Consider the following 70188-nt stretch of genomic DNA (forward strand, 5'->3'; position numbering starts at 1 on the left):
ACATTACATTGAACCTCTATCATTACAACGGGACGGAGTTAGAAATTATTATGGGCAGGAGTTAAAAAATTTTATTTCAAGAGGCTAGTACTTTATAATTTTTTTTAATTTTTTTTTTTACTTTATAATTTTTTTGTTCTTAAGAATTGAGGAGAGACCATGGCCTATGCCAATCCCTCCTCCCTCCATCCTCGTAGAGTTATTCTATAATTCCATCATTCTTATTCAAGCTAATGAACTATCGATTCTCGGCCTCTTTTTACCCCCACGGGCCCACTCTATTATTTTCAATGGGATCCAAATTAGCCAAACACTAGTGGACCTTGTTCTTGTTCTTGTTCTGTTCCCTGAGAGGGCTGTCAGGGGATGAGACTGGAGGGGAAAAAGAGGGAAACAATAAAGAACTAAATAGTAACATTGACAAATAATAAAAATATTCATCTCATGTGCTACACAAAACTGTAGCAAAAATTTTATTTTACTTAAGCTAATCTGTTGAAGAGCAAAAACTCGTAATATTAGATAAATATATAGCTAATGTGAAGAGTTTAATTGAAATGTTACTTGTTCAAAAAAGACTTGCTCAAAAAGATGGCAAAGGGGACTATCACAACTTATGAATATACAACAAGGATGTAATTGCTCATGGCCGGGGTCCAATGCAACTTTAAGGAGAGAGATCTCTTAGTCCGATCCCCATGGTGTAATTAATTTAAATAAATGGCTCAGAATACGACAACACATAAGAGAAAGAAATGATGACTTGCTTCGGCCGTCACTATAACTTGTTCAATAATCACCCCTTCATTTAGATTTTCATCTAAAATGAATGGCCCATACTAATTAAAGCTATTGTATCCCGTACAATAAGCATAGATATTGTATGAGATCTCAATTTCAACTTTAAAAAGGATATGTGTCCCACTTCTAAGAAAATTATAGCCATGAAAGGGCTGTATCATGCCAACCATGCAAGCTACGTAAACAGTCGTGTGAAACTTGATTTTCTCATCTTTCATGGCCTTCTGTTAGTCAATCTCTATGACCTACTTTAGTACATAAAATATTGAATTGATTAGGTAGTTTCTATCTTTAGGAAGCAAGTAGAATGTTGCAGAAACTAGGGTTGATCACATTTAGAGCTGAAAACTCTATTAATCTATCAAAAAAATGTCAACTCGCTTTGCTAGACATTAATATGAAGTGGGGTATAACTATTTAGAGTGGTGGTTTAATGACAAAAAAAAGAATTTTAAAGTAGTTAAGTATACATTAGGGCAAGTTTCTATTTTTAGGAAGTAAGCAGGATGTTGCGGAAACTAGGGTTGATCACATTTAGAGCTGAAAACTCCACTAATCTATCAAAAAAATGTCAATTCGCTCCACTGAACATTAATATGAAGTGGGGTATAACTATTTAGAGTTGTGGTTTAATGACAAAAAAAACAATTTTAAAGTAGTTAAGTATACATTAGGGCATAGGTTCAAATTCCACAACGGAAATTTATGTCTTGAATAATGTAAACGATCTTTACTCCTATTGATACCTTAGTGGGACTAGGTCATGTTATAACTCAGTCGAACTTAAAAGAGCACTTGTAATTCCCACCATCTATACCCCTCCTGTGCGACTCTCAGCGGGTAGATTCTACTATAATTACAAATAGGTAAAATAGCTACACTTGATCTCATTCGCCTGTCTTTTTTAATTAGGAAAAAAAAAGTGGGGTATAGTCAATTGAAACTCCCAACTTTTTTCTAAATTTTTTCCTTTCCAGCAAAATAGCTATTTTCAATTCTTCCTTCTAGTATGAATAGTAAATAGGCTAATCAACATATTCACTATTCACATTATAAACTTTGCTTATTATTATTTTTGTCTCACTTTCTTCCTTTTACTCTCTTTCCTCTTTCTTTCACTATTTCCCACACAAAATAATATTTTTTTAAAAATAAATAGTAAAATAAAAAATTTGTTAAAATGTGCATGAAGAAATAGTAGCTAAAATAAAAAATTATACATTTTCAGTAGCTATTTTGCCTACTTCTGCCAGAGAACCAGCTGAAGAAATTGAATCACATTAAAAGAAATTGATACAAAGGGGAAGGAAATGCTTTAAATACTAAAGAATGCGATAAAGTAACTTCTTTTCTCACTGTTTTCAAGAACCGTAGGAAGACATTACTACCATCGCAACATCAGTCAGTTCAAAGAGGCATCAAGAAACTAGTTAAGAAAAGAGGCAGGCTCTAGTAATCAACTCTCAACATCAGAATAAAGAATAGATTCTATCAAACTCAGGAAAAATAATTTCGAGGGAAAACAAACTAATATATAACTGATTTCTCAAAATACGAAGATCTGCCATTCACGCCCAAATGAGTAGTGATTGTAAAATAATAACAGGGAGAACAATACAAGCATCAAAGATATAGTAGTTTTCCCCATTAAAATGGTTCCCTGTGATCCCATCTTCAACAAGATTTGCTTAAGATCCACAGCAAGCTGATCTTTGGGTAGATTGAGCAGCTCCTGCTGTCTGGTCCGGCTGATTAATCTTAATTGTCTGTGGCTGAAAATATCCAACAACCAAAAGTCTGTTAGAACAAATTACAAAGGGGATGAAATTGTTTGCGCCTGGGTAAAATGTGTAGATTTTTACTTTTAATGTAAATTGTTTCCAGAAATAGAGATAGTCATATAAATATGGAAAGACCTTAGCAGTGCCCAAGAAAACCCATTTAGATTTAATTTATTTTTCATCATTTGTGACTTCAAAGTTCAAATTATACCTCAGCCCTTGAGTCAGTATCTGCCAATCTTTGCTTAATATCCCTAGCTATTGAAAAGAATACCTCTTCCACGTTTAAATTTGTCTTTGCACTCTGTAATTCACAGGTTTTTTAGCATAAAAAGATAAAAGGAAAGAAAGACAAAACCAACAGTTTCTGCAAGTTAACATAAGCAACAAATTTTCCTCACAGTCTCGAAGAACTTGATGCCGTATTCATCAGCAAGAGCCTGGCCCTTTGAGGTAGGAACAGCCTGAAAAATAGGTCCTTGTCAAGTCAACGTCAATGATGGCCAGGGAAACTAACATATACACACGGACACACGGACACACTCACACACACACACTGTGAGAGAGACAGATAGAGAGGAGGAGGACAGACCCTTTTGCTTTCATCCATGTCAGCCTTGTTACCAACCAGTATCTTGTTGACATTGTCAGAAGCATGCTGCTCAATGTTACGAATCCAATTCCTAATGTCTGAATGTGGAAAGAAATCAGTCTAGCTATCATTTGTAACCAGAAACGTTATTATGCATTCCAAAACTTGAAATAATAACAGTGAAGGAAGAAGACATTACTGTTAAAAGATGACTCATCAGTGACATCATAAACGAGCAAAATACCCATGGCTCCACGATAGTAAGCTGCAGAAGATAGTGAAACTTAGTCAAGATTCTAACACTTCAAATCATGAAAGAAAACACTTGGAGGTCAATAAAAATGATCAATTACAGAAAAATGTCTGTTTATATCTAAAAAAGTACTATTCTTGAACAAAATACTCTATAAATTCTGAAAACACTACAATATCTAAGAAAACACAGCTCCTGCTAGAATTGAGCAAAATCATATATACATAACCCTCGTACGCTTTTACAAAATTATTGCCAAGGTTCTATTAACAGGCTAAAAATGGTCTTGGAAAAGATTATTTCTAAGTCGCATAATGCTTTCATCTGAAGGCAAATCCTAGATTTCTTATTGCTAATGAATGCCTTAATAGTAGAATAAAATATGGGGAGCCAAGTGTGCTCTGCAAATTGGACTTGGACAAAGCTTATGATCATGTAAATTGGAGTCTTCTGCTATACATGCTAAGGAGGAGGGGTTCTGGGAGAAAATGGTCCACATGAATAGCTCATTGTATCTCCTCGGTGTGTTTTTCTATTTTGGTGAACAACACTCCCACCGGTTTTTTAATAGCACCTGTGGTTTCAGAGAAGAGACCCTCTATCTCTACTGTTGTTTATCAATGTTATGGAGACTTTGAGTATGATGATTTTTGTTGCAGTGAATGGGGGTTTGTAGTATCGCTTCTCTGTGGGGAAAAGGATGTTGGTGGGTTTGATATCTTCCATCTTCTGTTTGTGGATGACACTTTAATTTTTTTGTGAAAGGGCAAACCTAGATCACCTTTGTCATTTGCGTTGCTTGTTCTTATATTTTGAACCTCTCTTTCGGGCTTGAAGATCAATTTGGCTAAGTTAGAATTGGTTCATGTAGGTTTGATTGATAGCAAAGAAGGTTTGGCTAGAATCTCGGGTTGCAAGTATCGCCCTTGCCTATGAAGTACCTTGATCTTCCTTTAGGTGCTTCTTTTAAGCCAAACCTATATGGAATGACATTATTGAGAAGGTTAGGCGTTGTTTGGCTGGCTAGAAGCGGTTGCACTTGTTTAAAGGAGGTAGGATTACTTTAATCAAGAGCATTTTGTCTAACTTGCAACCTACTTCTTGTTATTGTTTCCCCTCCCAATAGGGTTTCCAATCGAATTTTTGAGAAGCTACAACTGAATTTCTGGTGGGGGAGGTATGGGTGAAGAGGTCAAATTTATTCTAGTAAGTTGGCCCAAGGTATGTATGTTCTCCAATCTTTGAAGAGGTATTGGGTGTTCAGAACTCTCTTATTCAGCTGAGCCCTTCTAGGGAACTGGCTATGGTGTTATTCCTTTGAGAGAGAGAGGCTCTATGAAGAAAGGTAGTGGGCGTGAAATATGGAAGTCAATGAGGTGGGTGGTGCTCTAATGATGTTTTTTGGTCTTATAGGGTGGGTCTTTGGGATGAGTTTTCCAAATGTTCTAGTTTCAAGGTGGGTGACAACTCCAAAATTAGTTTTTTGCACGATGTGTGTTATGGTGAACGGCCTCTTAAGGCAGTGTTTTTGGAGTTGTATAACATTTCTTGCCTTAGGGATGATTTTATGGCGGATCATTTTCAGTTCCCTAATGGCTCAGCTTAATGGATTTTGTAGCAGTGCATGATTGGGAATTGGAATTTTTTTCCTCATTCTTCGATCAGCTATATTCCATTAAGCTAGAATTGGACGGTGTTGATAAGCTTTGTTGGAACCCCTCCAAGAAAGGGTTGTTTGATGTAAAATCATCCTATAACATCTTAATCCCCCATGATAGCAAACCTTTCCCTTTGAGGTGTATTTGGCAGAGCAGGGTCCCATTGAGAGTGGCTTTCTTTGCTCAGTCCACCAATTTAGGTAAGATCCTCATAGTGGAAAACTTAAGAAAGCAGAAAATCATTATAGTAGATTGGTGCTACATGTGTAAGAAGAGTTGAAAAACTGTTGACCACCTCTTGCTCCATTGCAAGATAGCTAGTGCCTTACGGTACTCTATCTTCAATCTTTTTGGCTTAGCATGGGTCATACTTGGGTGAGAGATATCCTTACTTGTTGGAGAAGGAAGATCAGTAATTCTCAAAATGAAGCTTTGTGGAAAATGATCCCACTCTGTTTGATGTTACGCATTTGGAGAGAAATAAATGATCGGAGCTTTGAAGACGGTGGCGGAGCTAAATGCCTCATTTTTTCCATACCCTTTTTAGTGTATAGTTGTTTACGATTGTTTGCACATTATAGTCTTCATGACTCTTTTTTTCTCTTTCCTTTTTTTTGTTTAGGTGTTTATCTTGTATACTTCTTGTGTACTTGGGTGCGCCCTTTTGTCTTTAATGAAATCCTTTTACTTAGAAAAATAAATAAATAAATAACACAACCAAGTTAAAAGGCTCAAGTACTTTACAGTACACCCACATAACATTCTAAGCCTTTGTCCTCCTGCTTTTGACAGAACAGACCAATAACAATGTCAGCCTATCGCTGATAAGTCAAAATCATTACACCAATTCCAATTGCTGATAAGCTCCTGCTAGTCATATCATAACAAAACATGCTATTTCTCTTTAAAAACATGTTGTTTGAATGCATATGAAAAGTAACACAATTGTGACTTGTGAGCTTTGACGATCACTCTTGTACCAACTTAGATAAACAAACTCATGTCTTTCAAACCTTTTGACAACCCCAAACAAATGCGATATATAACTACATCATTCATAATGTGTTCAAGACCCATAAAAATTGCTTAAGAGTACATTTACAACCCTACTCCATATCACCTTAAAGGCAAGATACTAACCTGTTGTAATCGTTCGAAACCTCTCTTGACCAGCAGTATCCCAAATTTGCAATTTGATTCGTTTGCCATCAAGCTCTATGGTCCTTATCTTAAAATCAATTCTGTCAAATAAAATCCAACCGAGTAATATCAGATGCCAATTATGGAGAAACAAAAGGAAAATTCCCAATACTCTTACCCAATCGTTGTAATAAAACTCGTAGTAAAGGATCCATCTGAGAAACGCAAAAGAAGGCAACTCTTACCCACACCTGCCACGTCACATAACAAGTAAAGTATTCAGGATCCTAACTTGATATGAACAAGATGCAAAGGTAAACCTCAAAACAAACATAAACGTAAAATTAGAGCCTCTAATGATCATAATATCACTCTTTATAGCCGCACACCACATATCAAGGATCCACATAATTTCAGGGCTAAAGTTGAAATTACAATCAAACCAAACCAAAAAAAAAAATCCGTGAAAATCGTTCATATTAAGCTCAAAAGAAGCATAATCAAAACAGGTCTTAAACATAACCTCTTTTTTTTTTTTTTCTTAATTCGAAACGAAATAGATTTGCAATCGATTCAAACAAGTAAATGAGGGATTTCGAAGGGCAGAAATGTAAAATCATACCGCTGTCGCCGATCAGAAGGAGCTTTATGAGGTAATCGTAATCGGCTCGAGCTCTAACAGGTGGAGCGGCCATCGAAAACTATTCGCGGAGAGAAAAACAAAGCTAACCCTAAACAGCGAAATCCCTCCGAGTAAATAATCAAATAAACAACGAAAAATAAAAAAGTGAAACTTCAAATTTGAAAAATTTGAAGGACAATTGTGGAAAAGGAAATACCAGATCAGGAAGCGGAAGAATGAGATCTACGGAGATGAGAGAAAAGAGGAGGGAAGCGTCCCTGGTACGTCAGCACCGGTCGGCCGTTGAAAAATGTGAGAGAAAGTTTTGGGAAAGGGTGCGTTTAACTATTTTAAGGTGTGGGAGAGGGCTTTGAGCCGTTGGGTTATGGGTGCATTGAGGTCTGGGTCAATCTAACGGTCGAAATGGACTCGTCAACAGCATCGGTGGTGGTACTATGCTAAAGAATCTGTAGGGAGGTTAGTGAAGCGACGTGTTGTTGTTTTGTTCGTTGAGGAGATGGGACGACGACGTGCTTCACGCAAAGAGGGTGCGGGAACGGCACCGTTTTGTCTGGTTACTTTGGGGTTGTAAATCATAGGGGTGTCAAAAATTATCGGAAAATTATGAAACTGGAAAACCGAAAACCGGGAAACCGGAGACTCGATTCCGGTTCCGGTTTGAAAATTTCAAAAACCGGGTACCCCGGTTCCGGTACCCGGTTTTCCCGGGAAAACCGGAACCGAGTTTATATTTTATTAAATAATATTTATATATTATTATCTTATATATATTAATTTTTTTTAATTTTTTTACGCTTAGGTTTAGGTCTCCCATCTCCGGTTCTCACTTCTCCCCTAAGTCCCTTCATCTTCTTTTCTCACATCATGCCTCAAGCCCCTCCTCTTCTCCATTTTCTCCTTTAGTCCTCTTCTTCATTTCACTTCTCCATTTTTACTTTTTATTGTTTTAATGTTTTATTTATGTACCTAATTTAAAATAATTTTTAGGATATTTTTAAAAATTGAATTTTTATTTCTAAGGCCCATATAGGCAAAAACATTGATTTTTTAGGATTTTTGGACTTTTTTAAGTTTATTTTTTAATTATTTAGAACAATCACAACAAAGCCTCTTTAATTTAGACAAAAGACTAATATATATATATTTTTTTAAATGAGCTAACTTATGAAAAAAAAAAAAAAAAAAGGGTTTATTTTAGCCCAATACCTAAAATAAGCCTAAAAACTAATTTTCCTCAAAAACCGGTTACCGAACCGGGTAAAATCGAAACTGGCCAGTAACCGGAACCCCTACTAACCGGGGTCTCAGTTCCGGTTCCGGTTTCCCAAAATCGAGAACCGGGGTACTCCGGTTCTGGTTCCGGTTTTGGCCAAAAACCGAGAAACCGAATCGGGTTGACACCCCTAGTAAATCGGGTTGGCTTATCTAGTTCAGGTTTACTCCACTTGACCCGTCAACCTGTTTAGGCCGACACGAATCCGACCTGTTTAATAAACGATTCAATCATGTCAACCCAAATACGGCACGCTAATTTAACAAGTGACACAACTCAAACGACTTGAATGTGAGGTTTTTTTTTTTTTTTTTTAAGTTTTACCATTATCATCAAATATTTACTTTAAAAAATAAATATATAAATGAGTAAACTCACAAACCTGCGAGTTGACATGTGTGACACGTTTATTAAACAAATGACCTGTTTATGACCTAAACTCATTTAACCTAAACCATAACCTTAAAATTAAATGTCAGATTCGTGCTGAGTTTGCAAGTCACGGTTAAATTGCAAGTCCTATTTACAATATAGACTATGGGTACACGTGTTTACACTAAGGACCACTAAGAAAAAGTCATGCTGTTTTGCTGTTTTGTTAACAAAAAAATCGTTGTTTCCAAATAAGCTACCAAACAGCTTCTAAATTTTATTTTTTATTTTTTAATTCCAGTAAAATTGATGTGCAAATCATATTTTTAAAACTGCACTTTAAAATCACTGTTTTTTTTTTTTTTTTTTTCAAATCATGGGTTGCGAATCTGTTAAACTAAATAGACACTTAGATGATAAACCTCATGTTAGGGATAATATTAGAGGTAAATACTGAAATAGAATTCAAACTAATTAGAATTATGTTATTTAAAATTAGGATTATGATCAATTAGGAGTTATTATCAATTTAGGTGTCATCCAATCTTATTATATTTAAATACCATCTTCTTGTTAATAAATATTCCGAAAAAAGTATTTGTAATTTGTAATATCTTTTACCTTAAGTAGAATTTTGTGATCTCTCCTACCAAAAATAAGCTAGTGTGGTGTGCTCCTACATGAATAATTTTTCAATCAATACACTTGTTTTTTTTTTTTAACAATAAATATTTTGTACTTCATTCAAAATAAGATTTAGAGTATAACAACTCTAACATTCTAGAGCATAATGCTCTTACATAACATAGCCCAAAACTATGTTAATACAATATTATAGATACAATCAGCAAAATCTCACAATCAAAAACTATTTATAACAGCAGTCTTCACTAACCCATGCACAACTTATCTTTTCTTATGAAACAGATATGCTCCGGCTTTCAAAAGTATACTAGATCTAAGATATAAGTAACCCAAAGTTCCTTAAAACTTTATTTTATATGTTGTGAGAAATAACCCCTCATACCGAAACTATCCCTCATCACCTCAAAGACCAAGAGCAAAAACGAAAATACATAAACACGCTAATATGGGTATGTACAAAGATCTTGGATCCACCTGTGCCGCTCCATCGGGGTTGGTTTGAGTGCATAGTATTAAACTCAGTTTAGGCATCGATCCAATCAAGTTAGAATGGTGATAAAACTAAATAAAAATATATTTTTAATATTAATTACTTGTTATGTTTAAGAAATAAATAAAAATAATTCATCCAATAATCTTTTCATAATAAAAAGTACATATTTTATTGATAGTATATGCATTTACATGTGTATGCATGTGCGTATATGTTTGTATATATATGTTGAAGATTTTTTTTTTTCATTTGATGTGGAAATATATAAAATATCATAATTAAATATGTTCTAAGTCATAGAAATAAGGTCCTTTTAATTTATAATTATTATACAGTTTTTTTTTTCCTTGAACAGTTGTGAGTGAGCACATGTGTTTCTGTAATTATTTACCTGATGTCACATATAGTACTTTTGGAAATATGAGTAATACATGATTAAATGTAAATGAATTAACTAAATAAGTAGGTGATATCATGGTTCAATGATACTTGGTTTAGTCGTGCACCAAGCAAGCCTCGATCAGTGCCTGCATCTTTTGCTTGTTGGGTTAAAACTCATTGCTTTGCATCTTTTAGGAAATACATTTGTTTGATAATTTTTTTAGTTTTAAGTTTTGAAATATATATATATATATATATATATATATATATATATAATTGTGAGGTTTGAATTCCACATTAAAAAATTATAAAGAATGAGAGTGGTTAATATACATAAGTGGATCCATGCCAATTAGTTTAAGCTTTTGGGATAAAAGTGGTGCCCATTGCACATGATTTGGAGTTCCACCCTTGCCCCATGCAATGGTGGATGGGATCGACATGGATTGGAGGTGGGGTAGCCTCCACCCTTTGGAGGCCCGTCTCTACCTTTTTAATTTTTTAATATTTTTTAAGTGGAGAAAGGTGAAATCAAAGTTGAATTTATTATCTCGATCGGAGGTAGAGTAGCCTCCACCTTTTGGAAGCCTGCCTATACCTTCATTTTTTTAATACTTTTTTAGTGGAGAGAGGTGAAATCAAAGTTGAATTTATTTTCTCGATCAAGATGATGGCCGATCCTATGCAAAGTGATTACCTTTGGATAAATTTAAGGACATATAGTGGAAATGAGATTAAGAAACACCTATATAATAACTACATAGGTTATTGCATAGCCAAAAGAATTCGAGAATGCCTTGATAAACAATTCTATGTACTTTTATCTAATGGAGACCCGTTAAATACAGATGACACTGACAAGGTAAAAGTATTATAGCTCACATAAATGTAAAGTTTACTAAGATGCATTATATTAAGACTGGGTAATATCTATGCTCTGAAAGTAAAAAAAAACGATGATAATGTGTACTGAGAAAAACTTTAAAAATAATAACTTTAAAGAAAGTACTTCATAAAATATTCAACCCAAATCAACCCATGAACTTGTGTATGACTGAAGTTGTTAATTATAGTATGAGTGTGGACTATGTTCTAAACCACATAAAATTGATGTAATTCGCTTGGAATATGGTGAAATAAAGTCATCTCTAGTAAGATGTCTATTGGGTGTGGTTAGATAAACGACTCGATCGGTTAAGGATGAAGCAGACATGGACAAAAGCCAAAGAAATTGATGAACTTAAATAGTGGCTGCACTTTTGGTTTTGGTATTTGTGCTATACATGATAAAAATGACTTGTTTTCTTCTTGGTAGCTTGCTTTTGGGGCCTTTGAATCTTGTTTTTATGAGAAAATATTTAGCTATTATTTTTTTTATTAAAAAAAGAAAAAGAGAAAGAAAGTAAACGACAGAAATTCTCATCCTTTACTGTTAAAGGACAACACAAAATATTTTCCGACCTTGGGTTTCACCACGTGAACGGACTCATTTCGGTTTTTTCCTCCTAGATTTAGCTTTCCAAAACATTTGCTTTCTGTTTTTTCTATATAGCTTTTGAAATCATGATATGATCCGTTTCGTAATGGTTAAGGCATGCATATGATATGAAGGTGAAGACCTGGAATCTCCGGCGCACGATCAATCACCACCGTCCCTATCCACAACCACATCCACAAGATCCTCTGTATCTGGTTGCGTGATTTAATTTAAAAAATCCAAAAGGAAGGCATTTTGCGCACGGTAAGGAGCCTCCTCTTCTTTCCTGAAAAGTCCCTCCTTTTGTTGATGTTTTGCCGTGTAGTACGTAATTCTCAGAATAAAATAGGGAATATTTCTTTTGTTATCTTGATTTGGTTGTGTGGTTTAAATTAATATACCGAGAACAAAATTAAACTTTTAATATTCAACCAAAAGTACTGGAGAAGTCTCCAAGAGGTAGATTAATCGGCTGGGATCACGCCTAATGAAGCGGAAGTCATTAGTTCGAATTCCCTTCCCCCCTCTTGTGCGGACATATCAAAAAAAAAAAAAAAGTACTGGAGAAGACGACGAAAGTACACGCCTTTTTGTTTTTTAATGGGTAGTTCAATCGACTGTGAATCACGCCTTATGAAGCGGAGGTCACTAATTTGAATTTTCTTCTCATTTTCCTTGTATGGACATGTAAAAAAATAAAATAAAATTATTGTGATTGGTAAGAGATAAAACACTTGCACACATGTAACACGTTAAAACAAATTTATTAGCATATATATCACAAATAGAAACAAAATAGGTATACCAGCATGGTTTATTTTATAATGAGAATCATTCAAAATAAAAATAAAAATTGCATGATAGTATTTTTTATTTTTTTTTTCCTTCTGCTTTCTCTTTTTAATACTATTTAAATTATTACAAAATAATTTATCATATACTTTTGAATCCATAGCATCTGAGGTCGAGTTGTTGGATGTCTGGATGTCTCATGTCAATATTAGAACAGGGAGAGGAGTCAGTTGGGTATGTTGGCAGTGTCAGTTCCTTTTAATTTGAATAGTATTTCATATATATATAGTATGTTGGGTATGATTGGTCTTAAAATTATATTTTTTTAATTAAAAAAAAAGGTAAAAATACTCTATTTATGCATAACCATAGTAACACATGAAAGGCCTTAGATGGACGAAGAAATCGCAAGCACTCCATCAAACCGGTTTAACCATAACTTGGCTTAATTAGCTCCATCGATGGTACTAGCAGCACCCAAGTCGATGGTGTGAAAATAATCACAAGAGCATTTCATTTCGAAATTTGACCCGAAAACCTTTCACCCACTTTAACTTAGCCCAGATGCTGTTAAAATAATCACAAGCGCTTTTCTTTGTTAGACGATGGGTTTGCCATCTCCCAACAACCTATTGTGTCGTATATGTAAAGGGCGTTAATCTCTCAATTATGACTTAATAAAGTTTAATGGGCCAACTTTATATATGTATTTATATAGGATGAAAATGCATGGCTTATTCAAGTGTTTATAGAATTTATCCAACCTATTATGGACCCAAAAATTAAAATAACTATGCTAGTTTACTCAAAAGTAAAATAAATACAATAAATGCCACTAGACCGCCCGGCCCCCTTCGGTGTATTTTATCTATCCATCCCTACATTCCATTTAATATGATTCGGTACACTTTATAATAGTTTTTTTTTTTTCACGATGGCAATATCACCATTGGCCATGCGGGCATTTAATTTAACCTACCTAGAGACATCCATCTGGACTGTTTCTCAATGCAATGGATAATCCTTAATTTCTTACCGCTTCCAGCCACTTCCCTGCGTCGGTCAGCTCTACTATTCCTTTTTTTAATTTTTCTTCCAAATGCATGGCTTATATAACATATATAGTTTTATTATATCACCTTTTCAGGCACCTTTGTCGCTTTCAACCTACAGAAGACGTATTATAAAAACATTAGTCACTTTTATCTATGGGAGTTTAATAATAATAATAATAATCTAGACGCTGGTTATGGATGACAATCAGGAACAATTTTCATCTCCTCGTTCAAAGCAATCGGCCGGCCTTTCACTTTCGGGACGGACGGGTTTTCTTTCCAGATTCCTGTTATTTTGGATTGACTTGAATTTCAAGAATTGTCAAAAGAAAGTAGTTAGAATTAAAAAAAAAAAACTGAAACTTTCCATTTATAAAGTAATTCTTCTAAGTGAGGACGCCTAGAAGTTTACATTTGTGAACGCAAGAAAATATTTCAAAACCAAATTCAATACGTCATTGTCCCATATTTTCGTACCTCGTGGGTCGGAAAAAAAAAAAAAACCCTTTAGGAATCTAAAAACAAGAAATTACGTAAACTGACAATTGATAATTGGTTATTTGATTTTTGGTCTACCTAATGGAATTGACTCGAGTCTTCCATTTGTAAAATCAAAAGTGAATGCATTCCCATCCATCACTCATGACTTCATAATGTATTACTAATTTACTATCAATTAATAATAAAGACAGGTGGGATTGCGCTAGAGTGGCATTATTCCTTAAATTACATGGAATATTCTATATAGGTGGTGGAAATGGATATGTCACGTACGATTAATGTAGGTAGAAAGTCATGCACGTTTTCCGGTGCCACGTCTTATTTCTGGTGTATAATAAATATTGCAAAACCCCACATTTTTCTCATTTAAAATTTCAATTGGATCGACGTTACGGTACAGCTAACAAGCGATGCGAATCTGTTGAATGATTTTGGCAATTAAAGTATAAAAATTAGAAGAAAAAAAAAAAAAAACTCTGAATCATAAATCTTTGCTTGGAAGCAAACTTTTTTGTTTTTATTTTTTATTTATTTTCCTTGATTTTTCAAACCAAAAATCACAGTTAGATTGCAAGCAGGAACTTTTTGATGAAACACAAATGCACAATAGCAATCGAGTCCCGGCAATAGCTTGTTATTATTTATTTAAAAATTTTAATTTTCAATATTCTTATTTTTATATTACATCAATCTCTTTTTATTACTATTCAAATAAAAAAAATCATTACAAAATAAATATTTTTATTTTTTTATACCAAACTTTTTTTTTTTTCTTCACATCAATCAATTTTTGTTACAATTCTTGTCCACAAAACAGCAACTGTCCAATGCCAAACGGAGCTTAAGAAAAACAAATTGCAAGTACAAGTCTTTCTTCAAGTCTTTGTGATGATAGCATCATCAACAGGAAGAAGAAGAATAATGACATTTTCTTCAAATTGGACTTATGAATGTATAGTGAGAGGTAGTTAAGCCCCGTCTCTTAATCTAGAAATAAATCATTAGTTAAATTACTAAGTTGATGGTTTGGATTTGTGTTAAATCAATCTCAGTACATGTCTGTGTGACATAAAAAATTATTTTTTGAAGTGGTCGGCCACCTATTTTTTTTTTTTTTTAATTTAATTTTTTATTTAAAGATAAAAATATAATTTTATAAGGATACACAGAATAATAAATTTGCATACCACAAAAAATTTTAAGAAATTTACGATTTTATTTTGCTACATCTTATTGTATATACAATGCAAAGTGGTATATATGTTACCACGTCATTTACAAATTTTAAATAATGTACGTAAAATCCAAATAATGAAATGTCTTATTTCCTAAAATGAAGAAAATCCTAATGCCATTGTCGGCACCAGTTGGAAACAAATTTATGAAACAAGACACTCTTGTCCAGATTAGCAAAGGACGACAGATCACAGATGAACACAATTATTGAAGAAATCATATATAGTAAGTGGCTGGCCATGAAGGCTCCATTAATTGCCTTGGTCACTTTCCTTCAGGAACCACCGCCACCGGGTTCGACCATTGTCCAGGTCAGAGAAGAAACGATCAATGTTCAAACCCTTGAGAACCGACCAAAACAACAACAAACAAACGATAATTAACTTCCACTCAGAAAAGTAATACAAGAAAAGTCGTATGATTAAAATTTGAGAAGACTGGTAGGTTTCGATCATTCAAGTCAGATAGATAGATAGAATATAGTTTGCGCCACTGCCAACCTTATAAGAAGAGTAATGGATAGGCATTCCCCTCACAGATCTTACACAGATCACATGGTAAGATAAGAGGAATTGATACGCCTTCATTGGTTGAGGTTGCTTCGATGCCACTTCTTCCGCCGCTGAGCCTGCTTTCCCTGTGGACGCGATCACACATCTCTTCTTGAGCTGACCACCTCTTGATTGCCACGTCCACATGCCTACCGACTTTGCACCTATTGTGGGTTCATGCGAAAATTGTGCTACTTTTTTAAAAGTGTAATGGAACAAATTCTATACGATAAAAAAATAATAATAATAATAAATAAATTAAAAAATCACTGGATTGTAAGTTTACGTGTGTGATTGGTATCGGACTTGTTCCTTACGATTCTAGCCAATAAAACATAGGGGTAAAAGGTCAAGTGGCCCACCATGATAGTGGATATAGTGCTTTGAGATCCAATGTGTTGATGAGTCAGATGCTAACGTGGCAATCTCTGAGCTTGGCGCTTGTTGCGAACCCACTGGGGATGGATGCACCCACTCACACGTCACCGCCACCACACTTTTGTTAATGAAATTTTTCATCGTCCAAAATAAACGTCCGACTAACGCTAACGTGGTGGACCATACTGCACCTCACGACCGTTAGGAACTCCGTCTCAGTCCCGAGCGGGCCCCAACTTCATTCCACCCGCTGCCCAATCAGAGCGAAACGCGTAGCGCACCGGCGAACAGCTGGAGCCACGATATTTTGTTGCGGCAGAATATACGGATTCCTTAAGCATTTCTCAACATTGAAACGTTGGGGAATTTTCCGTTTTCTCCCTCTGTCTCTCTCTCTCTCTGTGTCGCTATCCTGAGTCTCCCTTCCTTTCCGTCTTTAAATGGCAAAGAGGAAAGAGAGCGGGAACGCGTACAGCTCTCCTCTGCTTTCCTCTACTTAAGCGCCCTTCCCTCAGACTAGGGCATCACCATCTCTTTCGCTCTCCGTTCTCTCTCTATATCTCTCCCTCTCCCTCTCCCTCTCCCTCGAGATCTGTGCCTGTTCTTTAAGCTTCATTTGTGAGGCTTCGTTCGAAAGCAGAGCTGGAAGCAGAACTGGAAACAGGATTTGAGCCACTTGAGGTACGTTTCAGGTTCTGGCTTCCGAGTCGTAGATCGCCGTTATCCAGGGTTCTGTGGTTCCTCTTTTGTGAATTTATTTGCTCTTGCCCCCGATTTTGTTTTTGCTTATGGATCCGATTGGTCCGTTCTCATTCGTGGTGTGTGATATGGCAAACTCTGTGTGTGTGTGGCCGTTGGTTACCAATAAAAAAAAAGTGTGTTTTTCCGTTGAATTTCAGAGTTTTGTTTTTTTTTAGGCGAGTTGCTTGGATTTTGAGCTTCAGCGGTTTTCACTTTTATATTTATTTGACTGTTGAAGGAAACTCTGAACTGTTCGTCGCCATTTTTGGTGCGGATTGCGTATTCGACTTTGGCAGATCTGTTCCTGTTTTGTGGATGTTACGTTTTTCTGTTACGTTTTTCGAAATGCAATTGTTTCTGCGCATTTACGTTCAAGAAACTGAATTTTCTTTTCATTTTTTCATTTTCTGCCGCTGTCGGTGCATGAATGCCTACATTACGTTATTAGTCAATTAGATGCTCACCGAAGAGTCATTTGGATCCAGAAGCTTAGGGGATGTACATAATGCTTTCGTTCTATGTGATCTTGATATTGATTTTTGAAATTTGAAAATGTTAGATAAGCGTTTTGACAGAAATAACGCGTAAAATGCTAGCCAAACAATGCCTTCAAGAATATCATGTTTGGGCCTGTGGATGTACAAGATCAGCAAAAATTCTTATTTCTTTTCTGTATATTTTTTGTCGTTTCTGCTTGACTGTTAGTTGCTCCTGTTATATTTTGGAATCTTATGTGTAAACGCATATATAATATATGTAAACGCGTATATAATATTACGTGTGATCTAGTAATTGGGAACTGTCAAATAGACAAATTGTGGACTACTTCCGTTCTTCTAAGATTCAATTTGAAATAAATAAAAGTTAACAAACGGCAATATGTGGTTTGCACAAATGTCTTTATTCCGCATTAAGTATTAAGCATCTCTTTCATTACTTATTACAAATGTTGTTAATCAGATGGGGCTTCTGTCATCACTGAAAGAGTTTATTTGGCATTTCTTGTTTATGCTGTTTCCGTAATTTACACCAATGCCCGTGGGACATAAACTTTGAGAATATTGTTTATGTTAGACTCCTATGATGATGTGGCTTGAACAATAATTTCTAGAAAGATGCATTTTTGGCTTTTTTATATCAATGTAGCTACATTTTGAAATTGCTGCATGTTTTTCAGCTTGCAGCTATGGTTCCACCAATTGAAACTCCGAACAAAACTCCCACTCCCGATGTTCATCATGGTCATCATGCCCCTCATCCACCTCTTAATGAGAGGATTCTTTCGTCCATGACCAGGAGGTCTGCTGCTGCACACCCTTGGCATGATCTTGAGATAGGTATGCAATGTCACAGTAATCCATGCGTAGTGTATACTTGGTTGTTATTTCTGTTTAATCAATGTGGCAAACCTATCATATAACCTTCTTTTCATTTCAAACAGGACCTGGAGCTCCAACCGTGTTCAACTGCGTAAGCATTCTGAACCTTTCTTACCATTTAATCGGTTTGTATCATAGGAATTATTGGTATATAACTGTTGGAGGAACCCCCTGGCTGGGGGGAGAAGCCCCATCCAAACACCCCCCCCAATTATTAGAAGAAACAATATGTTCTTTTCTTGTTCACAACAAAAAATCCTTTTCTAAGCTAATGATGTGGCCCCTAGCTTCTACGGACAATTTACCAAGTGGACCATTTTAAAAAATTTTAATACCACGTAACTTTTTAGTAACTGTCAATCATTTTGACTTTGTTGAAGGTCAATTGCAAAATAAAAAAAGCAATACTGAGTTGCACACATAACAAAAGCACCAAACCCTGGAGCCACATATCCACAAATTTTCAACCACCAATGCAACAGACTGAGGTTGATGTGGTTCCCACATGCCTGATTGTGACCACTGTTACATTCATGTATGACATGAAAATCAATATATAAAGAAACATCTTGATTTCTGCCATTATTGTGTGTGACGCTGCATAACATAATCTGCAAAACGTAGCCCTCTGATCTATCTGAAGATGTGTCTTATATTTCTATTCGTAACTATGAAATTAGAATAACTTCGAGAGACAAGTTAGATTAAAACCATAATTGTCCGGAACCGTAATATTGTTGATTTATCTCGTTTCTTTTGATAATCTACTCCATACAGTTTTGCATTTTACTTTATGTATGCAGTTTTATATTACTTTCTAAACTGTCATAGATTTTAGCTGTTCAAATTCTTATTATTCCAGAAGATTAAGGGAAAATTTGACAAGATATTCGGTAAAATATTGTTTAACATTCAGCTTTTGGACTTTACCATTGTTCTTGTCGATGGTTAATTCATTCAGGTGATTGAAATAAGTAAAGGAAGCAAGGTGAAATATGAACTCGACAAGAAAACTGGATTGATCAAGGTAATGATGTGTGCTAAGCCTTTTTTATTGTTCTCCTTGTATGTAAATCGGTTTCTAAATTGTACAAAAATGTGCAGGTTGACCGTGTGCTTTACTCATCAGTTGTGTACCCACACAACTATGGCTTCATTCCTCGTACTCTTTGTGAGGACAATGATCCCTTGGATGTCTTGATTATCATGCAGGTATGCACATCCCTGTAGCAATTGTCAAAATCTCTTCTCTACATGCATGTTTCGGTGAGTAGCACATCCATGTTTCTCTATATGCTTGAAAGAATTTAGCCGTCTAACAAGTTTGTTTGTTCAAGGCATTCAAACTTGAGTAGCACTGAGAACCATTGGAGTATGTACTACGGCTGTGTTCTAGGAAGTTGTAATGTTGAACCTGTCTGATATGTTATAGCTTTCCAACCATTTGACAGGAGCCAGTTCTTCCAGGATGCTTTCTTCGGGCTAAAGCTATAGGCCTGATGCCTATGATTGATCAGGTAAATATTCCTCAGACCTAAAAAAAAAAAGGTTTTTTTTTTTTTCAATCCTTCAAAGGGTGTTAATTTTGATTTACGCAGGGTGAGAAAGATGACAAGATAATTGCTGTTTGTGCTGATGATCCTGAGTACCGACACTACAATGATATCAAGGAGCTCCCACCACATCGTTTGGCTGAGATCCGCCGCTTCTTTGAAGACTGTATCCTTTCCGAGTTCCATTTTTTAGCAAGCACTAATTATGAACATCTGCTAACATACCTAACGGTGTATAATGGTCCTTTTTTTCTGTAATGCCTACGGAATGACATTTAGTTGTTCCTTGACAAAGTAATCAGACAAGAAAAATGAGAACAAGGAAGTTGCAGTTAATGACTTTCTGCCTGCCTCTGCTGCCTATGATGCAATCCAGTACTCCATGTAAGCGATAATCTCTCACCTTACTTTGATGCACACACGCACATACACAAGCAGAAAGAGAGGGAGGGGATTCCCACAACCAGATAAGTGCCTGGTTTCGTCTTTTAATGTTTCTTCTGCTAATTAAATTGGTCAATCTGAAATGGAATTGATAGTAATAATATAATAATCTAAATTATGAGAAAATATTGCTTCAATATTTTTTATTTAAAAAATATTCCAATTTCTGTTTTCATTTTTGGGCAATTGATTTAAATGTTAAAATAAGAAAGATGCCAGGAGTCCCAAAGAGGTAGCTCAATCAGCTGGGACCACATTTAATGAAGTAGAGGTCACTAGTTTGAATCCCTTTCCCCCCCTCTTGTGCGGACATGTCAAAAAAAAAAAAAAAAGATGCCAGGATTTTATAATTACTTTTCCTTGGCATTTGGTTAGTGGAATCTAACATTCTCTAGCATACACATTTTCAGGAATATGATGCTTGGGAATCTGGATTCCCAAGGATGTGACTATTCACATATTCAAAAATGATTAGGAATCTGATGGGATTCCCAAAAATATTTAATTCCCATGTTTGGTTTTCTTCTAGGCATAAATTATTTATTCTTTCCAAAATATCCTTATTTTTTCATACAAAATTATTTAAAATAAAACAAAAAATGATAGGAAAGAAAAACTATATATAAACCTTGGTTTTTGTCTTTTATTTCCCAATATATAAAGTGTGTATTATTTGATTATATATATATATATATATATATATATATATATATATATATATAACCAAATAACTTGTTTATTTCCATTTTTTTGTGGAATAAAATAGTTCCTCAGTTTTGTACACAGATTTTACGTTCATAGAAGTTTGTAATGGAATAAAATAGTTTCTCACTTTTGTATACAAATTTTACAAATGGTCACAATAGAATCCAAAAAGTAGGCACTAAAAAAATAACTACAACAAATTAAAACTTTTGTTATATAATAACGATTTATACAATGGAGAGTGAGTTTTTTAAGGATTGAGGATTATGATTTAGCGGGCGTATGAGAAAGGTATAGCGTCTTATTAATAATAAAAACATATGGAAAATGTGGATTCATATTCTCTTAGATATCTGGATTCTCTCCACTTAACTACGACCAAACAAGGTAATCTTTTAGGACTCTTGGGGAATCTTAAAAGTGTGACCAATACTCTTAGGAAATCTTAAAAGGAAATCGTGAACAATTTACTCTTAGTTTATTCCTTTTTGGTTCATGTCAAGAATCTTTATGTGCATCTATTATGGTTTTCTGATTTCATTTATCTTCTTTTTTGTGTGAAGGAACCTCTATGCGGACTACATAGTGGAGAGCTTGAGGCGGTAGTCGTTTGTGGGGAGTGTAATACATAATGAAGTCGCTGTTATGTCTTCTTTCCTTAATACAAAGAACCTCTATATCTTGCTGCTGTGCATACTTTGGCTTCACGAATATGTTCTAATATTACAACATCTAAACGCATTGGCTTTTATGATGATCATGAAAAAGTACCGGGTGATTTTTGATGTAATGAATATCTAGAAGGAAAGGGAAAAATCAAGTCTGGGTTTAGATTGGATTGATGCTTGTGATAATTTTTATTATGTTTGTACTCAATTTGTCTCCCATTTTTGTAAGACCCTTTGCTTCATCCAATCATATGCAGTCTATTTGTCACCGTATTTTCAAGTACGTTTTTGCTACTCTTCAACTATGTTATGAAACAGTGTGTCGTGGCTTGTTTTAGGAAATGTCCAAATGTTTAATGTATAAATGAGTGTTTATCTTCAATATCTCAGGTGAGCAAGAGCCTAAATTCTTTCAATTATATACCAATTTCTGAATCCCAATCAATATTGCTTACAACTAATTCGTTACGCCAAAGAAAAAAAAAAAGAGAAGCAATTTTTGATTGATTGCGACTTGCTTAGAATTTTTTTATAATTTTAGAGTTTGTATTGCAATGTTAGAACATTAATTAAATGATTAAATTTACTTTTTTTAGACTGTTGAGACAAGTGGTAATTTGACATGATATCAAAATAAAGGTTTTAAATTCGAATTTTATCTCTAAAGCACTGATTCTTATACCAATATGATCCATCTTCATAAGAGGAAACAAAAAATTTATACTCAGCTGTCAACCCACCGTAAACCTCTTTTATCTGGGTTTGACATTGGCTACGTGAAAAAGATGACTCTAAAGTGACACAGGCGAGCATTTCTGTAATTGTCAATTTGTCCCGTCATTTAACAGAGAGAAAAGTAAAGCAAATTCAGATCCCAAACTTTGATGAACATGATTAAGAACTTAAGATTAAACCCGAAAAATGAAAAATTATAATCTTTGTATTATGGCTAGATAATCATATCCTTAAAATGGAACGGGAAAACAAGCATACAAATGAAATTGTTCAACTACAAAACTTGCATCATTGCACTAAAAAACTCCTTGAAATACGAAAAGATTTTCCATAAGCAGAACAGGGAAAGCTCAACCTAGTAAAAGAAACCCAGAACTTTTCCACCAACATTTTTCCTCCTAGCCTCTTCGTGGTCCATGATGCCCGCAGAAGTTGTCAACACAATATATCCAAACTGCAAATTTATATTCATTTGTTACCCCTAGAATGACACTCAAAACAGTTTAGACAAGAATAGTTTCATCATGAATCAAACCATCTGTTAGAGGTTTTCCCTTCCCCGGTTTCCCTTATTTGAAAAAAAAAAAAAAAAAACATCTGTTAGAGGGATTTGGCCTATCTGCTGTAATTTTAATAACAGACCTCCTGTAGTTTAAACCAACGGTCAACATTGCAAGTCTCTAAAATCTAAAAGAGCTAAAACTTTTGCCCGTCACCCTTCGTCCACCGGCTCAACACCCTCCCTCTTCTCACTCTAATCTTCCTCTAAACTGCTTTTGCTCTCTCTCAGACATACAGAGAACAACCCAACTAGAAGAGAAAAAGAAACACTCCATTTCTTTCATCAGACCCACAAGCTTGTTGAAGTTCACCCCAACTACCCTGCTCCATAACCCATGGTTTCCAATCCCACGACTCTCTGTTTGGCTCTGTTTTTGTGCATCAGAACTGAGCCATAAACCTAACACCACATTCATCCCAAGAACTTGGGATTTGGCCTCCTCACATGTCGTGGCCTATCAGATCTTTAGAAAACATCTTTCGAGTACACCCATGTAGTATATTTCCTTCCAAGTTATGACAAATTGCAGCAATAATTGAGAAAAAATCACGAACCACCACATATCAAAGGTTGATTTTCAGTGAATTTGGAGAGAATGCTCCCTACAACTCCTTTTGATCCGGGATGCATGCCCATTGAACTTTGCTCAACAGAAGGCTCCACTAAAAAAATGAAAAGCAAAATAAAGAGGGAGGGTGTGGAGCCAAAGAGAAAAGGGTGACGGCCAAAACCTTCAAAATTTGGGAAGTACTGTAGTTGTTATTGGCAAAAGTAAAAACCTTTAAAGTTTGGAAAGTAACTAGCTTTTTTTAGATTTTGGACAGGCATCAATCTTGACCATTAGTTTAAACTACAAAGAGCAGGTAAGCCAAATCCCTTTTAGAGAATAAGCAATATTGAAATTTGCATGCTAACCTGTCTAGAGGGAAGCAATCTAGCAGTCCAGGGCTCAATCTCTTTGACACCAACATCAAAACGAGGGCTAATAACCCCACACTTGTTCAACCTCCCATTTAGTTCAACCACAATTTTTCCAGCTCTGTGATCATCCACAAACTCAAATTCACCAATATATCCTGGAGTCCAAAACAAAGGTGCATAAGGAGGTGAGGTTAAAAAATTAAACAATGTAACTGAAAAATCAAAGAAAACAAAAGAGATGGATGCTAACCATGCTTTTGCATGACCAACAGAAACTTGATGATAACCTTTGAGGAAGGCCTGATCATGACTTGCCGCTTTCCCCGCTTCTCAGCATTGTACATGCTCTTTAGAGCATCATTCAGAACGCTGACTCTCACCATCCTTTCAAAGACAGACTGCCATAAAAATTATAGCATGAATTAGAAAGATCATTAAAAAAATAGAAACAACAATACACTAGGAGCATTTACAACATGAATGAAACGTATCATTAACATTTCCAATATCAAGAGAATGATGAGTGCTTCTTATATAACTTAGAGCCATGCAAGATGAAAGTCTTGTGCATAGTTTTGAATAAGAGAAAAAAGTGAGGAATCCTCTTTTTGACTCTGGCTCTCCCACTCCAGCCGACAATCGTTGTTTTCCTTTTTGTTACTTCAATAGTAGCTGCTTTAGCTTCAGCCACTTGAAATTTGATATTCCTATTTATTTCTCATCAAATGAATGGCGTCTTCTTCTGAAAATCCTAGCTATTCTTAGATCCAAGAGATGGGAGTTGGAGACCCCGAGTGGAAAGCAAGGAAAGATTCAAGTTCCTTATTAAGTGAAAGGCTCGGTCTGAGTTTCTACTCTTCGAAAGCAAAGCACCCATCATGGGATCTGCACCTATATCCACTTCCGGTCTTGGTCCCGGTGTGACAGCTACAACCGTTTTACATTTGCCAACTGTATCTACTACCTCTATTTGGTTAATCCTCATACCTAATATCACCAGTAACATCTCAAATGAGATATTCAACAGAGACAAGATTTTGAACCTCAAGCTTATTAGCCTAATTAGCCGACTAAAAAAACTACCCCGCCTATCCCTAGCTTAGACTATCTTATAATTAGTTCAGTCTGATGCAGCCCCATCTTCTAAGATAAGAAGCTCGTGTGCACCACCCCCACTCCCCCCTTTAGATAATATAGAGAGGGGTGAGAGTTCTTACTATTCATTGCCTCTGGGATCTCATATTTTAAGCAAAAAAAGACGGGCTTTCTAAAACTAGCCTGTTTTTCTTCTCCGTATTATGAGTGAAAAGGCATGCTTAGCCCAAAACAAGGGAAGTTTGGAAAAGCCTACCAGATGAGACTATCAACCCCTTTCTATTAAGACCTCTACATCTCCTTATGAAAAATTTACCCGGAGAGGAAAGCTCCCAACAAGCAACAGATTGAGCTTTAGAAAGCCGTTGCGCATTAGAACAAGTAATGGATAGAGCTGCACAAAAGACGTCGTGAATTGTGATTGGTATACTAATGGAAGCAATCATCACTTTCATAAACAATACAGGAAAAACTTCAGTCAATGTGATGGTCTGGGCGCTATACCATCACCACATCGAGCTGAAGGAAAAGTTGAAAAAATCGAGTTTCTTCCCGTTGAACAATATGTTAAGTTGAGCAAGAGCGAAGTCTGACTGCACTAAGCGTTTATGATCATGGTTTGCTATCTTCTCGAAGATACCAAGCATAAGAACAATTTAGCGGTGTGTTACGCTCCTGAGCGGTATGAAGCCCATAGAAACAATGGCTTTCAAGAGATGCTTTGATTCTACTAAAATATTAGAGTATTTCCCAACGATTTTTTTCTTCTCACTTTTATACTTGTATGAACTCGATTTCCAAAACTAAGATACCCAGATATTCTATATTGCAAATAATACTTCTGTGCGCTTGTAAACTCCTCTCCTCTTCTATTTCATCTCACTGCATACACGCATTAAAAACCAAACAACAACTGGGTATAGCTCCATCCATTTATACTGATAGATGCAACTCTCATTATTCAAGTATCACAAAGAATGCAAATTTTCCAGAAGAAAGAAAGAGAGATAAATTCATACGAAAACAACAAGGTAACCCAAATGAATGCAACAGTCTCATCACCATTAACGCGACCATATATTATGCAAAAATCTTCAGAAAGAAAAAAAAAAACCAAAATCTTAGTTTAAGGTTGTCGTTTAAGGTTGGTGAGAGCGTACCTTGGGGTTGAGCTCGCTGCGGCCGTGCCTCGACGAAGTGGAAGCAGAGAGTAAGGAGCAGGCGACTAGGGTATGGGCCTTGCCAGACACAGGTGTAAATGGAACTCTTCTTCGTTTGAGAAGTAATTGTAGCGGCGGCCATTAAGGTTCTTTTACGTCGATATGTTTCGCCTCGGAAAGATGTGTCATTCAATTTAATAAAATTTATTAGCGATGAATATTTTAAAATTGATATTTTCAGTAAAGGCAACTATTGTCACCGCCATAGTCCAAAAAGTTTTCAAATCCATGCCCCTTCAAAATACGAAATTATGTTGTTAATATGTTTTAGGGTTTTTTTTTTTTTTTGGAAATTATCTCATGAAATTAAAATTTTAAAATTTATCATGTTTTAAAAGTTTCAAATTTTAAGCAGATAGTTGTTTCTCCTATTATCATGTTATATCAGTTACAAATGTTATTTCAATTTTTCTTATTATTATGTTTTATTAGTTATAACTGTCGTTTTAAGTAATGATATAAATAAGACTAGAGTCTTTATAGAGTCATTCCAAATGTAATATGTCATTTAAAATCACCAACATATCAAAATTTAATAATGATCATTTGAAATTCAATGGTGATTTTAAATGTCACATCACATTTGAGATGACTCTAAAAAGACCTTAGTCTTACTTATATCATTACTCGTCTCTATCTGCTATTTTAATGATTATAAACAGCTTATATGATTATGTTGAGAGATTAAAGCGGTTATGGAGTTTTTACCAAAAGTACACTCATATACATAATTGAACACAACACAGTAACAACAGATTATTGAAAATACGCAAATGCTCTTATTTAAAAGCAAAATTAATTATGAACAGTTTTCGGTCATGGTCTACAAAGCATATAAATATAAAAGAGAAATGAAATGTTGCATTTTTTTTTTTTTAACATCTTTTGTACATCATATGTACGAAAAGAATATTAAGAGAACACTTAACATTTTTCTTTTTAATCGATCTCATTTTAAGATTAGTATGCCTATTTTCACGGGCTCAATTTGGTCTCGACAAACAGAAAAGATATAAAATTAGCAAAAGAATAATTCAAAATGTTTTTACGTGGACAAAATTTACTTTCAAATTAGATACAGTTGATTAAATTGATATTTATTTTGTAAAATATATGGCTTTTTAACATGTCTAAATGATGGATATTTCATGCTCGGTTAATCTTATAAAACCTCTGATATCAAATTTAATGAACTGATCTTTTTTTTTTTAAAAAAAAAAAAAAATCAATTTAATGAACTGAATTAATGCATGGCATTGAAACTCAAAATATTAATATGTAATAAGTTTCAGAAAAATTTGCCATTCGAACTAATAAAAGCTTTAGACCTCACATGCGTCACAAAATTCCATCCTAACTAATAAAAGCTAATAGGAGTTTTTAAAAGATATTGTAAAACATAAAGCATTTGACATTGCGATTTAAAAAACACTCAGAGCACGTTTGAGATTGTGATTTCAATAAGTGCGATATTAAAAATTACGCTTTTGAAATCGCTACTTTTTAAAATCGTAAAAACATTTGGTAAAACATATTAAAAATTACATTTTTATCAAATATTTGTTATGCGAAATCTTAATTTTGGTTTAAATTCGCATTTTTTCAAATAAGCACCCCTTAGCTTGCTTATTGAAATCACAGATTTTTTTCCTATTTTAAATTAAGTGCTTTTTAAATCGCAATGCCAAACATCTTACATTTTACGATATCTTTTAAAAACGTAAATTATTCTTATGAAATCGCAATCCCAAACGCACCCTTAAACTAAAAAAAAAAAAAAAAATTGCTATTTCTATAAGCATGCTAGAGAATGCTTATTTGAAAAAAACACAAATTTAAACTAAAATCACCATTTCGCATAACAAATATTTGACAATATATATATATATATATATTTTACTAAACGCCTTTATAATTTTAAAAACGTAATTTTTAAAATTATACTTATTAAAATCGCAATCTGAAATATACAGTTAATGGTATCATTAGACCCCGCTCCCCTACTACTCAGAAACTATTTTCATGTAATATCATTTGCTTACACGTGTCTCCAATTCATCTCCATAGCTGCCAAAAATCTAAAAAATTAATCATAACAGAAGCCCTCTTCACGGTTTACACCCTCTTTCCTAAAACCCTCACAAAAACTCTCAGAGAACCAGAATCAAACACCATGAGTTCGTTCACCAACACCACCAATTTCGACAACCTCCTCCTCCAAACCCTGATGGGCCGCCTCCAAATCCGCCCTCCGACTAGTCCTATGCAGTCCCAGTCCCTCGAGGAACTCCTCTTCGACGCCGCCAATTTCTCCGACGATATCGACGACGACGACGAAGATAATAGCAACAAGACCCAGCTCGCAAAAGAAGAATCAAAGCTCGAAAAGGAAATCGTCCGGGTCATCCTCAGCGGCAAGACCGATTCCCTCAAACCCAACTCGGGCCAGGCCGTCACCATCGGCGAGCACCACATTTGCGTCGGGTTTCATGAGGAGAAGGGGTCGGATTATCGGGTGTGGGAGTGGCACGGGCACATAATGCTCTTTGACGAAGAGAACGGGTACACGCCCGAGTATATATATGGTAATTACTTCGAGAGGTTGTTGGTGAAGTCGCGTGGTGGTGAAGAGGAGAAGGAGGAGGAGGAGGAAGAGGAGAAGGAAGAGAAGGTGGCGAACTTGGGGCTAAGGGAGTTGATTGACGGTGGGGATTCAGGTGGTGGTCGGATTCTTCATCGAAGCATGAATACTGGTTCTTCAAGGTTTATATGAGAAATCCTTTTCATATTTATTGTTTCTTTTTCATTTCTAACAAATCCCTAGCTAGTTCTATCTTATTGTAGAAGGTTTTTTCGTTTTTGGTGTTCTGGGTAATTAGCAATGAGAAGTGCTTGCCTGCTTGCTTTTGCAGCTTGATAATTCTAACTGTGTCTTAAGAAATGCATATGCTATGTCCGTGATATACAATCTCATCGAAACATCTTCTTGTGTGCACCGGTGTCCTGCAATCGGCTTTGATTGAATAGTGGTTCAGTTTAGGCTTTGGATGGAATTAATGCACCTGCTTTTTTTTTTTTTTCTCTGCAAAGATAATAAAAATTCGAGCTTTATACAACGTTATTTGGAAGTGTTATTCAACTATGAATCAGAGAAAGTGCGAGAGTGTGGTAACATAATGCTGGCTTTGGCAGATTATAACATTTTGTCTCTGCTGGAATTCGTTTTACTGAAGGGACGGGGGCTTGGGTGGTTTTGCTGGTCTGTGATAACAGCAGTGGATGTGGTTTAGTGGTATTGGAGATTATTTTTATGATTGGGGGGCTTTAGTGCATGTGCCAATTATGCTGAGAGTGGTTAGTTGATGTCATGTTGGTAGAGGGGCCTTTGATCTCTTTCTAGCTTCCACATATATTTATAGTTCAAGCATAGCAGATGCCTGAGTCTCTTTGTGAAGAAGCCACATAGGGTTTAACCAAGTCCATGCTTCAAAGTGCCAATTCTTTCCTTTAGTAGTGCTAGATACTGACTAAAAGAAGATTTGCCAAATTCCCTTTTCCAAATTTGATGACGTGGAGTTTAGCATTTGTAGGTGGCTATACTGGAAACCATGGGTCAGAAAGGAACTAGACAAGGATTCTGAGTTACCTAGTTTTCATGCCAGGAAGACACAAAACCAGATAGCCTGATATGTAGCCACAGTATCATGTTAAAATCCAGGACTGACTGGTGGTTCTATAAATTTTTTTTATGCCTTACAAGTGATTGGTTTCCGCAGCCTTCTTTAGGATTCCGTTTGTAGAGAAAGAAGTTGACACCATAAATGGTAAAAAAAAAAAAAAAGGGCCATGAGCATAGTTTTTTAAGACAATACCAGAGAATGAAAACTCCCATATTGTGTGTGCTCACTCACTACTGCCATTACTATCAAGTTGTTAACTTTTCTGCACTAGTCTGGAGGGGTCTTAGAAGGCCAGTTGAGTTTTGGAAGTCATGTGGTAGTTTTTAACAGGCTCGTAAATTCCCTTTGCAGTGTATTATAATCTTGCCAGTCCTGTCCATTTCTTGTTTATGCATATGCAAGATGGAATTATTTTGAGGGGTGGAGTTCCTTTGTGCTAAAAAATGCTTTAGGATTGGCTCAGCAATCAATTTATTCCTTGGAATGAACAGTGAAGTAGAGTAGAGCAATTTGTGAGGCATCGACATTTGGCCAAGATGTCAATCTTATTTTACTGGCAAAAAATTCTTAAAACTTATTAAGTGACAGGATAATGTTGATTTGTTATTACCTACTTTGTCATCTAAAGTTGAAAATGGGATTGGGGTTGGCTTGAGGGTCTAGGAGGTTAACCCAAATGCAGTCTGTAAATAGGTAATCTACCTGGTTCTGGCTGAACTTGTGGACATCGGCTAGATTCCAGTTGCCAACCCTACTTTTCCGCAGTTTTTTGACAGATTGATAGGGTTGTATACATGTGTTGCCTCTATGAGATCATCAGGGCTTCGTTCCTAATATGAATAAAGTCCTGTACTCCTTATTTTCTCCATGATATCTTCATGCCTTGACATGTTTTGGGCATCAAAGGAGAGTGCTAGTTCCCATTTGGCTATGGTTCGCTGGAAAAAATTATAGGTGTTTTTAGTTGAGCTTATTCATCTTCCATGTCAGTATTGTGTAACCATATGAATGTCTTCATGAGGTCTTCGTGAAGCATATATATCTATAAAATCAATTGTTTCATTGCCTTTTAATTGCCTTCTCCCATTAAATCTGCATGTTCCTCTGATTTTTGGGACATACTGCTATTCAACACCCCAGCATAAGGTAACTCTGCATGAAATTCTCAAACCTTCTTCTGAATTACTGTATAAACTGCTTAATGCGTACTTTATTATTTAAATAATGGTTTATTCTCTTTTGTTTTAAAGAATCTAATGGAATTTTAACGTGCATCATTCTTGTTATTCTTCTTTTTTGTTTTTACTTTGATTTTTTACCCTTCTCTGAAACTGACAGGGTTTAGTCTAGAGTCTTCAGTTAGCATAAGATGTTTTGGGATTTAAAGAGAAGCTGCACCCAGTGCTCATCCACTTGGTTGATTGGAGATTGAGGTTATTGCTTATCATTCTGCACACAATGTCCAATGCAGTTTTGAGTATTCATCGTGTCTTCTATATTTTCTGTATTTGGATTTTGAGTACATCTTTGGCTGCATAGAAAATGTGGGAAGTAATTTTGTTAAAGTAACTTCTTTATTCAGCAGAACAAGTATTTGTATCAATCTGCTAATTTTTTGTGTTGTAAATTTAAGTGTGCCTGCCATTCTGGTTGGTAATTACAAACACGTTTGGTATCCCTTGGTTCCACAATTTGAAATCTGCATGCCTACTTTGCAGTGAAACTTTCAAATTCTCGTGCTGTTGCTATTTTTTAACTTTTTATATGGACCTTAGGCCTTTCTGCCCTTTTCCCTGGACTGGTTTTACTTGTAAGTTGTAAAGTTTCTGTGGTATCTTTCATTGAGTCATGATTACAAGAACAACCATGTGGAATTTTTTCTGTGTCAAATGGAATGGATACCATTTGTGTATTACATCTTGTCAGATCAGTGAGTAATGGTTTGACTTGACTGCCTTAACCATCATATGTTTATGTTACAATGTAGAAGTGGTTCTGGTTCAAATATCTTTCAGTAGTTTTAGAAGAAAATTTATGTCTTGTTGGTAAATGTCTTTTCAGAGATAAGTGAGGTCTTGGAAGAGGAATGTTGTCTAACGTCAAATATCTCTTGGTAGTTTTAGAAGAAAATTGATGTGCAAGTGTAATTGGTAAATGCCTTTTCAGAGGTATGGGAGGTCTTGATAAAGAATGTGGCGGTGTTGCCTTTTGAAGCTGTGGAGACTGGAGTGCATGAGTGGTCAGTCGTTAAGCATTCACATTTGGCTCATAATTTTTAGTTAAAAGAATCACATTTATTTTATTTTATTTTATTTTAGTTATCTATTTTTTTTAAATCACTTATATCTCACTTTGAATTTTAGCTATCTAATGTTACTATTTCATTTTAATTTTCTTTCTCCATTTTCACTCAAATGGGAGGAGATAATCGATGAATAAAGAAGTAATTTATTTTGCTTTGTTTAGTGTACATGTAGCAGCTAGTAGCTACCCATCTTTTTTTTTTTGGTTAAAATGGCTAGCCAGTTGCTGATAGCTTTTGAGCAATTTTTGCCAGCCAAAATAACCTTTGGCTATCACAATGAGAATGCCAAGTTGTGGATATCCTCTTTTTAATGTAGAGCTACAACCAAGGTTGTTGTTGTTGGGTATAACTAGAGCTTTAATCGAGCCGAGTATTAAATGTTCAAGCTTGGTTTGTTTAATTTTTTTCAAACACGAACCGGGGCCTAGTTCGCTCAGGAGTTTCTTAACTTATCCATTGTATATATATGGTAAATATTATGATTTTTTTACCTTTTGTTAGTAAATCCATATTAATTATTAGTTAATTAGATAATTTAGCTTGTCAAATCTTAAACAATCTAATCTCAAGTTTATATGTTTGTCTTATAATATGTATATACATTCATTTATATATACTTAAGATGTTCTCATTATAAAGTTAAGAACAATACTAACAAATAATAAAAATGAAGTCATACGAGTTTATACAAGTCCAATCAATTTTATACGAGTTTGACTCGTTTAATAAAATTTTCAAGCTTTATTAATTTAATATATATGAATCGATTCTGAGTTGAGCTGTTTCGAATTAAGTATCAGAATAACTTCTTCCATTTTAAATACGTAGATAAGTTTGTTGACAATATAACACTTTGAATATTATATATTATATGTTATCTAATAATAATTTCATCCGTTTTGAATATGCCAGATAACTTTGTTGAGAATATAACCTTTTGAATATTAGATATTATGTTATCTAATATTTCATTTGACTTGGTCTTCAACTCTATCTTTACTTATTTTTATCTTTAGAAAAATGATTACTTTTCTCCTTCGTCCTTCTCCCATATTCTCTATTTTCAAAATTATCATTAGATTTGTAAGCCCATGGTGGGACCCACATAAACCTTATATATTCAATGATAATTTTAAAATTTGAGAGAATGAAAGAAAAACCGGAAAATAATGTAGAGCATGCCTCTTATCTTTTCTTCAAATGCCAAGCTTTTCTATGCTTAAAAACGGCCAAAAACTTTATACACAAGAAAATTTGCACTATGAGTTTGGCCATTTTGCCCTCCTCATATCCTCCACCTACACTTTCAGGGTGATATGTCTCACCTAAAAGACTTTGTACGTCAATTACAGAATTGGCTACCAACTATTAACATACATTACAGTTATCTGGTAATACCGGTAATATTAGGGGCCTGGTAATATTAGGAGCTAATTACTAGTATAATTTGGGTTCAAACTCTCTCACATACTGGTAATAACTCAAAAGTTTCTACTTAGAATATTCAATTAACATGAAAGGTGAAGTATAAAGACAATGTTCGAACTCAGGTTAAATTATTAATTATTCCAAAGACTTAAATTTGTTGGAAATTTGAATTCAATAATTTTAATTAATATTCTATAATTTAATTAATAATCTGCCATTAAAGAAGATTTGTAAATTAGCTTTCTTTTAATTGTTAAAAAAACTAAGAATTAAAAATAAACCTTTTTCGGTGCTACAAAATATGCATATATTAGAACTTCTTCCGGCCCGGAATAGTTTGCTGCTAGGTAATTCAAATAAAACATAAGTCTCATTGGTATCTTATAAAGCTGAATAGGTCATCATAAGTTTCAGTTCCATTTGGCTGGTTCCTCAGTTATACAGATCTAAATAAGCCAGTTCTTATCAGGTTGAAGATCAAACTTCACATTGGGTTTTTTTTTTTTTTTTTTTTCTTTGATAAAAGGCGAAATATATATATATTTGTACAATGGATGGTCTTTTTCACTCTGGATCAATTAAAGAAAGAATGAGAAATTGATGGGAAATAATGAGAGATTAATTGGAAATGCTTCTAAACACAAAGTAGGAAGCGGCCTACATAACTAAAAAAAAAAAAATGCACTCTAAAATTGGCACTTCTAAGCGTTCCAACTCTAAATAAAATTCATATCTAAGTGGAGATTAGAAATAATGCAGGAAAAGTTCCAATCTGAGAACATATTAGGATTGTTGATGACAAGAATGATGCCGGAGCATCCCCTTCAATAATAAGAGAGCTGCACCAAATGAATAAAATAAAATAAATAAATAAAAGCTACACCAAACCATTAGTGATAGTGGTTCAGTAGCTACAAGAAAATTCTCAAAGTCATTAGACATGTATTAGGGTGAGAGTTCGACTCCGAAAATGAGAATCCTCAATCTTTTTAGTATTAGTTGCCTTGAGTCTCACTGATGTCGTTGCACCCACAGGGCAGCACGGGTAAAAGTAATATTACCATCAAAGTCATTGAGAACAGGAGCTGCCACCCAAAATCTAATCTAATGGCTACATCAAAGTTAGCCGCAATACTTCATGGAGGAGGAGAAAACCAGAGGGAGGTGATGGAAGAGGAGCTCTGTCGGCCAACAGGTGAGCCCTAGTAGAAAGGTTGATCAGCTTCAAAGAAGCTATGCAAAACTAAAAGCTTGCATATATGCTTGGCATCCTTCAGAATAGGCCGACAAAAACCTGGTGGGTCATAGCATCATCGTAAAATGTTAATACTTGTATATACTTCTCCCTGATGAATATAGTCAACTTTCTAAGTTAGCATCATGAAATGGCAAAGTAAAGAAAACAACCCCTCTTTTAAATACCAAATTAATTCACCACACAAGAGTAACTTCAAAGCTTACTTCTAATTGTTAATGTTCAAGTTTGTATGAACAGTTTAAATATAAAAGGTAGAGGCTATTATATTATTCAATTTATTCTAACCTAATACAAGCATCCTATTATATAGGATTAGAGGAAATAGCATAAAGATTAAACTACCCTTAAAACCCTAATGACTCAAACCCTAAAACTTCCCCTCAAGCTGGAGCATATACATCATATGAATCTAGCTTGGAAGATACAAGCAAACGAAAAACAACTAGAAAAACATACTCTAACACTCCCCCTCAAGCTGGAATAGCTTGGAGTACACAATACAAATAACAAGATAATTAAATAAAACTTCAAGGCCGGTCGAAAATTCATCGGAAACTTGAACAACGAAGATTTGATCGGATCTCGCCGCAAAACACCAAGACCGGTCAGAAACAAAGATCACTAACAAGAGGTGATCAGGTCTCGCTGGAGAATCCAAGGCCGGTCGGATAGATCGATCACTAACAACTTGGAATCGGTTCTCACCGCAAAACACCAAGGCCGGTCGGATACATCGATCACCAACAACCAACAACAATTACATTTCACATGATTAACCAACGATCACCAGGCCTCTCCTTGTTATTCAACTTAATTTGACCTAATACAAACAACCAAATATATAGACTAAACCCTATTGACAAAAAGACCAAATTACCCTTGAACCCTAATATCTCTTCTAACCCTCCTCAAGCTAGATCAGATAAATTATATAAATCCAGCTTAGAAGAACAAGCAAACGAAAAACACATATAAAAACATACTCTAATAGTTAAAGAGTAACCCTAACCAATAACCAATGATGCCTCTAGGAAAGAAGATGCAAGAAATTTGCAGAACTAGGAAGCAGAAAGAAACAAACATATCATTGGAGGGATTTAGGCAGAACTGGAAACAGATTATATAGAGTACCAAATGGATCAATTACCTGAACATGTGAATTTATGTCAATTGCATTGCAACTCTCTCTCTCTCTCTAAGGCTAGACCCATCTTTGAAATCCAGCATTGGTAAACGAAATCCATGGCATACTCCAATTCCTTGTCATTTTATCCATCAGTAAAAAGCCACACTACACTATGGTTGTGACGATTTAACCAAGTCAACCAGGATCACACCTAATGCCAACAAATTCGAATGATCTTTTGCATTTAGGAAGAGATCCTAAATGCAATACAACTCATTTTGTTTAAATCTCTGTAGCTAACCGTTTAAGAATCAAATTATTTTTCAATATGGTAAGAATATATATATATATATATATACCATATTGAAAAACAGTTTAGATCCAATTAACACACCTAGAGGGTGGTGAATAGGTGTTCTAAAAACAAATTTTACCAATTAAAATTAAAAGAGACAAACACCACGCAATATCAATCAACAAAAATCCACAATAGAAGTGCAGGAAATCAAAAGATAACACACATGAATTTTGTTTACGAAATGGAAACCACTCCGAGGGCACTCATCCACAAGCAAATTCCATTGTAGAAGAAAATTATTACAACCTGTTTAAGTACTTACAAAACTTTGTAGATTACCCTTGTAACCTTTTCCCGCATTTGATTAAAAAAAAAAAAAAAAACTTTGTAGATTCAAAGCATGACTTGTAATTCCATGAGTGGCGCACTCAATCTCTACTCTAAAGTGGACTCTAGCCTTTTTCTACAGCAACTTGCTGCGAACGAACTTGTTTAATCTATAGAACTCAAGTTGCTCTAATGAACTCATCAGCCGTTTACCAACACTAGAAAAAAAAAACGATTAAGGATTTCATAGTAGTTTTGTAATAAGAAGAGAAGTAGAGAAGTTTAAGCTTAGGGAAGGTTTAGGCTTTCTCTCTTAAGGGATTTCAGGTTTCCTCTCGATAACCTCTAAATAATTAAAAATCGTGTAAAGTATGGTATTTATAGGTAGGGTAACAATTTGGGTTAAACAAGGAATCCTATCTAAAATAGGATTAAAATTCCTGCAAACTTGCTCGAGCGAGAGTTGAGGAAGTTTCTATTTGGGCTTGCTCAAGTGACTATAGTGTGAGGGGTCGAGCAACATTTATGTTTGGGCTTGGAACTTGTTCGCTCGAGCATGAATCGAGTGGGGATCAAATGACATTGAGAGCATTGCATAACTTCCTTACTCAAGCGTAGATCAAGAGATAGTTGAGCGAGTCTTCATAAAGGGCAAGTCTTGAACCAAACTCAACCCTAACTCAACTACTATAAATTACAACCCAAATGACCCATGTTTTGAGAGTTGGATTTGCCTACACAAATACAAAAACGTAAGAATCTCCCCTTTTGACAATTTCGTGACAAAACATTAAAATACCACAAAATGCAATTGAAGCTAATCCTATCATACCAACGAAACACGACTACTCCAAATTACATAAAACCCTAAAACCATGAAACACAAACATCTGAATGGTTGAATAAAATGAACCTGTGCCCTGATACATTCACAAACACATAAAGGTGTAGGCAACATATAACTTTGATGAAAATTTATCATTAAACAGCAATAGCAGAAGATCACATATATCCATAACAAAAAATTATCCATATCCACATATCACAATATATACTACTCCCCCTTTTAATCCCCAATGACGAAGGGAAAGTACAACATAAATGATCAGCTCCATCAGCATCCTGCCAGTCATGGATAGCACGGATGTCTTACTCCATCTGATCCAGACGATTTTAAGCTAAGGGAAATCAAGTAATCAAGCAAGGAAAAGGGAGACCAACTCAATTGTTTGAAGACTAAAACACATAAGGATTACTCGGAAAAATGACTAACTATATCAATGGCCTATGGGGACTCCAGTAATTAATGCATAAGGCATGTAAGCCCTACCAACTCCTAATAGAATACTGATTTGAGCAGATAATTCTACAGAGAGTTAGATTCTCGGCAGTGAATGGCAAAGGCTGGGCATTGGGTATAGAGTGATGCCATTTAGAATGATACTCATGAAAAATATAAATTATAAAATCTTTATCAGGTGCAATTTCAGAAGAATATGGATAAGGTGACTACTTAACAATAGGTAATCCACAAATAGAAGATGAGTGAAATGGTGAATCTAAAAGAAATTGTCCTCAAGCTATAAAACTCACGAACTAATTCCATAGAAGGCTGAGGAAAACCAGTAGTCAAAGATAACTATTATAGAGATTAAAAGATATGGGGAATTGATGTACCTTGAAGCTCAGCAATGCGAATCTCACGCTCCATAAGAAGAGAGCCTGTGGAAAAATTAGTCTCAAAAAGTTCTTGAGCCTATCATCTTGAAAACGGCTAGTTGCAGGAGCAGAAGAGGCAGGACAGGCACAAACACGTCAAGGCATCGTTAATTTGAGCCATACACATAACAAAATCACACCCATAAGAAATAGAGAAACACATAACATATGAGGTAAAACCGAGGCCTAAGAACCTAAACCAAAATTTTAAAATCCAAGGAAAATCACCTTAGACCTAAATGGAATGACATGGTAACACCTAAAATGCATAACCGAATTAAAATACAAAGAAACATCACAAGAAAAATCAAAGAAATTGAAAGAAAACTGAGGCATTCATCAAACACTCTTGAAAATTAACCTAAATACGTAAGGCACAAATTAAAGAAACAACCCACAAGCAATTGATGCACAGAAACAAAGCAAATTTGCATGAATCCCAGAAATGGTTAAAGATTGTGAACTATACCCAACAAACAAACAAAAAATGAACAAAGAGGAAAGGATAAATACCACTACACACGGTGGAAGATGAAGGAGTAAAGGTAGAGATGATTTGGAGGCACACACAAAAAAAAAAAAAAATGGAGAAGAAGAATGGCATTCCTAGAGGTCTCGCACAAAGGGATGCTCAAGCGGCCGGAAAAAGAAGGGAAAGAATCAGGTTTTAAATGCTGGACATCAGGCGTCTGTCGCGGCTGTCCAATCTCGCTCAAGCAACACTAACACGAGTGTTTAAGAGAGAGTCCAGCAAAATTTGTGCGTGGGCTTTTCCTAGTGGTTATCATTTTCTACAATTAATGATGAAAACGAGATACACGGATTGCGAATTCTAAGGAAAGTTCCTCCTCCACTTTGACTATGCCCATTGTCATCCCCATGCTTCTTAAGGAAAGTGGGTCATTTACCATATCACTTTAACTTCCAGTATTGGCTGGGCCTCCATTGAAATGAGTTTCTGGCCTACCTTCGGATTAAATATCTTCCATTTTCTGGCAGTTAAACCCATATTTTATAATAGGGTTTCATAAAAATCAACTACCAATTTACTGCATTTGAACATCATACCAACATAATTGATTATAATCTTATGATTTTCTCTTAGCAATCAATCCCTTGATTTATTGATTGTGATATGGAAAATGAATCATACTTCTTCAGCAATCTCGAATTGAAGCAACAAGTGAGAGCTCCAAACTGGGCTGCAATTCGATTTCATTCATTGAAAAGCAAAGGATGTTCTACAAAGTACATGGGGAAAAAAAAAAAAAAAAAAAGGTACAATGGTGTCCTAATTCCTAAGAACAAGATGAAGCTTCCCCTACAAGCCACATACAGAAAGGAAATTACATACAGAGACACAAATACTTTGCTCAAATACTTCTCTGAGAAGTTCAAGCTTTCCGAGGAGACTTGGTGGCCTTGGATGGAGACTTGGGCTCCTTGGTTGCCACCTTTTCAGACTTCTTGGGCAGAAGGATGGGGTTGATGTTGGGAAGTACACCTCCGTGCGCAATGGTCACACCGGCCAGAAGCTTTCCGAGCTCCTCATCGTTCCTCACGGCCAGTAACACGTGCCTTGGTATAATCCTGTTCTTCTTGTTGTCTCTTGCAGCATTTCCAGCCAGCTCCAAAACCTAAAACAAATTTCAAATAATGTACCACTTGCTGAGACTACAGAAATGCAAGATCTATCTCAGAATACAGTAATTGAAAAACTACAACTTAAATTGACTAACTACAAAAGCATAAAAACGAAGGACCTGTTTGGTTGCCGAGAAAACCGACAAAAGATAGAAGATAAGCTTTAAAATCTAAATTACTAGGCAATAGACTAACGATGCTACTTTATTCCTCTTTTCCAACACTAAACCAAGCAGAACAAAGCAGGAAGTTCAACTCCAAAAAAAAGATTTCAGCTGGAAACCCTAAATTGTCAAAGCAACGAAAAATTCCAACAGAGAAAGGAGTGGATAAACTACCTCAGCAGCTAGGTACTCGAGCACGGCGGCGAGGTAAACCGGAGCGCCGGTTCCGACGCGCTGAGCGTACCGGCCTTTCTTCAAGTACCGCCCGATCCGTCCAACTGGGAACTGTAGACCGGCTTTAACGGACCGGGTCACCGGTTTCTTCCTGGGACCACCGCCCTTCCTCCCTGCGGCACCTCTCTTCAACTTTCCTCCACCTTCCATGAGTCAAAAAGAGCTTAGTCCAAAGAAGGAAAATTTTCTCGCAAAACAAACGGAAAAAAAGAAAAATGTGGACGACCAGTTGAGGTTGGGTGGGTGAGGTTTTTAATACGGGCGTGGTAAGAGTTCGGAAGCACCCTGCTTTGTGATTGAGGGACGGAGACCGCTGGATTAGTATAGTAATCGACGGTTATAAAGTGATGATGTTGGCGATCCGTGAGACGTGGAGTGGACCAATGGGAGGGGGACATGGGTTCGGATAAATGAATTGAAAAGAGTGGAGGGTAGGCAGTCGATGTCGTCTTGGATATGTTTCAAAGTGGATGTGTTGAGCTTTGTGTTTGTTTCAAGAAAATTATGTTACGCGTATTTTTATTTGACATAGATTCCTAAACCACGTTTGGGGTGGCGACCAACCCCTACGCGCTTTCTTTGTTTCAAGAAATGTTACGCGTATTTTTACTTTTATGTTCCTAACTTATGTTTGGGGTAGTGTGATCATTCTAGATTTGCTTTAGAGATGATTGTGCTACCCCGAAAACTCTTTTGAGGTAGTCGTGGTCACCTCCAACACCCTTGGGGTGGGTCACGACCATCCCAAAAGAGTTTCAAGGGTGGTTGGGGTGGCCACAACCACCTCATATTTGTTTCAGGGGGATCGCAGTCACTTACTTTATTTATTTATTTATGAATTGAAAATAATAATAATATTAGATTTTTGGTAATTTTGATTCAATTCCAGTTTAAGTATACATGTTGTTTCTGAACTACGGAACATGAATAACTATTCCATCTCGTTCTCCTTTATTCTCAGTAATAACTATTCAATTTCTTAATAAAATACGCATTTCGCGAATCAAACGAGCCTTAAGTGTATATATTTTTAACGTTAATTATTATGGAATTTTGAAGTTTAACAGTAATTTATTTAAAAAATATGAGAGCGAGAATGATACAATAGTGTGTATAACATTTCTCTTCACATGTCCAGGTAGATATAAGGCTTAGCTCGACCATTCATCGGGATTTATTTGGATCTTCTGTTCATGGCCCATTAAACCCAATGCCAAGAATTTGAGTAAAGCTCGGGGACATTTATGATTTTTTTTAAGGATAATTTTATATTTAATTACTGCTTTCAAAAAAACCCCTCCATACTCTATGATTTAAAAACACATATTTTTTTTACGTTTTTAAATCACAATTTTTTTAAAACACAATTTTAAATAAATTATTTTTTACGATTTAGTTTAAAATCACTTTTTTTTGTTTATAAAATCACAATGTCAAACGTAAGATTTACTTTACCATCACTTGAGAATAGTGTTGTGATGTTTCCATTGTATTGTTAAAAAATTCTTGCTAAGAATATTTTGAACCTAGGTACCTTATAAAATTTCTTGGGATTTAAAAAGTACAAGCAAAAAATAAAAAATAAAAAACAAATAAATAAATAAATCTCTACCATTAAAAAAATTGACAAAAATCTATTACCACATCCGCAGTTTGATCTAAGAGCATTTTCAATAGAAGAGCTAAATGTTATTTTTATCTAAAATAGTTATTCAAATGTTTTAAAAAGCTCCTACATTAGATTAGCCAAAAAAAAAAATGTAAAATAGATATTTGATTGGAAGAGCTAAAAAAAAAGCTAAATGTAGCAGCGCTTTTCAAATGAGCTATTTTATTTTTCATTGTTTCTCACTTGTTTTCTCTTTTTCCCAAATTTTTTTACATTTTTCCTCTCACATGTTCTATTTTTCTTAAAACTTTTTTTACTTTTAATAATATTTTAATAGAATAAATAGAAATATAGCTAATCGGATATAGAGACATTAAAAAATTGCTCAACTAAACTAGATAAAAGTTAATTTTAAAAAGTCATTTTATATAAAAATATGGCTCATTCATTGAGAATGCTCTAACCCACTAAGAGCATTTCAATGGGAAGAGCAAAATGTTACTTTTATCTAAAATAACTATCAAAATGTTTAAAAAACGTTCTACATTGGATTAGCCAAAAGAAAATGTAAAATGAATATTTGATTGGAAGAGCTAAAAAAAAAGCTAAATGTAGCAGCACTTTTCAAGGGAGCTATTTTATTTTTCCCTGTTTCTCTCACCTATTTTCTCTTTTTCCCAAATCTTTTCATATCTTTTTCTTTCCATGTTCTCTTTTTCCTAAATTTTTTCTTATTTTTCCTCTCACATGTTCTTATTTTTCTCAAAACTTTTATTGCTTTAATAATATTTTAATAGAATAAATAGAAATATAACTAATCGGATGTAGAGACATTTAAAAATAACTTAGCTAAACTAGATAAAAATGAGTTTTAAAAAGCCATTTTACATAAAAATATGGCTCCTCCATTAGAAATGCTCTAACCCACTTACCTCTCAAAAGAAGACAGCTTTTATTCCCCGGCCAGCGAGCCCAGCCCAACCCAAGTCCCCCAAAAATATCTGTACCTCTCCCAATCGTCGGTGACGAAAACGTGTGCGCCCCTGATTGGCTATTGACTTTTTCTCCCGACCTTCTTAAACCAGCGCATCTGTCTCCCTCCGATCCAATCCTCATTTCCTTGCACGCAACAAACAACCCTCCTGTCTGACCGAGTCGTCACGTGCCATGGATCGACTCCTAACTCGCTGACTCACTTGAGACCCTAATCCTCTCTTTACCTTCCGTTATCCAAATCCTCCATCACCAAAATCGATCATCGTGTCCGATCAGTCGGTACCGTGGCTAACGTATTCAGGGGTTTTGCTTAGGGTTTCGGAGAGCATAGGAAATATGCCTGCGGTACCCGTTGACCTCTTTCTGCGCCCTTTGGCTCCTTCCTTGACTTCCTTCAATGGTGGATCGTCTTTTAATCGTCTGAAACGTCTTGAAAAAGGTGATCGGCGTGGTAATCTTAGTTAACATTAGGTTCTTTTTTTGTTTCGTAGTTTCTGTTTTTTCGTGATTTTTTTCTGGGTTCTTCTCGTTTCGCGAGCGGCCCGTACGAGATCAAAACTGGGTTTGTTGAGAAATCGGAAATCGAAAGAGGTTGAGAAAGTTTGCGGCTGTTTGGTAAACGCTAAGTACTCCTTCCGAGGTTGTCATAGCTTCTGGTATAAGGTACTTTTTGTTTATTAATTTCAGTGAATTTCGATTTAATATCTAATTGCTTGTCCGTCTAGGGTTTATCTGTCATTTCTGTTAAGACCAATTCTTTGGCTTCGTTGAGCGCCGATGGTGATCTTCATGTTTTAGCTCTGAGGATGTTGTTTTATGTTTGCATTTGAACGCATCTAGTTAGCTTTACTATTGTGCCTTTTTTGGGGAGAGCTAATAAGTTGAAAACGGAAAATTGGGAGTAAGATGTGAATGTTGCCTCTAATATTACTGGTGGATCATCTGATTTTGAACCCGCGTTAAGTTTTTTTGTCCCCTCAAGAAAACATTATAAATTTTAATAATTGCTATTACTTTTCTCTGGCACATTAGATATTAAAATTCTTTTGGAAATGATGTGTGCCTTGTGGCCCGGATAAGTTTGTTTGGAGTATTTTGATATTTTCAGTTGTTTGAATAATTTTATTTTGGTATTGTGAATTACAAGTTTTTGTTTTCTTCCATCCGCATGCATAATTTTTCTAATTTTTTTTTTTTTTTTTTCATTTAAGAACACAATTTGAAACTTTAACTCTTGTACTGGAAATTCTTCTGAGATTTGAGGTTTATGTGTTTGTTACATTTATGGGAATAGGGTATGTCTTAAATATATTACTTCAGTGATTTGTGCTTACTAGATTGAATATCAATATAATTGGATCTGTCAAATATCTGTGTTGTCTCTTTTTCTTGTAGAATCTGATTTTGTCGATGGAGGTTCAACCTTCTGATGTTGATGTCCTTGGAGATGCTCTTAATAAGTCATTGAATACCCAAGATGCTCAAGAGACGGAATCTGCATCTGATGGGCAGGAGGAGGAAGACTTATGCGAACAGGATAAAATATCCCAGACAACTTCCTCTAACAAGTGCTTAAACAAGTGTGTAACCTTTCCACAACCAAATACAATGCGGCCTGCGAGTTCTTCCTCGGATGAGGAAGATATTGAATCTGAAGCAGTATCACAGGGACCCCTCTCTGAGGAATCTAAGGATCAAGCCTACTCGCGATCAATATCTTTGCCTGTAAGTTCTCATCATTGGTAAAGCTCATTGTTTAATTTTTTACACCTCTTAAGAAGTTACTCACTTTACTATATTTGTAGGATACTCCGCCTTTGATAGTTAAAAGTATGAACTATTAAAAGACTGCAGGTTTTTCTGTTGTGGGTGTCTTTGTAAGTGCCCCTCGTCCTGCACCGCCTATTCTGTTGTAAGCCTGTTTGTGCATATGTATGTGTGCATGCAAGCTCTTTCAGTTTTTTAACCCAATATTCCTTGCTGCCTTCTTACTTTGGCTGGATTTTTTTAGCGATGGCTCTCAAATATTAATTTAAGACATGGCAGAATTCACTGTAAGATACATTTTTGGATGTATCAAACTGGCTGTGCATAATCTTTTAGCTTCCCTAGGTTTCATTGTATAGACTTTCTTTTTCTACTTTAGGCCTTATATTTTTCTATCTCACAGACTCCTTTGAAGCTTGTATCTGCCATGAAAGGTAGCCGAGAGAAACAGGGGGTTGTGCAGGAGAAACTGACAGTGAAGTGGGCTCCTGATGTGTATGATCCAATGCCTACATCGGTCTCACACTCAGTTAAAAGCAAGAGCTCTCAGAAGTCTAAGAACAAGAAAAATGAAAGGAAAAATGGGAAGAAAGGACAAAAGGGTAACTCTTCACAAAGGGGCAGTGGCAAAGACAAGAAACAATATCGCAAAGCTGCTAAGAGCTCGGATGGATTTGGGAATTTTGAAGTTGGCAGCTCTAACGCCTACTGTGGTAGTAGCTTCCGTAGAAAATCATGCGCTGAGGTGCACTTCTCAACTGCAGAAGCTTTGTGAGCCAACATTTCGTTCAATATCTTGTTCTTTGTCTCAGGTGTGTAGATAAATAAGTGTTTGCCTTATTGGTATTGTTCGGTTTTAATTGTCTAAGAACTTTGGATTGTACAAGCAAAATTTTGTTGACGGTGTGTTGATGACGATTATAACATGGTGAAAATATATGACTTTTTATGCCTTGTACATATCAGCAATGATTTTAAGTTTGTGCTGCCAGTAGAATTATATCTATGTCTAGTTTGTAATGAAAGAGGCCTGCCTAGTGCTTAATCGTGTGATGATGGATACCCTTTTGTTTCCAACTATTTGCTGCCTTTGCCCGGGCCTGGCCTTCCAATTCTCTCTTTTGTGTTATGTCAGTGGACAGTGGTAGGTAAGTTGATTTTGTTCCGAAACCATGGGTTGAATTTGCAGAGGAACCGAGGGACAGAAATTGTGTTATCACTTTGTAGCTTGTTGATATGAGATTTGGATCAGTTTATTGTTGGGATAGAATAGTAGATTTAAGGGTTATTGGGCTGTTTGGAAGTGGAAAAAAGAGTAATGATGAGTTGCCAACTTAATATGAATGAGTTGCTGTATCCAGGGCTCCCATATTTTATTTGCAATTGTTGACTAGACAACGATAATTCATGTCAGTACAACAGAAATGCAACATACACATGCAAAACTGCATATACAAAATTTGTACATTTGTGCTAAGAGTATGCTATCTTGCACTTTTGGTCCATCTGCAGTTCATTGTTTTTGCAAATCAACTATTGAATTTGTAAAAACTCACATGTTGGATCTTACAAATCCAATGGCTGATTTGCAAAAAATATTTCTCTTTAAAGAAACCTTCGTAAGGGATAACATCTGTGTTGCTCAATAATAAAAATAAAAAAGGAACATCTTGTGTTTATTGCAGAAAAACTCTATGCAGATTTCGCAGATTTGCTTAAGGCGCTTATTTCTATAGAAAACACACATGCTAACCTTGTCGCCACAAGGATAGTATATTAGACCAAAGCACAAAATGTGATAAAAGGGTTTAATCGTCTTAAGGGACTTATGAAGTGGCCAGAAATATTGTGGTGCCGCAACAAGGATTCTTCTATGATGTGTATTCTGCGTTTATTTTGACATAATCATAACTTAGATCGCAGCCCCATGCTTGCCCGCTTCCCGAACCGTCACCTGTTGGAAGAAGAGACGAGGCAAGTCAAACAAGATATATGTCGAAGGATGTACAATACAGTTATGTAGGATGGCCATGAGTTGATTTCCACTTTAAGACCATATAAGCTAACACATTGATTTCCATTCTTTCAAAAAGAATTGTTATTTTAGAGGAGAATTCAGGAACCCTAGCCCATTAAGTGCTATAGCACATAGTTTAACAACCAAGCAAGCATGAGCAGGGAGGTGAGCGTCACCCAGAACCCAATTCCTAAGGATTTAGAGCAATGGACAAATAAACTGAACTAGTATTCATTTTGTCAACAAAGGTCAGACAATTTATTGCGAAATTATGTGGGTTCCAACCTCTCTAGGGGAGTGCAATTCCTTAATTAGCTAACATTAGTGAACATCGGTAATTTAGTTTTGGATTGACTATCAACAGAGAGCAAAGTAGTATATGCACTTCAGAAGCTTACCGACTGATAGATCAATTCCAACTGTACCATGGGTCTCGCCAGCCTTCTTCAGATAGTTACTTGCTGCCACCCTGAAAACATCTCCAGTTGCTCATGAGATTGTAACAGAAAGTGACATGCTAAAAAGGTAAAAGTGCACATGCAACGTGCATGCATCCATGCTGCAATTTTTAACTCGCTTGGAAAACAGAAAATAGAAAAAAGCACTTGTACTGGAATTTGGATGGTGGCTACTCATTTTGTGGCTATCCAAACTCAAACAATGATGGATGGCAAGACTAATTACATTTTTTGTCAACAGAAAAAGCAACCACAAAACATCATACAGAATTTCTTCAAATAAAAGATGGCACCCCAAGCTGTGACAGGTACCAGCATCCCCCCGGGTCTTTCTTCCAAAAAGAAAAGAACGAAGAAGATAATGTATGATCTACGTCCACAGAGCATCAAATATAATAGATGCATACTACACTCGTGGTTTTAGACAGCAAAAGTGGTTTGAGGGTCAGGGAGCATCAATGCTGCAGGAACTTAAACGAGGAGAAGAAGAAATACATGCAAGTTAAATTCAAGGCTTGTACTTACCCATCAAACGGTTGTGGTTCCCCAGCATCCATGAGCAGGATGTCGCCTAGCAATACTCTAAGTTTGTTTTGATGGAAAGAAATCCCTGCATAGCCAGCAGCACAAGCAATACGTCCCCAATTTGGGTCTCTTCCGTATACAGCAGCCTGATTAACAAAACTGTGAGTAGATAAGACTTAGCTAAAATGATGTATCAAAAGAATGGTCAAGTTCAAAAATTATACCTTGACAAGTGAAGAAGATGCCACTGAGCGTGCAATCTTTGCTGCATCAGCCTCACTGTCTGCACCTGTCACAGTCACCTACACACCCAACGTAGAATTAACTGGAAGATTTCGGAGTATAGGCCAGTCACTTTTCTCCGAAATCACAGCAAATTGCTGAGTTTGAAATTATATACAAGTCAAAAAGATAAGCTTGAAATTTCTACTCTCTCATTCTCTGTGAACAAATCATAATGGTTCATAGACTTTCCTCTCACATTGATCCTCTTAAGAGATTTGTTCATAGCACATATTTGTGTTCATACCCACTACTAGTTATTATTCAGCCACGAGTAGGTTTGGTAGGTTATCATTGGATGCCCAATTTTACAGAGTGGAGCAAATGTACAGCATCAAATTTGGCTCGCAAGTACAGATAACCTTAACATTAGATACAGACCTCTATTAGGCATGTTGCTCCTTCTCCATCCCAAGCTACTGATTTGGCAAGACCTTGCATTACCTGAAAAATTGAAATTGATTGAACTATGAATACATTGAACCCAAGACCTGGTTTAAAACTACAAAATCTGAGGTCTCCGAATGCTTAAGGCTCCTCTTGGGCAAACTTTTGAAAGCAGGGCAAAATCCTAGAAACTAATTTGAGCAGTAGGAATTTAAAACAAAAAACAAAACAATGGTCACCAAATATTTATGATCTTTGTAATTTTAACAAAAACAGAAAACCAAACAAAGAACACCGCTTAACATAATGTTAAATCAGGAGGTGTAAATAAATGGAGTTATTTTTTCGGTTGGGGTGGCAACAACGGCATACAATGAAAAGGAGTTGGGGCCAGTGTTGAGGAAAATGGGTATTTATCAAGGTGAAGCGATCTAATTTCTATGGATTTTTATAAGCGAGTGAATTGTTTAATGGCAGCTAAACTTACCACATCAAGGCATTCTTGGAGTTGCATTGCCTCATAACTGTTTATAGAAGCTATCCTGGTTGATCCAGATAACCCACTAGCCAAAGCAATAACAGTATCATTAGTACTAGTATCTCCATCTACCTGTTGCACCAAATATCAACCAACTGATTATAAGAGGCGGGATTAATCACACTATGTCAAAAAGGAAAACTTGCATGCCTATTTTCTCATCATCGAGCATACTTGTCAAAGATGACACAAAGTTCATAGAACACAAGGAATACCCATTTGTATGCATGTTTATATGATAAAAAAAATTAGGTTATGTATACACAGGTATGACGTCAAAGAGACCGACCCACCATTCTATCTATAGCTAGTGATGAGCTGACTACCACAGTTGGGATACCTTCACCTGAACCAAGCCCAAACACTGGATACCCAATAATCAGACCTTCAAAGATCTCATATAATAAGTCTATCATTATGGATGGGCCAAGGGCTGTTCACTCAATGTATTGGAAGCACAAACCTATTTTGATGCTAATTATTTCGGCAAAAAGAAATAAGCCCTCTTTTGGAGGTATGAGAAATTTCTACAGTGGTGAAAGAAAACTTTGGCTGTTTGGAAGTGTAGTTAGTAGAGTTATAAAAGTTACTGATCTCAAGAAAATTTACAGAGAAACGTCATACAAAACATAAACCGTAATAATACATGCATGATCAGTAGATATGTACTGATATGAAATAATAGATACAGGATGTGCAGGTCAAAGATTGGCAGTGTAAACAGCAAGCGGGCCAATAAGCTGTAAAGTTCATCACTGATAGGCAAAAATAACAAAAATTAGGACTTGGCAAAATAGGTATAAAAGTTAACTCTCTAGTGTGGATTAACTGCATACACAGGTGATGGACAAACATGCAAGAGACAAAAGAGAGAGAGTTACTTATAAAACCTAAATTAAAGGAAGTTTTCCATGTAAGAGAGAAGGTGGCAGAAATCAGAAATGATAGACCCCGTACAGAGTGTATTATTGGAGATTCAAAGCTCAACCAAATCCACTATGCAATTTTTGAGACAGCAATATATTGAAACCACTAGTAAGGAAAAGATATTCCATACAGTTATCTGGTTGAAACTTCTGTTTACAGCAGTCTGCACCATCTTTCTCCAAACATCACTTGCAACCAGGGCATCAGTTGTTATTACCTGGCACACATAAATTATCAAGGAATGGAATAGAATGTATGCTTCCCACAAAAATTGCAAGAGATCCATGTAGAGAGACATACCCCAAGCAGGGTAGCCATATTTGGGTGGATCATTCCAGAACCTTTTGCCATGCCCCCAAGCCTTACTCTTCTCCCTCCTACCTGAGGAATTTACCAACGTTTATATGGGCATGTCTCTTTGCTGGGAAGTTAATTTCCAAGAGTAGTCAATTTGAAGAATTCTAACTCCCTGGGGTTCAAGTCATATGGAGTTGAGATAAAACTATTTTTTACATCCAACAAGAATTTTCTACAAAGGAATTGGAACAATTCTAACTTGTTACTGCTCTTTACTTAGTGTTAACAAGTAACGATATTAGAATACAGCAACTGTTGAAACAAACCATTTAACAGTAACATTAGATATTGTCCTTATCAAAACTTCGTGGAGTCACTGAATTGGCTCTAGAAATCAAGCAAGCAATATAAGAGCTGCTCCTGTTTGGGTCAATGATCCAGTATCCATATCAATGTCCCATCCAAGAGAGTAGCACAATTACCAACTTAACATATGCATACTGATTATAATTGGTTTGTCAAAGTAACGTGTATATCAATGCAAATCGAAAAAGGAAACAAGTCTTGCACACCTTAGACTCAAGTGCTACACTCTTGCTAACAAGGTCAGTAGTTGTAATTGCCACTGCTGCAGAATCTGCCCTGCAAACCGGCTGATAAGATTCAAGAATGTTTAAACAAACAGGATATAGGAGACAAAATAACCTATGAATGAAATTATTTGGAGCTGATACATATTTCAATAATAAACGAGAATAAATTACAGAATAAATGTGATATAGAAGATCTGAAAGGAAAAACATGTACAAGTGAGTCATAAACATGGATTAACGTCATTACACAAACTAAGATGACAAATACAAGCATTACCCTTCAGTTGATGATGACAGCGAATTAACTAGTTTTGGAAGTGAATTCAAAAGTGCCTCCTGCATAAGCAATAAAAGTATAGATTATATATAAAACATTAAATGCAACAAGGCATATTGATTACCTGACAAAACAAATATACTGCAACCCCTTTCAGCTCATTGTATTCGAGAAGGCAAGGTGCACATCAATGTAATCAGTATAAAATACATAAGGTCACCCAAGTTACCTTCTTTATTCTTCGGCCAATTACACCAGTGGATTCAATTAACACTTCCTCTGGCCTCATTTGAAGTAGCTGCAACAATAAACATTCTTAGTCAGATAAGTGAGCACAAATCAAACCTGTAGAACCACACCGATGAAAATGAGGTGTTTAAAACCCTGAAAGCAGCATACCTCAGCAAGTGCGTTGGCACATTCTATCACATCCTGATATCCTGCATCACCCTGGACATCATCGCAAGGTCATTTAGCCACATAACTTGGTTCCCACTCACAGCAACAGCACTTTCTTTTTTCCCTTTTGATAAATAGCTCTCACAATAACAGCACATCAAGTGCGTGACTCAAAGATATTCAAAGTCTTTGGATGGACATTGCCTCAGACAAAGAAGAAAAGAAGCAAGCATGTTCTTTGATGGCCTATTACATTTAGACTGACACTACACAGCATCTAGACAAAAAGCACAAGCAAAACAACAAAAACATCTAGCTAGTCAGACATCTTACCGTTGCTGCATTGGCTTGGCCAGCATTTATTAACACTGCACGTGCCTGACAAGTGGCAGAATTGAGTCATTAGCAGATAGATGAGAAACTGAAAACATAATAAAGAATCTGAACTATGACCAAGAATATATATATACATTTATTGGCCATATTATGGCAAACTATGCATTGAATAGGAGTGAGTACATGATACAGCAGATGTTCAAGGTAGCGGTTGGAGGGGAAATAACAAAGCATTTCTATATAGTTCTCGTTAACATAACAAATATGTAGGGTAAGATACATTTTTCCTAAGTCATGCTTTCCATTATTGAAATGACACAGAACAATTCAACCCCAAAAACAGATACTATCACCATCATCATTATCATTATGAATTATTGTATTTCAATACGATGCAATTAGCTCCTTGTACTCATGCCCAGCCTATCTGCATTACCCAATATACAATCCACTGAAAATAAGGAAAAGTGATGGCCAGTCTTCTGATGTGCTTAAACGAGGTGACCAACAATTGATGGCTTTGATCTAAGTTACCTTCAATGCACGCACTTCAACATAAAGTAAAATCAACCATGTTTGACAAACGGCTTGGAAAAAAATACTAACTAGTTTCTAAAATTGATGCTCAAACTACAAGCTCATCCTTCTGTTTACTGCTTCATAATTGACACAAAAAGGAGCTTTACATGATACTCTAGCATACCGTTTTTGAAACATCTAATGCCTTTTTGCAGTACAACACCGGAGCAGCTGCAACAACATTCGTAGTAAACGCCCCTGTAAATAAAACATTGACACAAAATCAAGTCCTTTCCTCAATTAAAATTTCAAAGAGACAAACTTGTTATGAATGCACACAACTCAAAAAGAAAACCCTTAAACCATATGCAATACAATTATTTAAAAAGCATATAAATAATTGCACCGAAATTCCCTGAGCAAAATAAAAGCTAGCTAACCTGCAGATATGGCTTCCTCATCACAAGTGACAAGCGCAAGGTCGGGTTTCTCGCCTTTAGCACGCAAACCTCCGTACATTCCGGCGGCTTTGAATCCCTCCGCGGCAGTGACTCCCCCAGGAATCTACAATCCTCAAATTAATTAGCAGCGATGATAGACTAATTCACATTGAAGCATATCATCCGACCAGTAAAATGCCATCAAAAAGTAGAGTTAAACCTTTTTGATCAACTTATTTCAAAAAAGCACTTTAAAAAAAAAAAAGTACTAAAAATGCAAGTTTTGTGATAAAAAAGTAGTTCAAAAACTGATCACCTGCTTCCACGGCCCTTCGGGAAGGACAATCGGAGCCTTAGGAATGTAACTCGAGGCCTCATTTGCAGCAGCCATGGAAACGACACGAACTTTGAATTCTCTCCGAGACGACGAACCAAACGGGGTCCAAATCTGCAGAAACAATGAAGGAAAACGAATCAATGTGTTTACTTTTTTTCCTCAGGCCTCAGCGACCAAACGGAGCGTTGAGAGGCTGATATTACAATCCTGACCTTCGGCCCACTCAGCGCTGGCAAATCGATTGAAATGTAGTGAGCAGCAGCAAGTTGATACATTTTCTGCGACTGCAAAAGCTTTAGATTTGCTAGCGATGGTTTTAGGGTTTTATAGGGGTGTGGGTTTTTAAGGCTTCAGTGGCGGTGGGCGGCAGCAGCGAAGGTCTTGTAAGCGTTTTAAGCACGCGTTAAAGGAAGAATAAAATATGTCCAACGAAGGATATAAAAATTCTCAATAATGTAAGAACCAAAGAGAAAGAGAGTGCTAATGGAGGTGACTATTGGCCTGTGGAAAAGACGTTGGCTTTTCTGAGCGGGATATATTATACATCGATGGAGACCGGAGGGTGTCTCTTCCTTTCTCTTCTCCTGCTATAATTTTTCCAATAAACTTTTTTTTTAAAAAAAATCACGAATTATATTTTATATTTTAATGGTCCGCGTGATAAATATTATATAAAATATCACGTGGGTTTGTAAATATTATGTCACATTTTATTATTTATTATAATAGGTTAAATACTTCATACCTTCTAGGATTTTTCAACTTTATTTTTTTTTTTATGGTTTCGTTTTTATCATATGAGGTCTCTGTGATTTTGATAAGTGAACAAGTTTATCCATCCATTAGTTGACCATTAGGACTGACACGTGGACCAATAAGACGTTGACATGTGGCACATTTTTAATTTTTTTTTTAAAATTAAATATGTATCACGTGTCAACGTCTGATTGGTCCACGTGTCAGTCCTAACGGTCAACTAACAGATGGACTAATTTGGTCACTTATCAAAACTACAGGGACCTCCTATGATAAAAATGAAACCATAGGGGAAAAAAAATAAAGTTGGAAAACCCTAAGGGGTATGGAGTATTTAACCCTATTATAATTTTCTTACAAATGTATATGACATGTTACATTTTTGTGATTGACAAAGTAAGTATCATGTACGTTATCATATCAGCTTGAAAACTATCATGTAACAATTCATATTTTCGTAATTAATGTGATAAGTGCTATATAAACGGCGGTGTTTATTTGTAAGAGAAGTAAACATTACAGTACTCCTAACAATACTCTTTTAAAAAATAATTGAGCTCATATGCAAATAGTCTCGTCAAAAACTTTTTTTGTTGCATGTGGTCAGGGGTGGAAATTTGAGCCTAAAAGCATATTTGCGATTGTATTTGAAAAATAGAGTTTTTAAGCCCAAAAATATATTATTTTTTTGGCAAAAACTTTATTTTTAAGCTTTTGCCAAAAGTATATTTTGATCATTTTAAGGTTTTTTAGACTTTTAAAAACGCTTTCAATTTTTTTTTACCAAACGGGTACTTTTTCCTTTGAATGAACTTTTTGAGTGTTAAACGCACTTTTAAGCTTTTTAAACATACACTAAAACAGGGCCTAAATATGTTCTTCAATTTATTATTATTTTTTTTAAATACTCATAAAATTCTTTTAAAATCAAATTTTTATCTATTTAATTTCGCCCCCACATCTAAAATTCGAGTTACAACCTTCCCTGTGGTAATATATTAGAAAACCAATTAGATAAGATTAAGGTTTAGACAAGATCCCGTTATTCTTAAAGGAAATTATGGTCGGCTTATAATAAAAGAAAGGAAAGAATCGTCAAAGCCACCAATCGCTTGTGTCGCTTTTTCACTTGGAAATCTCCGCAACAACGAAATAGTGTCCTTCCAAATTCCAATGGCATGCAAACGTGGCTGATTCTGGAAAGTAGTGCATATGGATTCACGTATGAAGCCTTCGCCAGTGTCGCCTCTACAAGCCCTTCAACAGAAAGAACCAGACAAACGGGAAGAAACATATTCTCTCTAAAATAATATAGTTTTTTGAAAATATTGATGAAGACAAAAAACAATTACAAAGTTTTTTTAATAATGAAATCAATTATATAATGAATATTCTATATGTTTCTTGGTGCTTAAAACCAAGTTCCCTAATGTCAATTTACACACGCTTTACTCTGACTTGAACTAGCTAATCGAAAGATATGGACTTCGAAGAAAAGAATTGGTCGACCAAGCTTGAAAAATCACTTGCTTGGTGATTTCCCAGTCAATATTTTCAATATATCATTCTTCGTGATTGATGAGATTTGTCTACTTTGAAATTATATTCCTTCATAAAGGTTGATATCTTGATGACTGCGAACTAAGATATCTTTGATCTTAAGAAATTTTTCAAGGTAAAAGGACTTGATGTGTCAATAGACATCCAATTGTTATTCATTTATTATATTCGCCATAAAACTTTTTATGAAAAAAGCTTTCCGTATTTTATGGTGTCTAGTACGATCAAAAATCTTGGTCAAACCGAAGACATTTTTGATTGACTAAGAAAACTTCTTTTAAGCCGCGTTTTAATTTTTGTAAATCATTTTTTGAGGTTGAGCTTCTCTTTTTCAACTTGCATTTCAAACCTCCTTCTCACCCGCACTCTTTTCACAGTTTATTCTCCGCTGTTGATTTTCTGTACAAACAAAACGCCAAAACATATTGTCAGTTGAAATCATTTTTTTTTTGAAAAAATGATTTCGCTGAAATTATTTTATGTAGAAAGAAATGGATTAAGTTGAGAAAGTAGGAATCCTCCAAGGAAGCATTAGAATAAACAACAAAGAGAATGGAAGCATGAGAGAAGCAGTCATAACCAGTTCCTCACCACATGATCAGAATTATAGCACAATAAAAACAACAAAGCCCAACAGCAATTAGGCCGACAATGAATTGAAGTAACGAAGGTCAGTAGGTTTCATTTTTTCCAATAGTTAACCCAATAGTGTTCCATTTTCACCAATCCAACATGCAAATTAGTTAAATGATGGGTAGGAATAGTATAGCCTAAAGAATGCTTCAATCCCAATGAGATACGACCACAGCTTCTAATGCATTTATCCACACCATCCAATGGTCTTGTTTGTTCTGAAACCTGTTTCAGAAGGCTCTTGCTGTTGTTGAGGTGGAGGTCTAGTCTCCCTCGGTTTGGCAGGGTCGACAAAAATAACCCATCCATCCAACATCTTGGCATACATTCCTTCTCTAGCCTTATCAGCTTCTTCTATGGATGCATATGTAACGAACCCAAACCCCTTTGATCTTCCAGTGGCTCTATCAGTTACGATCTTTGCTGCAGTATCATTAAGCCAGTATGTCAAAATGGAAGTAGTCTAAGGAAGGATATGAGAAGGAAATATTATAACCAAATTATGTTTGCCTTTACCATCAACAATCTGGCCAAAAGGAGAAAATGCCTCTTTAAGCTTTTCATCTGTTGTTAATCGGGAAAGACCTATTTCATCAAGTAAAGATGAGAGACAGTCATGCTTGAAATAAAAATTCAGCACATAAAATGCAAAATCACATATAGTCGGTAGGTAGACACCTATTATCTTCAGCGTGTTTTGTTCAGCCTTGAAAGACAATCAGGCAATTAAAAATTTGCATAGCAACTGCTACTACCATCCAGTAACTATTCCATAAGCATCAATGCCAATATGCCATTATAGAAGTTTACATTGGTTTTAATAACATAAGAAATTAGGTTAGTTACATAGCTACCTCCACGACAATGTAATCAAATGAACTGAAAAGGAAATAGTAACTGTACGTCCCATGTGCACAGAATCCAATAGCCATAATAGTGCTTTTTAGGGCTAGTGTTGCTATAATCTACACCTTATCAAAGATAAAATAATATTTCCTAAAGCAATTAACCAGGTTCTACATTCAAGTGACAGAGAAACAGATGGTAATATGAGATCTAAGCACCTGCAAACATAATCAGGTAAATAACTCTGAAGCCTTCCACTTGTTTTACCCACATATATATTCCTTCTAGTAATAACCCTGGTATCCTTCAGCAACATACATCTTATGAGCATCACTCTAAAAGGTGAAAAAGATCCACTAACAATGTCATAACTTCAGTCTACGTTGGTTTACCTTCATTGAAACACAGATCAAGGAGCATTTTAATCGGCACATAGTCAGCAATGTAATATAGGCAAGTTGACAACAAAATCAAATAAACTATTCTTAAGTCTCTAATAGATCAACAGCTCAAAATAAATCAACCCACTTTCAATTCTAGAAACCCAATTACAAAAGAACAGTATAATTCACTTTCATTACAGCTCTTCAACCAAAATAATGATCTAAAAGATACTGATTTCAGAAGTTACAGAACCAAGGAAAAATCAGGATCAGAAAACAATATAAGAATCCTTTACAGAACAAAACAAGCACATTAACACGGTCCACCAGTCTATTTGACTGCCACGCCACAAGCTTAAGAATTTCTACCAGAAAGTGTCACCCAATTACCACCTCACTTTCTTTTCATAAAATCACATACAGATAGATTAATAGCAACGGATGCGCCATAATAACTGCAAAAAGAGACAGAAAAAGCCCAGAAACTCCCATTGATTGATGAGACAAAGTGAAAAAAGGAACTCGAAAATTGTTCTATGATTCTTATTCATTTTGTTATATACAAAAATGGATAACCCAAAATTACCAACGGAAAATCAATGCGAACTCGCATCATTTTCCTAAAATTTTATCGGGAACCAAACGGAGGACAATCAGACACACACGAAAATGGGAAACTGAATGAGACGTACCGCTGATAAAGAGCTTTGGGGAAGTGAGAGTTGTGTTGCAGCGAATTGAAACGAGCTGCGATTGAAGAATCGAGGACGCAGAGGAAGAACCGCCAAGAATGCGTCGAATGTTAGAGACGAAGGCCATTGCAAATGGTCGAAACCGGTGCTCAGGTGATTAGGGGTTTAGAGGATTGGCAAAAACCCTAGTAAACCCCTCAAAAAAAGACAATAAAATTTTAAACGAAAATAAAAATCTTCCAGTAACGAAATGATATGGTAGAAGCGCGACTATGGTGTAGAATGTGCAATAAAGTATATCCAACGGCGGGGTGTGATTAATTTTGTTGTGAACCGCTGATGTTCTCTCTTTCTCTATCCTGGACGTCATCGGTAAGATCAAAGGGTTTTATGGTGGATAAAGATTTGATGGACAAATTAAGGATTTTAATAGTTTAGACACCTCATCTAAACTCACTTTCTTTTTTTTTCTCCTTTCTTTTCTTTTTTTTTTTTTTGGTTTTAATTTGATGGATTCAGCACGAGTGGGTAAGGTTAAAAGTAAGAATACCCCAACACAAAGGTAAGACAGAAAAATTAACGTGTTAGTTAAAAGTTTTTTTTTAAAAAAAAATTATGTTCATAAAATAAAACCATAAACAAACAATCCAAAATATTCATAAAAACACAAAAACAGTTTTCAACTTTATATCAAATTATTATTATTATTATTTAAAAATACATTAACACATGTACTAAAAATTGTTGATGAACGTTTTTGGTGTTTTTTTAGTATTTGAAGCCACCAAAATACTTAAAGAAAAAAATGGACTTGTCTCACATCAACCAAAAAGCGGGGGACGAAGGAGTCTTTAAGTACTATGGAGTCCTCTTTCAGTCAGCAATTATCTCTAAATAAAGTACTTTTATAAGTCTTACCTAAGGACCATTCTCTCTTATTAAACTCTAGTGTCATTTTTTTCTTTTCCAATTCTCCTTTTATTGCGTTCAAAAAAAGACATAAAAAGAAAAAAGGGCATGTCCCACATCCCCCTAAAGAGTGGGAGATGAATGAGTTCTTATACATCGTTAAGATCATTTTTCAATCATCTTTGTGAGTCCTACTTAAAAATTCTCCTATTCAGCTCATACTGCCATTTCTCCCCTTCTCAATTCCCTTGGTATTGCATAAAAATAAAAAAGCCACCAAAAACAGATACAGCATCTATGTTGATATTTAGCATAGCTTCCATATTTTGTTTCTAATTAATGTACAATTAAAACTATATAGGTATATAGTTTTGAAATCTTTTCCTATTCTCTTAAAAACGACTAAACAACTTTAGGAGAATATGACCATACACTAAAAAGAAAATAAAAATCAACACACACACACACACACACATATATATATATATATATATATATTGTACCTCTAAAAGTAAAGTGACTTTTAAAATTACTATTTAATCAAAATCTAATAATAATTCATTCTAAATCTAATAATAATTTTAAAAATCAGGATAAACAAAAAAAAAAAAAAAAACAAAAACAAAAACAAAAACAAAAACCTTCCTTCTAGCATTACTCCATCTATGATTGTCAATAAAACAAACACAAAGCCCATAACAAAAAGCAAAATCTGGTAAACTGGACAACCTAAGGGCCCAAAAATTAAAAGAAAAAAAGACAAAAATGAACAACCATCCCCGACTTCCACGGGAAAGTTGCTTCTTATTAACTAAGATTGTCATTGTAAAGCATATGATCATACCATGGAAAGCATGAACTGAACTTCTATAGATGAGTCATTTTTGTACATATGTCGCAACAGGGAAAATTAACAAATTAAAATAACAATACAAAGACGACAATTTGTTGCCACATGCATGCACAATAAAAGGTCAGCATGCAGTATTTTTCATCTTCTTCTCTTTCTTTCTTTCTTTCTTTCTTTTTTTTTTTTTTTCTTTTAATTAACAGTAGACTCTCTTCCCTCACTCTTGAATTCTAGTTTGTAGTTTGTACACGAACAAAACAAAGTTATAACAGAAAGCTAGCTGCTGACCAAAATAAAACACAGAATAGCAGCAATTATACAGGAAAGTAGAATCACTAATACAAAAATTAAAGAATAATTCTACCCAACTTGACTGATTGATTCATTGGACTCGGAGAAGCTGTCACGATACTGTTCAATGCACCGCCTTCTCTAGCATTGCTGTTCCCTTGAAAATTGTCAGCTGGACCTCCCTCATATACTTCGACAACTGACCAGTAAGATGTATTTATCAGTCAGTAATTTTTTTATTTATTTTTTAATGAATAACAATTTATTAAAAAGAAAAGGCAAGGCCCACATACACAAAAAGTAGAAAATTCATGTCTATATATCCTCCAATACAGGAACTTAAACCTGGCCTTCCTATGTTCAGACATTATCAAAACTCTCTCAGACTCTCACTGGTCTGAAGGCATGACTAGAAAGTAATAGAGACCAACATTTGACAGTAATGATTCAGCCAGAGATAAAGCACAGCCAATAATAGGTCTTCTAAGAAGACTCCACACATAATTCATTGCCTTGAATGTGCATGTTATTTTTTGTGTATGGCTCAGAAAAAGACCCCCGTAAGTGTGAAAATTTATCCTCAGAAAAAGAAATATTCGGATGACCGTTTCAATCTTTGTCTGATATTTAGATGACTTATTACTTATACTAATTTTCAAGAGAAAAAAAAAAAAAGGTAGAAGTAAATTTGTCCTCTCCATGATCCAGTGTCAAAGAATACACTTACTCTCTCCTCACTCATCTTCCTGAAGCCAAATTTCTTTGTCCAAATTGACTCAGCTTCCTCAGCCGCAGGGAGCACCAGGTTTTGCACGTCCATGGAAGACAACAACCTCTCTATACATATGAATAATGCTTGGAAATAACCCTAAAAATGAAAATATATAAAATAAGTCAACAGTTTTATCTTAAAAAGCTCATAATAGGTAAAAGGGGGGGTGGGGGAAGGGGGGGAGAAGCAATATTAACAGCTACACCAGAGCATTCTTACATCATGAAAGTACTTACTTTTCCTTGATGTTCTCTACTGGTAGCTACCAGAGGAAGCTCAGCAACCTCCCGGCCAAAGATTCTGAGAAGACCAGCCGATACAACAACAGACCTGTGCACGCATTAAACCATCAATCATATTATGATCAAAATGACTAGCGTTATACACTCGAGAAATCAAGAACAGAAACAGAAGCATCATTGCACCAAGAGAGAAACATACTTCACAATTAAAACTACACAATACATGCCTCCAAACTCTTGCCCAGATATATTTCTCCTGCAAAAAATCACAGAAAAACCATGTTACTGGAAATTGGAAGAATAACCAAACATTCAAAGTGAAAGTCATAGGAACTTTATGAAGGGCCCAAGCATGAAAATCTAGAAGAAAAAAAATGATGAATAGGATTTCTCCCATCCCTTATCCATAAAAAGACTTATATATATTATATTTAATATTTTTTAATTTATGTTCGGATTTGTAATTTATGTTTCTTATATTTACTAGATTTGTAATGTTGTTGGATTTCACTTTTAGAAAACTCTTTTAATTTGTTCTAATTAATTGCCTTATATGTTCTTCCTTTATTATTATTATTTTTTAAATGTTTTTTCTAGTTACCAACTATAGATTTACTAGAAACTAAATATTAAATAATGTATGTGATGAAAATTTATTGGCAAAATGATTAGAAAGTGTAATATGAATAATAGTGTTCGACTATAAATAATGTCTTTTGTTTTTTTTTTTGGTATTTAATAGAAGCAATAATTAGTGAATTACAATTTCAAGATCTAAAACGCTCATTACCTCAAATGGGGATAATGGATAATATCCGCATTGATTATTTGCATTAACTGCGCGGATGCAGATAATAATCGCATGATGCGGATATAAAAAACCATTATCCGCATTTTCACCCCTAATGCATAATACCAGCTCATCTGACAGCACTTAGCAGTTCCAAAGAAATGTAATGCAACATAATAATTAGAAAGCTGTTTCTGAGATTAAAAAACATTGAATCAGCTTTTATAATTGTTGCTGCAACCTATCCACTTATAGCACAATATCAAAACACCAGATAAAAAATTTTGTACGGATGTTCAATTCCTCAGTTTTGAGTTGGCCACATTTTCATACGGGAGCAAGCTTATGGTAGAGTTAAAATGCAATGTTGACCAAATTTTCCTTCATAGACACCGAAGTATTTAAAAATTTCTATTTGGCATCAAAGATCCATAAAATTCTTTTGTTTCTAAAAACATTTGCACCCTCCATAAGGCCCAGGAGAGTAAAAGATGAAAAATGGGTACCCATAACACCCACCATATAATGTTGTTCCTGAAACATAATTGTCTCACACAACTGTAAAACAAAACATCTTTTCATAGAAGAACCAAATGCCCATTCTTCTTATCAACTAGTCCCCAATTTGCAACAAAATCAGACATTAGCCACTTGGACTATCAGAACAGATTTATGGAGACCATCATAAAATGCTAGAAACAGACTTTTATCAGAGAGAGAAGAAAGAAAAATAAAAATCCAGAATATAAGCACATCTCAAAGATAACTTACCCATAGACCATAACAGGAATTAGATCACGACCAGATGTTGCAACAATAGGATCAAAGCACTCCTGCCAAAAGGTCAGGACATATATAGTTAAAACAAGATAACATTTAACAATTAAAATAACTGTAGTATAATGAAGTTCTTTAGGCTCAACGCGTACACAGTTACAAGATTTATAAAAAAATAAAAAAAGCAAAAGGACTAACTACTAAAAAGAATTTTAGTTTAGTCACGCATGATTCTCAATGCATATGATCAACAATAGCCCAAAAAAAAAAATGCATGTAATGGGAAGAGAACAAGAAGAAGATATCCAACACCATATAGAAACAACTTACTCGAAAGATTGAAGTAGCCCTTGAAAGCAAGGGTAGATGCTCTGGATAGCGACTTTTGCCACTCATAATTCGCCACTGAACATCATTTGCAGCTCCATCAATAAATAGTCCTTTCACTACATGCTTCTTGACTATTATGTCGGACAATGAAACAGGAATCGTCTCTGCTCCACAGATGACTGAATTCTGTAGAGCCACATGGATCCTATTGCAGTCATCACAGCAGAACCACTTATCCTTGGGGAGTTCCTGAGATTCAGTTCAAGGAAAATAAATAAGTTCCATCAAAAGGGATCATAAGAATTAACAATTACAAGGTTTCTAGACTTGGATCATAAGAATTAACAATTACAAGGCTTCTAGACTTACTTTTAAATCGCATAGCCCGCTGTCTCGCAAACATCCAACATGGAACTCCCTCTCACACTAAACAAAAATAAAGAGCAAGTCAAAATAATGTCTTCAAAAAACAATCAATATGAAGATTGATGCTTGCTTCCTCAGGAAAAACATGAAAGCCGTACTTGATCACAGAGCATAACCGTTCGCTCATCGAACTTAGCAGAACTGAAGTCATGAGCCCTAACAACATAACAAAAAACATTTAACAGTCAGTCTAATAATAAAATTAAAAGATGAGGTGCATTACTGGCACATGATATAATGATATGTAATCAGTTCCGTTTCTTTTCTGAGCTAATCAATTCCATTTCTTGCTAGTTTTTTTTTCCTCAAAAATTATGTACCCCTTCATTTTGGCAAATTGACTACCCGCATAAAAAAAAAAAGTACACTAGTAATCTAAGTTTATTAACAGTTGACCAGTTGCTTGCCATGTATCCATTTTTCCTCCATCATTATAGATTTTCTATCCGCATTCATCATAGTATTTTCACCACAACTTTTATCATTCACTATAACAATTCATGCTAATCATGTCAGCATAAATGACCAAATGCCTAAATGCTTAATAGGTTTACAGTAATCTCTTCCAAAGCAATTACTAAGCACAAAAGCATCTTGCATTAGGAACAGAGGTAAAAGAGATGACGTCAATTAAAAACTACAAAACCTCATAAAAAATGCAAAAATTGTATCTTTCAATAAAAAATAAAAAGCATCAAGAAAACAAATTCTGTTAAATTATTGGTCAGCACAAGATAGCAGTAGCACATAATGAAATCAGAACAGGACAAATGTAGGCAAAACTGTTTCAATCATCCACCACATATGAAATCAATCTGACAAGGCTGGCCATATATCTTAAGCATGATGCTTTCAGAAGTCAGAAGATTTGATCAAGTCAAAGGACATCAAATACTATATTACCAAGAACACATTTGGTGGCAACCCTGGTGTAACAACATCTTATTCATTTACTCGCACAAAGAATAAATGAATATTTCTTTGAATTTGCCGGAATAACAAATTACGAATTAGAGAAACCAACCTGCAAACAACACAACCACCATATTCACATTCTGGTGCTTTAACAACTCGAGTCAACCTTATAACAATTGGTCTCCCAAGACCTAAAGATTCTCCGGCAGCAGTTTTTCTGCCAGGGCCAACCCTCTCTATACAATTTGAACATTGCCAATCACCTTCAGGGATACACTCTAAATCCAAGCAAGCTGCAACAAAAGCAAGTCAGGCTGAAACAAAATTGAATGAAAACTGTAAACAAGAAAAGCATTAAGAGTAGCTTAGAATGCAAGCAATAATCAGATTGACCTACAGCAGCATCATGTTTAAAATATACTATTTGGTGCAATTCAGATCCAAATGAAGAGTACAAAATTACAACGTACATTGGAAGACTCCCCAATGTACAACAACAACCATTAGTTATCTAGCATACGCAATATGATTTAGGCCACATATACTGCTTGTGCAAGAGAAGACTGAAAAAAGATGTAAGTCAAGGTAGTACAAAAGGACAAGCTGGCTTAACATATATAAATGGGAGAAAGGCATTTATGCATAATTCCAGTGTACCTAATAAACTTCAAATGAAATTCAAAAGTCAATCAAACGCATCTAGAAAACTAAAACATACACATTTACAAATCTATAACATCAATTAAACCAAGCAATAAACAATACAGAAAATCAGAAGTGTGAGGTACAAACCTGCATGAAAAGACCGGGGGCATCTATTACAAAGAATCAAATCCCCTCCACCTCCACACATTGCACACATATCATCACTGTCACCTGTGGTAAGATTTTGTCCACTTGCCAATGAAATAGCTATATCGTGAAGCGTCAGTCCATTAGAAGTATAGATGTGGCGATAGCTGTAATAATTGATATAACTTATTATAAAACATCAGACTAAATCACTCAAACAAGAATCATAGTACTTTAAAGGCTACTCACGGTTGACGCCTGGCAGCCATTCCAGCATGCGCTTCAAACTGTGAAGGGCTAATCTGCTCACAAATAGAAGTGGTAGTATAGTTGAGAGAGAGAAGCATAAACAGCGTGTGATGCAGAATTCAAAATGTTATGGGCTCTATGCAGCCCAATGTTCATACCTCTCTGTTACAACAACCACAGACAATACCATTTCCCTGCTTGTAGCCACCTAGCATTTTCTATGTAGAAAAGAAAAGAAAACACCAAGTTGGATCAATCACATATCGCTGACAAAAGACATCCACCATTACACAAATCAATCCTCAACATGGAAATATATGAAATACCTGTCCTTTGACATAGTAAGCCAATTCAGCCCCATCTGGGAGTCCTTTTGGCATGAAAAGCAACCGGTGCAGATCATTATCCCTGCCAATACAAAGAAAAGCCCCCAATAAGCAAAGCTATAAATCCCATTAATACAAATACTTTGGAATGAGGAAGAAGCATAGTAGAAAACAAAAGGAAATACCTTCTCCTAGTGCCACCATCAGCATTTTTCTTTTGTACAGAAAGATAGGAGTTTGGTCTGCACAATATGTACAAAGTTGGTGTCCAACAATGCATATAGTTGATAGATCGAATTTAATGAAGAAGAATCCAGATAGCTCCACAAGCATAAAAGAAATACACACACACACACACACACACACAATCAGAGCATACTTTTTCATTCCACATTTTCGTTCTTCCGATGCCTCTTTCATATACATTTGCAGTTCAACGTAGTTGTTCTGCACAAAGGAACGTGAAGCAGGGCTAACACTTTCTTCAAAAGCTTGACTGGAGCAGATAAAAGTTTGAAGAAGGCAACATCATTAACCAATGCCCAAAAATGCAAATTAAGAATCACCAAAATACAAGAAATCAATTAAAACCTAAGATTTATAAAATAATTCACATACTAATTATGTACATATCAGATATCTTCCACCAATACATACTATGGTAGATAAATTATTTTCCCTTGTCAACAACTCGTACATGAACCAAACCAACAACCCTGTAGATCAATCCAAAGGGCACCAAGGCTCATACACACTAGTGGATATCATAACAGTTGTATACTTTACCTTACATGCGAATGAAGAAGCGGAGGAAGCTTGGTGTTATAATTTTTCTTTGTTTCTACCTTTCCATTGCTCTGTTGAAGACTTTCTGCAGAACACAAAATAACCTCAAAATCTGAAAAAAGACCATTAAAGAATACAAACACAACTTTCTTTGCATCAGCTTATCTCTTTTCCTATGCAAGGTCTTAGTATAAGTACTTATATGCGAAAATATATCTATTCTTTTTCGTCTTTCTGGTCTTCTGGTATTACATATGTGACCAGTCATCACTTTCGACAGCACAAATTTCTCTCCATTACAAGGACATTCATCTCAGCATGCCACAAAATACATAAAAAAACATTTATAAGACCAGATAACAATCATCACCTTTCCAAACCTCGAGGGCCTCCTCACTGACAGATGAACCGGCCAAATTCTTTATCACTTGATCCAGTATGCTGAGTGGAGAAGTCTTCAGTTCTTGTATAATACTATAAATTGGCCTCCCATTCTCCAAGTATATATGATTATTTGGATGTCTGGTCTTGACACCAGCATGCTGCTCAAACTCATAGGCACTCAGAACCTGTTCATACCATTCAATCAGTCATCGATCACAAACACAGCACAAAAAATCCAGTAATTAGAAAAAATTTAATCTGCATGCGACTGACTTACCCTTGAAAAATTGCAAGAAGAGCAAGCACACAAATATCCACCACCATTTATAATTCCATGTAGCTCAACCTGCCAACCATTTAAATAACATAACAATCCCACATAAATACAGAAGTTGACCAGTAACCCATTCCAAAAACATATAAAACAATAGTTTACCTGCCCTGAGGTAGAAATATACTTCACTTGAGCTCCATCAAGAATACCAGTTCCTAGCAGCTTCTTGACATTCGTAGGAACAACCTTCTTCGAGATTTCAAATTCCATATTAGGAGCACGTGAACAGAACTTGCTGGATTCAGGATACTCATTCCGATATTTGCTTTCTAGCATCTCCCTATCAGAACCAAACATTGCAGAAGACTCTCTCTCAGGCCGAACTACGGAGGCATAAGTCTGGTTATCATAGTCCTCCTTTCTTTTGCTGAACTTAAACGTAATTTTCCTGATTCCAGAGGAATTAGCATGCTTGGGAATTTCCCGTACAATTAGAGACGTCTCTACAGCACCAGAAGCATTGTCATCAACTCGAGAAGTATCATTTCCACTACGGTCTCCATCACTTAAGGTCTCGTCCGCCCTCGAACTCCCTGAGCACGTGGAAGTGACTTCACCACACTCCACCTGGTTACTGTTCCCAAGTTTAGCTGCTTGGCTGGTAAACTCTTGAACAGTGGATGTATTTTCTTTCGGAGAAATATTGGGATTCGAGACTTCAGAGCGAACGTCCTCGTTTGATACTTCCTTTGCTTGCTTCTTGTTCGGAAACGAGTCTGGTTCAGCATCGTCCAGAAGATATTGATGGTCGCGCTTCAATTCAGTTCTTGAAAGGTTCTCGTCTTCCGTGACTCCATCTGACAACACAGCCAAACATACTTCACCTTCTCCCATCCAGGCGCAGTTCCTCGCGGAATTCGAACTCGGTAGATGCCGAAACAACCAAACTCGGCGAAAGCATTCAAGAAGAAGAGAGCGAGAAGCGAAACGCCCCTAATTCACTGTTGGTAGAATTGAATTCATATCAAATACTATTGAGCTCAAAGAAGAACCTAAATTAGAATTAGAATTAGAACTTGAACTTGAACTTGAACTTGGCCCCAAGATTATACAGAAATTCTAGGCAACATGCACTCTAGAAATCATAAAAGAAACCAATTCAAAAAATAGAAAATAAAAACTGCTATAGCTATTAATAACCGCCAGACCGTTATTTGAATTGAAGGCAGAAATTGAAAGATGAAAAATCAGAAACACCTGCCTTCAAAAAACCTCGAATTAATCCAAATCTCCAAGAATCAAATCTAGAAAGGCCTTCGAATCCGAAAAGAAAACAGTTCTGATATATCGAAGTACCAGCAAGAACGCCTTCGAGTCTAATTTGAAAATCTTACAGATCTGAGATTTGCTGAGAGAACGACCTTTCGGTTCATCGCCGGAGATCCAAGACGAAAAGCGCGGGATGTGTTAGGGTTAGGGTTTTGTCTGTGGAAACAAAATTAAATACAGAGGGAACGTGCTGAGCGGCAACAAAGCAAAACGAAAAGCTGGTTTCGCGGTTGAGATTTGATTTTGAGGCAGAGATAGTTAGATATAGTTGAAAAGACAGAAAAAAATCTAAAAATAAAAATAAGAAAGTAGAATGCTTTAAAATAGCGACAACATTTTGGAAGAAACGAGAAGACAATTGGATAAAGTGACGGGACCCAGTGTAGCTTACCTGTTACGTGTCCCCACGTGGCATGGACTGCGGCGGCAACTGTGAGTACCTGCGACTTTTTGGGACGGAGTGTCACATCCAGGACACGTGTAACAACGATGTAGCGCTCGGTGTTGAGGTTTTCCTTTGCTTCCATGTATTTCCTTCTTTATTTTACTCTTATCTTCGTCCTGGTGACGTGTGCTAAGGCGGTTGAACGTGCCGCCATTGGTGCATCAAACTGACTATAGACCGTGGGATGGTCCACGCAATTGCATCCCATGTTTCGGAATTGCTTTCTGAGCCGTTGGATGTTCAAGCGTCAAGTTAAAGTTGGAGAGAAACGTGGCTGTTCAACTACGGAACAAGTCATGAGGGACGAGGCTGCAGTTCGTAAATGCAGGAAAATTAGCCCCGAGGTGAAACTGCCTCAGCTGGGCCTCAAATGGGCTTTTGAAGTTGCTGAAAAAGATTCTTCAAAAAAGCAAGCTACCCATAGAAAAATTTCTGGTCGATGAATTACATTTTTTTTTTTCTCAAACAAAAAGAAAGGGCTGATGTGTTGGCATTTGATGATCAAGTTAGTCAGAAAACAAAATATTTTAGTTTGCGAAATCTAACATTTTTCCGACATTCAGGATTTGTTTGGCATTGGTCAGTTACTATTCATCAAACATTTTTTAATTTTTTTCTTCCACATCAATCAAATCTTGCTATAATTTCATGCTACTAAATAGTTCAAGGCCAATGCCAAACAAAGCCTCATACTTTCAAGAATGTGATGCTTGAGAATCTATATTCCAATCACACGCTTAGTGACATAAATTTTTTAGGGTAAATATATCTAAAGTCCTTGAGTCAATACGCCAAAATTTTTATCTCCCTAAATTTTTTTTTTCGACAATTTACTTTATGGGTCAATCGAAATACCAAGAAAATTCTTACTATCAAATTTGTTTAGTTACCGTTAGATTGGTTGAAACGCACCGTTTTACCACATCAACATAATAATTTTTTATTAATTTAATTTAAAAAATTAAATAAAAATTAATTTTTTTAAAAAAAATAGAAGGGGTGGGCGGAAGCCACCCCTAGGGGTTGGAGGCCACCCTTTTTTTATTAATTTAATTAAAAAAATAAAACAAAAATTAATTTTTTTAAAAAAAAGGTGGGCCGGTGGCTGAAGGCCACCCCAAACCCCAAGGGGTTAGGGGTGGCCACAAGTCTGCCCTAAACTCAAGTGCCACGAGCCACCCCTGGAGTGTTAGAAGTGGCCTCCTAAACCCTAGGGGTGGCTCGCGGCCACCCCAAGGGTGGTTAGGGGTAGCCCCTAGCCCTTGAGGGTGGCCGGGCCACCCTTGCCACCCCAAGGGTGGCTTCTAGCCACCCCTTCTATTTTTTTATTAATTTTTAATTAATTTTTTAAAATTAAATTAATAAAAAATTATTAGGCTGACGTGGTAAAACGATGCGTTTCGACCAATCTAACAGCAGTTAACAAAATTTGATAGTAGGAATTTTCTTGGCATTTCGATTGACTCAGTGATAAAATTGTCAAAGAAAAAAAAAATCTT

At 35.6% G+C, this 70188-nt stretch overlaps 9 protein-coding genes across 9 annotated transcripts; 3 read left to right on the plus strand and 6 right to left on the minus strand.

Moving 5' to 3' along the window:
* Positions 1-2285: 2285 nt before the first annotated feature.
* On the minus strand, positions 2286-7185 carry LOC132191848 (ras-related protein RABE1c-like). Its single transcript, XM_059606961.1, has 9 exons — positions 7065-7185; positions 6848-6956; positions 6404-6476; positions 6226-6326; positions 3374-3439; positions 3175-3272; positions 2984-3046; positions 2794-2886; positions 2286-2573 (listed from the first exon to the last, which is right to left on the minus strand). Exons 2-9 carry the CDS (start codon positions 6918-6920, stop codon positions 2490-2492), a joined length of 651 nt encoding a protein of 216 aa, XP_059462944.1. The 5' UTR covers positions 6921-6956; positions 7065-7185; the 3' UTR covers positions 2286-2489.
* A 9245-nt stretch (positions 7186-16430) lies between these two features.
* Positions 16431-21785, plus strand: LOC132191785 (soluble inorganic pyrophosphatase 4-like). Its single transcript, XM_059606882.1, has 9 exons — positions 16431-16703; positions 17941-18100; positions 18205-18233; positions 19104-19169; positions 19247-19354; positions 19594-19659; positions 19741-19861; positions 19998-20079; positions 21408-21785. The coding sequence occupies exons 2-9, from the start codon at positions 17950-17952 to the stop codon at positions 21448-21450; spliced, it is 666 nt and encodes a 221-aa protein (XP_059462865.1). The 5' UTR covers positions 16431-16703; positions 17941-17949; the 3' UTR covers positions 21451-21785.
* A 649-nt stretch (positions 21786-22434) lies between these two features.
* LOC132192262 (small ribosomal subunit protein uS8-like) lies at positions 22435-26096 on the minus strand. The gene is made up of 4 exons (XM_059607539.1): positions 25986-26096; positions 23981-24128; positions 23725-23885; positions 22435-22701 (listed from the first exon to the last, which is right to left on the minus strand). The coding sequence occupies exons 2-4, from the start codon at positions 24111-24113 to the stop codon at positions 22603-22605; spliced, it is 393 nt and encodes a 130-aa protein (XP_059463522.1). The 5' UTR covers positions 24114-24128; positions 25986-26096; the 3' UTR covers positions 22435-22602.
* A 2032-nt stretch (positions 26097-28128) lies between these two features.
* Positions 28129-31640, plus strand: LOC132162058 (uncharacterized). Its single transcript, XM_059572305.1, has 2 exons — positions 28129-28808; positions 31064-31640. The coding sequence occupies exons 1-2, from the start codon at positions 28219-28221 to the stop codon at positions 31068-31070; spliced, it is 597 nt and encodes a 198-aa protein (XP_059428288.1). The 5' UTR covers positions 28129-28218; the 3' UTR covers positions 31071-31640.
* Positions 31641-39370: 7730 nt separating this feature from the next.
* On the minus strand, positions 39371-40467 carry LOC132191635 (histone H2A). Its single transcript, XM_059606724.1, has 2 exons — positions 40169-40467; positions 39371-39823 (listed from the first exon to the last, which is right to left on the minus strand). The coding sequence occupies exons 1-2, from the start codon at positions 40376-40378 to the stop codon at positions 39581-39583; spliced, it is 453 nt and encodes a 150-aa protein (XP_059462707.1). The 5' UTR covers positions 40379-40467; the 3' UTR covers positions 39371-39580.
* A 2838-nt stretch (positions 40468-43305) lies between these two features.
* LOC132161738 (uncharacterized) lies at positions 43306-45558 on the plus strand. Its single transcript, XM_059571921.1, has 3 exons — positions 43306-43496; positions 44229-44558; positions 45004-45558. Exons 2-3 carry the CDS (start codon positions 44244-44246, stop codon positions 45373-45375), a joined length of 687 nt encoding a protein of 228 aa, XP_059427904.1. The 5' UTR covers positions 43306-43496; positions 44229-44243; the 3' UTR covers positions 45376-45558.
* A 662-nt stretch (positions 45559-46220) lies between these two features.
* LOC132162128 (arginine biosynthesis bifunctional protein ArgJ, chloroplastic) lies at positions 46221-53503 on the minus strand. The gene is made up of 17 exons (XM_059572387.1): positions 53145-53503; positions 52912-53043; positions 52596-52719; positions 52340-52413; positions 51634-51678; positions 51301-51351; positions 51131-51199; positions 50902-50960; positions 50604-50673; positions 50035-50115; positions 49865-49951; positions 48757-48879; positions 48264-48326; positions 47825-47902; positions 47601-47746; positions 47016-47086; positions 46221-46554 (listed from the first exon to the last, which is right to left on the minus strand). Exons 1-17 carry the CDS (start codon positions 53205-53207, stop codon positions 46472-46474), a joined length of 1419 nt encoding a protein of 472 aa, XP_059428370.1. The 5' UTR covers positions 53208-53503; the 3' UTR covers positions 46221-46471.
* A 2320-nt stretch (positions 53504-55823) lies between these two features.
* On the minus strand, positions 55824-58014 carry LOC132161588 (organelle RRM domain-containing protein 2, mitochondrial). Its single transcript, XM_059571742.1, has 3 exons — positions 57803-58014; positions 56398-56466; positions 55824-56304 (listed from the first exon to the last, which is right to left on the minus strand). Exons 1-3 carry the CDS (start codon positions 57927-57929, stop codon positions 56069-56071), a joined length of 432 nt encoding a protein of 143 aa, XP_059427725.1. The 5' UTR covers positions 57930-58014; the 3' UTR covers positions 55824-56068.
* Positions 58015-59559: 1545 nt separating this feature from the next.
* LOC132191664 (uncharacterized) lies at positions 59560-67916 on the minus strand. Its single transcript, XM_059606757.1, has 19 exons — positions 67078-67916; positions 66919-66987; positions 66628-66826; positions 66258-66342; positions 65851-65967; positions 65657-65713; positions 65472-65553; positions 65304-65363; positions 65146-65198; positions 64897-65063; positions 64214-64397; positions 63288-63345; positions 63133-63189; positions 62764-63012; positions 62428-62489; positions 61066-61122; positions 60861-60954; positions 60580-60720; positions 59560-60051 (listed from the first exon to the last, which is right to left on the minus strand). Exons 1-19 carry the CDS (start codon positions 67807-67809, stop codon positions 59977-59979), a joined length of 2598 nt encoding a protein of 865 aa, XP_059462740.1. The 5' UTR covers positions 67810-67916; the 3' UTR covers positions 59560-59976.
* Positions 67917-70188: the final 2272 nt, after the last annotated feature.

The sequence above is a fragment of the Corylus avellana genome, chromosome ca9, assembly GCF_901000735.1.
Source record: "Corylus avellana chromosome ca9, CavTom2PMs-1.0".
Taxonomy (NCBI): Eukaryota; Viridiplantae; Streptophyta; class Magnoliopsida; order Fagales; family Betulaceae; genus Corylus; species Corylus avellana.

Coding starts and splice junctions, on each gene's coding strand:
- LOC132191785 (XM_059606882.1), top strand. CDS start 17,950: ATGGTTCCACCAATTGAAACTCCGAACAAAACTCCCACTCCCGATGTT. Junction 18,234..19,103: donor CTCCAACCGTGTTCAACTGC/GTAAGCATTCTG, acceptor TAATTCATTCAG/GTGATTGAAATAAGTAAAGG. Junction 19,170..19,246: donor AGAAAACTGGATTGATCAAG/GTAATGATGTGT, acceptor AAAAATGTGCAG/GTTGACCGTGTGCTTTACTC.
- LOC132191848 (XM_059606961.1), bottom strand. CDS start 6,920: ATGGCCGCTCCACCTGTTAGAGCTCGAGCCGATTACGATTACCTCATA. Junction 6,477..6,847: donor CCTTCTGATCGGCGACAGCG/GTATGATTTTAC, acceptor GTGACGTGGCAG/GTGTGGGTAAGAGTTGCCTT. Junction 2,574..2,793: donor ATACTGACTCAAGGGCTGAG/GTATAATTTGAA, acceptor GGATATTTTCAG/CCACAGACAATTAAGATTAA.
- LOC132161588 (XM_059571742.1), bottom strand. CDS start 57,929: ATGGCCTTCGTCTCTAACATTCGACGCATTCTTGGCGGTTCTTCCTCT. Junction 56,467..57,802: donor CCCAAAGCTCTTTATCAGCG/GTACGTCTCATT, acceptor TTGATGAAATAG/GTCTTTCCCGATTAACAACA. Junction 56,305..56,397: donor TTTTGGCCAGATTGTTGATG/GTAAAGGCAAAC, acceptor ATGATACTGCAG/CAAAGATCGTAACTGATAGA.
- LOC132162058 (XM_059572305.1), top strand. CDS start 28,219: ATGAGTTCGTTCACCAACACCACCAATTTCGACAACCTCCTCCTCCAA.
- LOC132191635 (XM_059606724.1), bottom strand. CDS start 40,378: ATGGAAGGTGGAGGAAAGTTGAAGAGAGGTGCCGCAGGGAGGAAGGGC. Junction 39,824..40,168: donor TCGAGTACCTAGCTGCTGAG/GTAGTTTATCCA, acceptor AATTTGTTTTAG/GTTTTGGAGCTGGCTGGAAA.
- LOC132161738 (XM_059571921.1), top strand. CDS start 44,244: ATGGAGGTTCAACCTTCTGATGTTGATGTCCTTGGAGATGCTCTTAAT. Junction 44,559..45,003: donor CGCGATCAATATCTTTGCCT/GTAAGTTCTCAT, acceptor TCTATCTCACAG/ACTCCTTTGAAGCTTGTATC.
- LOC132162128 (XM_059572387.1), bottom strand. CDS start 53,207: ATGTATCAACTTGCTGCTGCTCACTACATTTCAATCGATTTGCCAGCG. Junction 50,116..50,603: donor GTGTAGCACTTGAGTCTAAG/GTGTGCAAGACT, acceptor TAAATTCCTCAG/GTAGGAGGGAGAAGAGTAAG. Junction 48,327..48,756: donor TCCAAGAATGCCTTGATGTG/GTAAGTTTAGCT, acceptor TCAATTTTTCAG/GTAATGCAAGGTCTTGCCAA.
- LOC132192262 (XM_059607539.1), bottom strand. CDS start 24,113: ATGGTGAGAGTCAGCGTTCTGAATGATGCTCTAAAGAGCATGTACAAT. Junction 23,886..23,980: donor GTTGGTCATGCAAAAGCATG/GTTAGCATCCAT, acceptor TTTGGACTCCAG/GATATATTGGTGAATTTGAG. Junction 22,702..23,724: donor GATTGCTTCCCTCTAGACAG/GTTAGCATGCAA, acceptor ATAAATTTGCAG/TTTGGATATATTGTGTTGAC.
- LOC132191664 (XM_059606757.1), bottom strand. CDS start 67,809: ATGGGAGAAGGTGAAGTATGTTTGGCTGTGTTGTCAGATGGAGTCACG. Junction 65,064..65,145: donor ATGGCTGCCAGGCGTCAACC/GTGAGTAGCCTT, acceptor CAATTATTACAG/CTATCGCCACATCTATACTT. Junction 60,955..61,065: donor TGTGTAGTTTTAATTGTGAA/GTATGTTTCTCT, acceptor ATGCGTGCACAG/GTCTGTTGTTGTATCGGCTG.